Consider the following 72,089-nt stretch of genomic DNA (forward strand, 5'->3'; position numbering starts at 1 on the left):
GCCTTTACTTTTCCCCAACTAATGTCAGGTACCCATTAGAGCTGAGTGGACTCAGAGGCGCCCAAGGATTCCAAAGTTGAAAATCCCAGTCTTCACCAGGATTCGAACCCGGGACCCCCGCGCCTCCCCTGGCCTAACTGATGTCTTATAATTGATCTAGCTGTTTTGAAAAGGCTCGATCAATCTCTTAATCGAATCCTCAAAAAAAAAATTTCCACAATAAAAAAAAAAATGTTCTGGAAAATAAAGTTTACAAGATTAGGCTACTATTCGTTTTAAATTAGGTCTAACTTATAATGCATACTAATTAGCATTTTCTCTTTAAAAACTGCTTGCATAACTGATTTTAAAAAATATATTTTTCGCTTTCAGAAAAAAAAAAAAGTAGCAGTTGCATCAGAACTTTGAATGGTCTAAAATATTGTGATGTCGGATTTTCAATATCTTTTCTAGTTTACGAGATCTAAACGGGACAGACGGACAGACATTTCGCACAAAACTAATAGCGTCTTTTCCCCTTTCGGGGGCCGCTAAAAAGAGCGACTTATAGCTTATCCTAAATGCGTTGTTAGTTAAAAAGATTATTGTTTAATGTGTTGTCATCAACAATGAATAATCGTGCAAAGTTTCAACTTGATCTGAGAATGGGAAGTGGGAGAAATAAGGTGTAAAAGATTCCACCCAGACAAAGTGAGTTGATATCAGCATATATCCCTGACTTTCGCCATAGGGTGATGTGACAGTTCGCGTAACTAATCCTCCACTGTTTCAAGTCGGCCGTGTTAATATAAGTTCTGTTAAAAAACATTTTAAAATACGCACAAAAGGACACATTGATAATGATACTTTTAATAACATGATCTAGATCTAATGCATTTAGATTTGTAGGCCTATACAATTTGTGTACAGTAGGTAAATATTAATTTTATTCAATAAGGTCTCTCATTAAAAATATTTTAATTTCATTATCAGATAATTAAATAGTACCAGCCAGAGACTTTTTACAAATTTGTTTGATAGACAGGAATTATGTTCCCACAGCGCGGTAGACTCATAACAAAAAGTCATGTCCCCTTTATGTTACATGGCCAAGGCCCTTAACTGTGTCGTAGTAAACACTTACCTGAGAGGCTTTTGTAGTTTGAAAACACAACCAGGTCGATTTTTTTTCTCAACTCAGCGCTGGGACGCAGACGTAGGGTACACGCATGCGCCACAAGTTAGTGTCAAAGAAAAAATATGCGTCCCAAATTGCCTGCTTCGCACAGGTACACAGTTGACACTCGTTTTAGCCTTACCTTAGGTCCTATAGAAAAACTAGGGCCTTAGAGAGACAGAGAATGTTAGGTGTGTCACATGACCTTTATTGGCGACAAAATGGAATGAAACAGGAAACGTTTTCCTTCATCTATGTTATCAAGTGACGTTTTATTTGTGCTTTTGGCTATTTCTTTGCCATTAAGTTTTAGAAGTGAATGGCTATAGAGTATAGACTAGTATAAACACTATAGTAGTATAGTCTAAGTCTATTAGATTAGTCATCATTAGTAGCCTATGCTATAGACTAGAGTCTAGTAGTAGTTTACTAGATCTAGTAGACTAAGTAGTATAGATTATAGATATACATAGACCTAGAATTAGAACCTATGATTTATTATATTTATAAATTTCTAGACCTAATCAGTAATCTACAGCCATAGTTACTAGATCTAGATCTAAAATCTAATCAGACTAGATATATTATATATACTTAATATTATAATACTATAGATAATCATAAAGGACTCTAGTATAAGTATACAGAATACGTAGAGATCTATTTGAGTCCAATGATCTAGATCCTTATAATACTATATATTCTACATGTGTCATAAGAAAATCTAAATCTACTAACTAAAATATAAATATAGATCTTTTCTAGATGTACTATCAAAAGTATCATATATTATAGTAAATAGAGACCTAGAGGTAAAGAGTAGTAGTCTACTAGTAACTAGAAATTTTACTATTACTAGACTCTCATTAAGAATCTTAACTAGATGTTAACTATAATCATAACTCAAAACAACAGTGTTTTAATTTTCAAGATGTAGAGATCTATATCTGAATGTTGAAATTCTACAAAACATTGAAGTTCTAGATAAGAACAGAACCTGGGCCATAACAAAAAATATATTTGTAAGTTTGAATCAAGACCTAGACACTAAACCCATGCTTAATATTAATTTTAAACCTTAAGAGATGGTCTAATCAGTCTTCAATTAGGAGTATTTTCATAAATATTCTACATTCTGGATTAAGTCTGTACTGAACTTGAATCCTGAAAATGTTACCACTACTACTGGCTGTTTTTCATAAAAAAAAAGTTCTTTTAATTCAGTGACCCAATTCATTTCATAAATCTGACATGAATTGGACTAATGAGCTAAGTGGATATATCAGTTGGAAAATGTAATCGTTTTACATCAAATAATAATATGTGAAAGAATCATGACAGGTATGTAAAATGTTCTGGACTTTTATTGTAAATAAAATATATTTGTATTTAATCAATTTAATAGATGATTTTAGTCATGCTTTATGTTATGTTAAACTAACAGAATTTTAAGTTGTATGTTGTTATTAAAACTCAACATCAATTAAAATCTAAACTTTGCATGAATATAATAATAAATCTATATTAGATCATTAGAGATGCCAAGTTTTAAAAATGTCTTTACTTCAGTTGTATTTACTTTGTTTTATGTTTTACCTTTGAAAATACATTGAGCAGCACTGTTCATTTCTGCTAGTTTAATATACATATTAGAGACTGGTATAATGTAACAATAAATCAACTTTTTCATTAAATCTTGATAAATAATATATATACAACCATATAACCTATTTGATGAAACTTGGTGTGAATGTTACTTACCTAAATAAAAAGAAATACATATATATTTCTATGGAAAAATGAAATTCTATGACAAACTGTGTAAATCCATTTTCACATTATTTTAGATTAAACATAAATATGTTCTGTCAATGGATAAACCTATTTTCACAGCTCACTTTCCTTTTCATGAGTAAATTAAAAAAATGGTCAAACCATTGCTTTCTGACATAATCTTCCCTTGTATGACAAATCGAAATGCACTATATCAGTATAATGCCCACATTAAGACCAGAAGGTCCTATCAGGGTTTGAATAAATATAATTATATCTATATTTCCAGAGAAAGTTTGTCAATCACTAAATGTACTTTAACTTGAATTTTAAGGCTAGCCTATATACAACCAATAAGATCTAATTGTTTGGGGTTTTAAATGACATATATATCTATATATCAGTGCGAATCTTAGGCTTCCTTGTTGTATAAATAAAGTCTGTAGATCTATATGATTTGATGAAATTAATTTAAAAAAAAAAAGAAAACGTTTGCGAAACATCTCAAAAATAGCAAAACTCTATAGCTCTATGACTACTAACCTAGCTATAATTCAAAGTTTATTTACTAATGTTTAGATCTACTTGTTAGACTACATATGTTTGAAGACCATTGTTGTTGTTTTTTTTTTGTGAAATGTCGAAACATTAAATTGTTTGTCTGGTGATCGCAAATCGTCCTTGAAGCACAAATGTGCTTTTGGTGCTATATGAATTTAACTTGGGTCATATTTGTTGATTTAGATATAGATACAGGAAGGTTTTCAATTCATTGTTTATTTTTCGGTCTTAATTTTTTGTTTTTCTGTTCATTTGGGACCACACTATTCACTAAGGCCTCCAATTACCTAAGGCCGGCCCTAGGTCAACCAGTAAGAATTCAGAAGCGCACGCCGAGCTATGTACAGAAAAAGACCATGCCAAATTGAACAATATTAATTTTCTCCCCGCAAAGAGCAAATCTTTCAATCAGACCAGGACACAAACATAGATGGTATAGGCCTACAATAAAATTATATCTTCTAAATATAATAAATAAATCTCACACACCTATCCCAATGCCGTCAGTGCTCCCACTCTTTTGTAGAATGTCCACCACACACCCACCATATTACTTTAACAACTCATCAAACCCAGAGCAGAGCATATCAGTCCTTACTAGAGCCTCCAGCCCAGCTGTAGCACGCTCGCTAAAAGTAGAATAGTCCAAAATGATGAAATACGTTTGCTTTATACAAAAGTGCATCAACACACACTGACATTGCTTTGGTTCGTAATTTCTAGATCTAGACGTTTAGTAGTTGGAGAGAAACATCTCCTTACGCTCCCACACAAAGACTGACATAGCTTTGGTTCATATTTTACTTTGAAACCTAAGTCTTAAAAAGTTGAGCGACTCCCACTTTCGAAATTGCTTTGGTTCATATTTTACTTTGAAACCTAAGTCTTAAAAAGTTGAGCGACTCCCACTTTCGAAACTATTAAATAATTCGCATGTCACATTTTATTTACAATGGCATGGCTTCTATAGTTTTGTTTTATCTTATGCCCCAACATTTGTATTACCAGCGCCCACTTACTAGACAAAACAGTTTGTCACTATTGTCCATTAGACAGGTTGCATAGAGTTCACACATAGCTGTGGCAATTGGTTTTTAAAGTGACTCACTGTCAGTAGGCCTACTCTATTTAACTTGTGTGCAATTCACAGACACATGCAGTAGTGCTAGATGCTCTCGTAAACGACCTCAAATACAGAACAAATATTTATGTTGCAAAGTGCTCTTCTGACATCTAGAAGACTATTGCAAGTGCCATTCGACCATGGGTTGCCTGAATCAGTCTTGAAAACCAATGACTAGGTTGAGTTTACATTTTCAATAAACACTAGTGACTAAACACTTTCTTGGAACTTAATAATTGTCCAAGTTTTTAAAGGCATGTATTTTATAAAATATTCCATAGATTTGCAATGTCTTAATGCAGGCAGGCCCTATCATTGTAATATTATTTACTATTGTTTTACCTTCTCAGGAAAGTAATCCAAGATGAGGGATTACTTTTGTGTAAAATTTATGAGTGAATAATTGAATAATTTATTCTCTTTGCGCAAATTATTATAACTTTAGAGGTTAGAGGGCTGTATGCAATATACTTGTCACTGGTTTTCCTGTCTGGCTCAGGCAACCCAATCCATGCTCTAATAACACTAGGGAAGAAGGAGCATTTGTACAAATTTGTCCTAGCATATAGAACGAGGAATGTCGAGTTATTCTGCTTTATTAAAATTAACATCTCAAGTTGCAATAATTAAATCAAGCACATTTTTTGTCCTCACATAAACTCAAAACTTCGTAATAAATAAAGAACAGAAACGTCATCCACAAATTAAAATTTAAACGTAAAGGCAATCAATTCAACAAGGATAATTATAGATTTGGATCACAAATTCACATGAAATAGATTTATTAAATGAAGCTAAATTAGTAATATGAATTGAACGACTTTTTCAAGTTTCTTTAAATACCGGTATTTCTGGACCCGCGTTGTGACTTCACAAAATAAAAGTCCCTGGGAGAGAAAAGCCGCTATAGCAGGGGTGGGCAACCTTTTTGTATCGAGGGCCGCATTAAAAAAAAAGTTTTATATATCTATATAAAAAGATATATATATCTTAGAAATATACGCTAGCTAAGTGTGTAGAATATTTTTTAATTCATATTTACACTGTATTATAGTCACGTTTCTTTCTTTCTTTTTTTTTACACTCCGCGTTGAAAAATTACAACAAGGGTTTGCAATTTTTTAAACCAATTTTACGATTTTTTTTTTAATTGCTGTTGACTTTTTATATCACAATATCCCCACAAATATACAGTTGTACTTAATGTGCAGTATTTTACTTTTTACACTCGTGCATAATGTTCCGGATCTGTGAAACTAGCTTACTAGTTGATACCCCTGTGATAGCTGTCTAATTACAGTCAGTTAACATTGTCTAGTAATTATAATTGTTTGGTTTCCACAAATAAATGTTTGCTCACTGAAAGAGACAATAATATATGTTCCGGAAGTTGAATGTCGGGACGAGCGAAGCCTGCCATTGTGGAGCATCACCAGAGAATGCTGACCATGCCCTTCAAGGTTGCATACTAAATCAAGACACCCGAAAGAGACTCTCCAAAGACTATTCGGAGAACTGCCTGATCCGGAAATCACTGCGAGGTTCATCTCAGATATAGGATTACTGATCTGAACCCTTTTAACATGTAAAATGAGAACGAAGAAGAAGAAGAACAGATGTATGTGTACCCAAATAGTGTGAACAGCAGCAAAGTTTTTTTAAGTGTGGAAATACAGCTTCTGGCATCCATAAGACTCCCGTGGTAGTACTGACTGGAGCTTCTCTTTGCTTGGAGTTATGTCCTCTGGGGCGAATCTGCTTCTGCGATAAATGTTGAGCTGATGGTATTGAAAACTGGTTCTTGACGTCTAAAATTTGCTTTTATAAATTGCACAATAAAGGAATCTTAATAAGTGTTGTACTTTTATTTATTTCACTAAAAATTGTTTCACCTTTCAGCAAAGGAAAATGACAGAAACTATTTTCTTTTGCTTGCCTGTAGAAATGGGAAAGCCTTGTTTGAAAAGATTTAACATGCATTTATATTTCATATGTAAACAACCAATCGCAACAGCAATAATTAAAAACATGAAATCTGTCTTCCACTCTTCATTAGAAATATTGGTAACAAAGTCACAGTCAATGTCCTTAAGTAACATAACAATTTTATCCTTGAGATTTTATATCTCCTTTGCCTTCCCCTTGCTACGCTAGCGGATACATTGGAATATTTTGTTTATAAATCGGAACTCCCTGTCGTTAACACCCCCCCCCCTAGCTCTAATAAGTTTAATTAATGTGAAATTGTGGCCAAGATTATATCGAAATTTTATTGCAGCTTTGTGCATACTTTCCTGTTTAGAGTTTATGTTTGGGATATTCTTTATTTAAAAATATTTTTTTACTCAGTCAAAGATTGAGCTCCATCAGTCGTTACACTTTCCATCTTGTTCCAAGCCTACCCAACACTCAGACATTGTGTCTTGAATCGAGGGTATTGATGTATAGCCATAGCCAATAAGCATAATCTTCGTTTACTTAAAACTTTCATAATGAGACAGTTTCAATAATTTATATAGATAATATATTTAATATTTGCATTTTTATATGTATATACTGTGGGCACACCTGGTTTCTATAGGTGTCGGCGGGCCGCATAAAACACTTAAGCGGGCCGCATGTGGCCCACGGGCCGTAATTTGCCCACCCCTGCGCTATAGGATTTGTCTGTGCTTGATTGTCAAGGTGAGATTTCAGACAGCACAAACATAAAAGCGTTTTTTTTTTTTTCTACGGAGACCCAAAAAGAAAAACAACAGTATTTAGACCTACAGTGTACTTTCTTGATAATACACTTTCTGTGTCTAGGTGACACTATATGACCTAGATATTGATAATACACTTTCAGTGTCTAAGTGACAGTTATGACCTATATCTAAATGGTAGTATATGACCTATATCTTGATAATACACTTTCAGTGTCTAAGTGACAGTATATGACCTATATCTAAATGGTAGTATATGACCTATATCTTGATAAGACACTTTCAGTATCTAATTGACAGTATATGACCTATATATAAGTGACAGTATATGACCTATATTTAAGTGAAAATATATGACATATATCTAAGTGACAGTATATGACCTATATCAGTAGCTGTAAATATTCACATAAAATGTGCCCCCCCCTTTTTTTTTCCACCCACGGTTGACCGAAGTGTAGAGTCCAGAATCGAGTGAATCATGGTCCATGAACCAAGTGTTGAATCAGTGTGTGTTAACCTATTGTTGTGGCATCCTTTCGGCGGTTCGAATATGGACAGGGAATGACTGGATGTCAAAATCGGCCCGGGCAATCCGGGCAATGCAATCCGGCCCCCAAATAACACGAAGGGCATCGAATTATACATATCCCAAAATCATTATGTTAAGTTTCTAATGTGACGACAACTGGGTTTACTAACATAATGCATTTCTACTGGTAGGTAGCCTGCATGGTTAGCTATATGGACAGTTTACTTCATGATTTTTAAAACTATTTGGTATTAGTCTACTAAATGACACTTGAAATTGGATTTTTTTATAACGCGAAATAAAATCATGCTACCATATAAGCCTATATAAACATAACACTTTACTTGTTATTCACAGACAAGGCTCGTTAAGATCCCCCATAAACGAACTCTTCGATTGTATCCAAATGGATTACTCGTAGAACTTTTTTATCAACAATCATCTTGAAAGTTTCTGCCTTTTGTTAGGATGCTTCTTAGCCTATTCTTTACACATCTTTAATATGCAGTGACTTCGTTCACAAGCTCCTTGCGTAAAAGACAGCATAATTCAATACATTTGACATCTATTTAAAATTGTGTATCTATAACAGCAACTATCGTATCATCTGTACGTTCTCCTCGGACACATTTGTACAAATGCTCCTTATTCTTCCCTAGCGCTATTAGAGCATGGAATGGGATGCCTAAGCTAGCCAGGAAAACCAGTGACTTGGCAGAATTTAGGTCATTGGTTAATATGCATGACTAAATGCATAACGTGTAGGACGTAATCATCTTCTTTTTTTGAAGTAACGTCTGTTTAAATAAGAGACGGGTTCACTCCTAGCCACGTTCTCGTACTCCATCTCTTCATTCTCAATTCTTTTGTCCGGCCACCTCACAAGCTCATCTGTAGCTTTCTTAATAACTTGTAGATCTAGATTATTCTAGATCCTACATCTTGGAGTTGGCAACATACATACACAATGTTATATGCTCTTAGACTATCGTGTTCATTTGTGTAAAGGTAATTGAAAATCCTTGTGGAAAACAATAGGCCTACGGTCAATATTGTTTCATATTGTAGCTAAGTCTCTTTGTATTCGGTTTAAGTCTACATCTTCGTTGTCTTGGCATTAGTGTTTCTTCGTTGGATAACGTAGCTTGATCTCCAGGAATATATATGACTGTGTTTTGTTCATTCACAGACGATGTCAGCATGAGATTTAACAACGATTTTTGAATATCTTGGGCTTGCGGGGACACAGATTTATAATTTCACTGCATTTCTTTGGCAAAGGATTCCAGCAATATTTGTTTTCTTAACTTTTTTTGTTTCTGCTCCTCCTTTGTTCTTCTTTTTCTATTCACTTTTTTTTTATCACTGCTCAAGATAGTAATTGTGAAGGTTACAAGAATAAAAAATGAAGATGCAAAAACTCATCCATACCAATAACTATTTGAATGTGACTGGATGTTCCATCTATAAGACTGGGAGCGTTGTGATTGGCCCCTTTATAGATTCATCCGAATATATTCACACCAATGTGAACTTTATTGTATTATAAGAAATATAGGCCTTATGTTGCTTGTTAATCGCTTAGTGAGTATTCCCCATAAGGGATGAAGCCTATAAAAAGCAATGTCTGCAAATGTAGGCTATATATAGCTATTACATTATTTCTGAAAATGCGTTAGATTAGTAGCCCTGTAGAGTAGTCTGTAAATCAAGACGCTACGAGTGCTCCTATTATAAAAGAATATTATTAAATCTTTTTACAATTTAATGCGAGACTTAGTGGCATCCACGCGACCATTTCACTCGCGCTACAGGGCATTTGCCCGAATGCCCATATAGACAGTCCACCCCTGAATATGGATTTATAAATCCTTTAAATCAGTGATTCCCAAAGTGGTCTATATAGATCCCCAGGGTTCTACGAAGACTTCCAAGGGGTCTACGAAAGTGAAAAAATAAATTGGGCGTCTATGAGATGTCCACAGGGGTCTACGATAATGAATTTTATTTAAGCAGTTCGTGACTTTAATTTTCACATCCCATTATTGTAATTATTTCATACACTAATTTCACTAATATATGATTTGTACCTTAGTTAATCCTTCAAATACATATCTTGTTAATCAAACGAAAAATTGTTGTTTTTAATTTTAAAAATTATTTCAATAGCTTAATTTTGTCTACATGTAACTAATGTTTCACAAAAAGAAATATAGATTGTACAGCGTGGAGTATTTAAAATTGGGATTCATTCCTTTCTTGTCAAACAAGCAGTTGCCTAAGTGCCTTTTTATGACGATATGAAACTAGTTTTGCTGGAGGATCATTTGAAACAATGCCACCCTGATATAACTGCAAGGCAGTAGAGGTTTGAATTCTATTTTCCTTCTGCTAGGTGGGTTGCAAGTCAAGGTCAATGAGTCCTTTCTGCTCAAAGCTTAGGTTTAGGGAAAGCCTTCTCCTATTAGTGAAAACAGTTCCGCGATCGAATATTTGAGCCAGACACCAAAGATCAAGAAATACAGATAATTAATTAATTAATTAATCACTATTTAATGTTTGAAGGACTACTTCATAGAACAACAAATTCCTACATGAAACATAATATCGGTAGTAACGGATGATGAACCGGCAAGAAAAATATTTCCAGTGTGTTTGGTGATTCCAGTAATTCATATTGTTTTTATTTTTTTTTTATAGGTTTCAATTGGAATTTGAATATCAAGTACAGAACTAGATCTCTTTTACTTACCATTCAGCTTTCAATTACTTTTTCACTCTTCCATTCACTACATTTGCTTTAAAAATGGAGTTGATGAATTTGCAAAAATGCAATATAAGTTAAGCAGGGGGGTCAACGGAAAACCAGAAAACATGGCAAGGGGTCTACGAGACAAAAAAAGTTTGGGAACCACTGGTCTAAATCTAGGTCATAATTCTTCCAAACCCAATTCAGTGCTTAAATCGATAGTAAAATAGGAAGGAGTTTGTTGTTTATTGAAAGCATTGTGTTGGTCTTTGTGTTTGCTTGTATGTAAACATCATGTCTTTCTTTATGCACGTTTTGTGTGTGTAGTCGTGTAGGCCTACATGATAAACGTCAGCGCCTGTTTTCTGTTGCAGGCGGGAACCAATTTATATGGGAACTAAAGCTTTGGCTATTTACCTACAAAACAAGTTTGGTTGAAATAGTGCAGACTGAGAGACATCTACATTTCCGTGTCACGGGCCATGTTAACACAAACATGTCATGAAGTGGAATGGAATCATGTCCCTGCGGCATTATTATGCTATTAAGACACGCGTGGCCGGAGAGTAACTGATCATGATTCGGACGGAACTCGAGTCGTAGCTCTAATACGCATGTCATTATTTTACGTAACGTGCTGACGTGATATAATTTGAGAACGTGTGTGTGTGTGGGGGGGGGGGGGGCGGGGTCAGTCCACGCGCGTTTGAAGTCGAAAGATTTTTTTTTGGGGGGGGGGGGGTGTAGGCCTACATGTCACAAATGATGATTTCCTAGTTCCAGCATTCTCTTTTCGCGGTTGCTCTGTTGGGTTATTCTGTGTTTAATCTTACTGGTCCACGCTAAATGAGTAACTCTCGTCAGCTCTTAATTCAGGGCTAAAAGATTTATGACGCTGACAATTTAGGCCTACATTACACATGTACTCTACACTTGTAATATACAGCTCAGACATAGATCGAAATAATTAAGAGAAATAAAGTAGGCCTACATCGAAAAATACTACAATGACAATTTTTAAATATTGAATGTCATCACCCTCTCTCCCCTCTCCCCCCCACACACACATTTGAGTCCCTTGTATCACCAAAAATAAAAAAAATAAAGGACAATCAAGATTAAGGCTAATAAAAAAAAAACGCCCTCAATAAGCTGGTGGATAATGCTAGTGGAAATGTACTAGAAATCACGGGCTAAGAGGGGGGTTGTTGAAATGTTGGCTGGTTTATTGAACGTGAACAATAAAAAAAAAAAAAACAGGAGGACGGTTGCGGCCAAAATATTATGTGAAAATTAGCCTGCGATTTGCTGGGCCCTGGCCAAACAAAATATCGAGCCTATCCAATAGTTCGAATAAGAACTGAAAAAAACAAAACAGAAGACTAGTCAGAGAGTGCAAATAACACGTCAATAGGGCGGAGAATTGGGTTGGGAAGAGAAATGTTACTCGAATGGACGGGCCGATCCTATCCAACATAATAGATACTAGAATTCACTGCCCAAAAGAATATAGATGGGAGCGTTTACTTTTGGACCTTTCTATTAGACCTATCACTAATGTAAGAAAAAAGGTCCGTGTCAAAATAAACAATATATAGCCTGGAAACACATCAACGGATGTAGCCGGCAGATAATAGGTATGTCTACTAGACATGAAATAAAATATAACTTTCTGATGTAATTTTCACATGTAATGTTTACGAGAAACTGTGAAGGTAGCCTATATTTTGTGAGCTATCGTATTATTCGCTTACTCTTGAAATGTATTTTTAAGTGTAATGCACAATGATAAGACAAAGTTCCTCACAGCTAATAAAGATTACTATTATTATTGTTACTATTATTAATATTATGTTAGAAATGAACGAGTATTCATTCTCTGGCGCTGCCAGGGTCGAGTTTCGTTAAAGGGAAACAAAATTCATCGTAGTCCCTTTATTCGTTTCCACTGAGGAATTTTCTGTTGATTATTATTATAGGCCTAATCTTTATTATTATTGTTATTATTATTATTATTTATTATTATTGTTATCAGGGCTGGCCTTAGGCATAGGCAAACTAGGCAGCCCAGGGCCTGCGATTGGTGGGGGCCTCGCATAGGACTAAAAAAAAAAAATTTGGAGCAAGTCTCAAACATAACAAAGCTCTATTCCTCTATGTCTGCTAGACTAGCTCTAGTTTTTACCATGACTCAAGGTTTGTAAATGAATGGTTAGATTGACTTGTTAGAAAACCTTTTGGTGAACATGTCGAGACGTTATTTCGATTGTAGAGCATCAAAAGGCTAGCGACAAGAGGTTGGCTTTAGAAAGAGTGGTCAAGGAATCGGCTTATTTGCAGAAAAGGTTATGAACACGGTCACAGAAGATGAAGGTTCAAGCGATGTAGAGGCAAGTCACCACATCTGCTTCGACTGGAAAGATCTAGGCTTATTGTCTTCAATTAGCTATTCAAAAAATGTGTCGAAAATACATTGATTGATTTCGATACAGATAGGCCTATGTGTTTGATAAATAACTTGATTTTATCTTGTCGTCATTTAGTTTTAATTCTCATTTGGGGCCACCACTTCGCCTAAGGCCTTCAATTACTTAAGGCCGGCCCTGTTATTATTATGTACTATACACTGATAAAATACGTGTACATTTTCAAACGTGTACATGTGTACTATGAGCAGACACTATGTTTTTGATATATTGCCATTATTACTACACATTGGGTCTCTAAAATTCTAGATACTTCTGTCGATTATCTAGAGTAGTCTAGACTTTACTATGGTGTCAATACTGTGAACTGTGTGAAGTAAGACTAAGTTGGATACTCGCCCCCTAGAAAGTATTTTCCCTCTTCCAGGCCTCAGTTTACTTTCTTACTGCGACAGAGTGTTATCAATTAACGTAGCGGGTCTGAAAAAAAAAGGTGTACAGTCTCTAAGGTCAAATGTGACATTGTAAGACGCCATCTAGGCCACTCAGTACAGTGCTCTGAATGCTCTTGAACTTAAAAGAGACTATATACTAAACATTCCAAATAAGTGTCAAAAAGGGAATTCAAAGGTACATTCTTGTATTTTATGAAGTAAGACATTTATATAACTGTACATTGTGGCAAACATGAGTCAGATATTTGACTTATAAATACTGCATTTTAAAAAATTCTCGCTTCATTTATTTCAACAAAAGTTATGGTAAAATTAATGCTAGATCTATCGGTAGTACTTCAGTTGATCAATTCTATTCATTTTCCGTAAACAATTCTATGCGATTTGTGTATTAAAATAGGCGTAACAATAAAAAATATATTGTGGTCAAAATCAATGCCCATATTTTTGGTATATTCTTTAAAGAAGCCGTCAAGGGTCACCGAATCAACCAGAGCTACAATTAACTAAATTGTGAATTGCTACAAAGCGTGGTTTTATATATACTTACTTTTGTGATTTCATAGAAATGTTAGCATTCATTAACATTCATAGACACATCATACCACTCCTCCACACATCCCATCATACCACTCCTCCGCACGTCCCATCATACCACTCCTCCGCACGTCCCATCATACCACTCCTCCACATACCCCATCATACCACTCCTCCGCACGTCCCATCATACCACTCCTCCACACGTCCCATCATACCACTCCTCCACATACCCCATCATACCACTCCTCCACATACCCCATCATACCACTCCTCCACATACCCCATCATACCACTCCTCCACATACCCCATCATACCACTCCTCCACATACCCCATCATACCACTCCTCCACATACCCCATCATACCACTCCTCCACACATCCCATCATACCACTCCTCCACACATCCCATCATACCACTCCTCCACATACCCCATCGTACCACTCCTCCGCACGTCCCATCATACCACTCCTCCACATACCCCATCATACCACTCCTCCACATACCCCATCATACAACTCCTCCACACATCCCATCATACCACTCCTCCACACATCCCATCATACCACTCCTCCACACATCCCATCATACCACTCCTCCACACATCCCATCATACCACTCCTCCACATACCCCATCATACCACTCCTCCACATACCCCATCATACCACTCCTCCACATACCCCATCATACCACTCCTCCACATACCCCATCATACCACTCCTCCACATACCCCATCATACAACTCCTCCACATACCCCATCATACCACTAGTCCACACATCCCATCATACAACTCCTCCACATACCCCATCATACCACTCCTCCACACGTCCCATCATACCACTCCTCCGCACGTCCCATCATACCACTCCTCCACACGTCCCATCATACCACTCCTCCACACGTCCCATCATACCACTCCTCCACACGTCCCATCATACCACTCCTCCACATACCCCATCATACCACTCCTCCACATACCCCATCATACCACTCCTCCACATACCCCATCATACCACTCCTCCACACATCCCATCATACCACTCCTCCACACATCCCATCATACCACTCCTCCACATACCCCATCGTACCACTCCTCCGCACGTCCCATCATACCACTCCTCCACATACCCCATCATACCACTCCTCCACATACCCCATCATACAACTCCTCCACACATCCCATCATACCACTCCTCCACACATCCCATCATACCACTCCTCCACACATCCCATCATACCACTCCTCCACACATCCCATCATACCACTCCTCCACATACCCCATCATACCACTCCTCCACATACCCCATCATACCACTCCTCCACATACCCCATCATACCACTCCTCCACATACCCCATCATACAACTCCTCCACATACCCCATCATACCACTAGTCCACACATCCCATCATACAACTCCTCCACATACCCCATCATACCACTCCTCCACACGTCCCATCATACCACTCCTCCGCACGTCCCATCATACCACTCCTCCACACGTCCCATCATACCACTCCTCCACACGTCCCATCATACCACTCCTCCACACGTCCCATCATACCACTCCTCCACATACCCCATCATACCACTCCTCCACATACCCCATCATACCACTCCTCCACATACCCCATCATACCACTCCTCCACATACCCCATCATACCACTCCTCCACACATCCCATCATACCACTCCTCCACACATCCCATCATACCACTCCTCCACATACCCCATCGTACCACTCCTCCGCACGTCCCATCATACCACTCCTCCACATACCCCATCATACCACTCCTCCACATACCCCATCATACAACTCCTCCACACATCCCATCATACCACTCCTCCACACATCCCATCATACCACTCCTCCACACATCCCATCATACCACTCCTCCACACATCCCATCATACCACTCCTCCACATACCCCATCATACCACTCCTCCACATACCCCATCATACCACTCCTCCACATACCCCATCATACCACTCCTCCACATACCCCATCATACCACTCCTCCACATACCCCATCATACAACTCCTCCACATACCCCATCATACCACTAGTCCACACATCCCATCATACAACTCCTCCACACATCCCATCATACCACTCCTCCACATACCCCATCATACCACTCCTCCACATACCCCATCATACCACTAGTCCACACATCCCATCATACAACTCCTCCACACATCCCATCATACCACTCCTCCACACGTCCCATTATACCACTCCTCCACACATCCCATCATTCCACTCCTCCACATACCCCATCATACCACTCCTCCACACGTCCCATCATACCACTTCTCCACATACCCCATCATACCACTCCTCCGCACGTCCCATCATACCACTCCTCCACACGTCCCATCATACCACTCCTCCGCACGTCCCATCATACCACTCCTCCGCACGTCCCATCATACCACTCCTCCACACATCCCATCGTACCACTCCTCCACACATCCCATCGTACCACTCCTCCACACGTCCCATCATACCACTCCTCCGCACGTTCCATCATACCACTCCTCCACACGTCCCATCATACCACTCCTCCACACGTCCCATCATACCACTCCTCCGCACGTCCCATCATACCACTCCTCCGCACGTTCCATCATACCACTCCTCCACATACCCCATCATACCACTAGTCCACACATCCATACCCCATCATACCACTAGTCCACACATCCCATCATACAACTCCTCCACACATCCCATCATACCACTCCTCCACACGTCCCATTATACCACTCCTCCACACATCCCATCATACCACTCCTCCACACGTCCCATCATACCACTAGTCCACACATCCCATCATACCACTCCTCCACATACCCCATCATACCACTTCTCCTCATACCCCATCATACCACTAGTCCACACATCCCATCATACCACTCCTCCACACATCCCATCATACAACTCCTCCACATACCCCATCATACCACTCCTCCACATACCCCATCATACCACTAGTCCACACATCCCATCATACAACTCCTCCACACATCCCATCATACCACTCCTCCACACGTCCCATTATACCACTCCTCCACACATCCCATCATACCACTCCTCCACACGTCCCATCATACCACTAGTCCACACATCCCATCATACCACTCCTCCACATACCCCATCATACCACTTCTCCTCATACCCCATCATACCACTCCTCCGCACGTCCCATCATACCACTCCTCCACACATCCCATCATACCACTCCTCCACACGTCCCATCGTACCACTCCTCCGCACGTTCCATCATACCACTTCTCCACATACCCCATTATACCACTCCTCCACACGTCCCATCATACCACTCCTCCGCACGTCCCATCATACCACTCCTCCACACATCCCATCATACCACTCCTCCACATACCCCATCATACCACTAGTCCACACATCCCATCATACCACTCCTCCACATACCCCATCATACCACTTCTCCACATACCCCATCATACCACTCCTCCACACGTCCCATCATACCACTCCTCCACACATCCCATCATACCACTAGTCCACACATCCCATCATACCACTCCTCCACATATCCCATCATACCACTCCTCCGTACATCTCATCGTACCACTCCTCCACACATCCCATCATACAACTCCTCCACATATCCCACCATACCACTCCTTCACACATCCCATCATACCACTCCTCCACACATTCCATCACACCACTCCTCCACACGTCCCATCATACCACTCGTCCACACATCCCATCATACCACTCCTCCACACATCCCATCATACCACTCCTCCACACATCCCATCATACCACTCCTCCACACGTCCCATTATACCACTCCTCCACACATCCCATCATACTACTCCTCCACACGTCCCATCATACCACTAGTCCACACATTCCATCACACCACTCCTCCACACGTCCCATCATACCACTCGTCCACACATCCCATCATACCACTCCTCCACACATCCCATCATACCACTCCTCCACACATCCCATCATACCACTCCTCCACACGTCCCATTATACCACTCCTCCACACATCCCATCATACTACTCCTCCACACGTCCCATCATACCACTAGTCCACACATCCCATCATACCACTCCTCCACACGTCCCATCGTACCTCTTCTCCACACGTCCCATCGTACCACCCCTCCACACGTCCCATCGTACCACTCCTCCACACATCCCATCATACAACTCCTCCACATATCCCACCATACCACTCCTTCACACATCCCATCATACCACTCCTCCACACATCCCATCATACCACTCGTCCACACATCCCATCATACCAGTCGTCCACACATCCCATCATACACATCCCATCATACCACTCGTCCACACATCCCATCATACCACTCGTCCACACATCCCATCATACCACTCGTCCACATATCCCATCATACCACTCGTCCACACATCCCACCATACCACTCGTCCACACATCCCATCATACAGCTCGTCCACACATCCCACCATACCACTCGTCCACATGTACCATCATACCACTCGTCCACATATACCATCATACCACTCGTCCACACATCCCATCATACCACTCGTACACAGATACCATCATACCACTCGTCCACATATACCAACATACCACTCGTCCACACATCCCATCATACCACTCGTCCACACATCCCATCATACCACTCGTCCACATATACCATCATACCACTCGTCCACATATACCATCATACCACTTGTCCACATATTCCATCATACCACTCGTCCACATATAGCATCATACCACTCGTCCACACATCCCATCATACCACTCGTCCACACATACCATCATACCACTCGTCCACACATACCATCATACCACTCGTCCATATATACCATCATACCACTCGTCCACACATACCATCATACCACTCGTTCACACATACCACCATACCACTAGTCCACACATCCCACCACACCACTCGTCCACACATCCCATCATACCACTCGTCCGTACATCCCATCATACCACTCGTCCGTACATCCCATCATACCACTCGTCCGTACATTCCATCATACCACTCGTCCGTACGTCTCATCATACCACTCGTCCGTACATCCCATCATACCACTCGTCCACACATCCCACCACACCACTAGTCCACACATCCCATCATACCACTCGTCCGTACATCCCTTCATACCACTCGTCCACACATCCCACCACACCACTAGTCCAAACATCCCATTATACCACTCCTCCACACATCCCATCATACCACTCGTCCACACATCCCATCGTACCACTCCTCCACACGTCCCATCGTACCACTCCTCCACACGTCACATCGTACCACCCCTCCACACGTCCCATCGTACCACTCCTCCACACATCCCATCATACAACTCCTCCACATATCCCACCATACCACTCCTTCACACATCCCATCATACCACTCCTCCACACATCCCATCATACCACTCGTCCACACATCCCATCATACCACTCGTCCGTACATCCCTTCATACCACTCGTCCACACATCCCACCACACCACTAGTCCAAACATCCCATTATACCACTCCTCCACACATCCCATCATACCACTCGTCCACACATCCCATCGTACCACTCCTCCACACGTCCCATCGTACCACTCCTCCACACGTCACATCGTACCACCCCTCCACACGTCCCATCGTACCACTCCTCCACACATCCCATCATACAACTCCTCCACATATCCCACCATACCACTCCTTCACACATCCCATCATACCACTCCTCCACACATCCCATCATACCACTCGTCCACACATCCCATCATACCACTCGTCCACACATCCCATCATACCACTCGTCCACACATCCCATCATACCACTCGTCCACACATCCCATCATACACATCCCATCATACCACTCGTCCACACATCCCATCATACCACTCGTCCAAACATCCCACCATACCACTCGTCCACATGTACCATCATACCACTCGTCCACATACACCATCATACCACTCGTCCACACATCCCATCATACCACTCGTACACACATACCATCATACCACTCGTCCACCTATACCATCATACCACTCGTCCACATATACCATCATACCACTCGTCCACACATCCCATCATACCACTCGTACACACATCCCATCATACCACTCGTCCACATATACCATCATACCACTCGTCCACATATACCATCATACCACTCGTCCACATATTCCATCATACCACTCGTCCACATATAGCATCATACCACTCGTCCACACATCCCATCATACCACTGTCCACACATACCATCATACCACTCGTCCACACATACCATCATACCACTCGTCCACACATACCATCATACCACTCGTTCACACATACCACCATACCACTAGTCCACGCATCCCACCATACCACTCGTCCACACATACCACCATACCACTCGTCCACACATCCCACCACACCACTCCTCCACATATCCCATCATACCACTCGTCCACATATCCCATCATACCACTCGTCCACATATACCATCATACCACTCGTCCACATATACCATCATACCACTCGTCCACACATACCACTAGTCCACATATCCCACCATACCACTCGTCCACACATACCACCATACCACTCGTCCACACATCCCACCACACCACTCGTCCACACATCCCATCATACCACTCGTCCGTACATCCCATCATACCACTCGTCCGTACATCCCATCATACCACTCGTCCGTACATCCCATCATACCACTCGTCCGTACGTCCCATCATACCACTCGTCCGTACATCCCATCATACCACTCGTCCACACATCCCACCACACCACTAGTCCACACATCCCATCATACCACTCGTCCGTACATCCCATCATACCACTCGTCCACACATCCCACCACACCACTAGTCCACACATCCCATCATACCACTCGTCCGTACATCCCATCATACCACTAGTCCACACATCCCATCATACCACTCGTCCACACATTCCACCACACCACACCACTCGTCCACACATCCCATCATACCACTAGTCCACACATCCCACCACACCACTCGTCCGTACATCCCATCATACCTCTCGTCCACACATCCCATCATACCACTCGTCCACACATCCCACCACACCACTCGTCCACACATCCCATCATACCACTCCCCCATAGTCCCATTTCAATAAAAGTTTTTAAGTTGCATGTAAAAATAACGCGTTGCTAAAAATTCTAAGTTGAACTCTTTCTTTCACTTATTGGGGAAAGCAGTAGATAGTCCTGGTTATATTTAACATAATGGTGGAAAGTAACCGAATCATTGAGTAGCAGCCGAATCATTGAGTAGCAGTTGACACTACATTTTTAAAATGATATTGTATACAATGTCCCCAGAAATCTCGAGGCTTGTAAGGTCCATAAGTCCAGGTCGTGTTGTAGATCCGAAACTTTCTGAAAGTTTGCGTCTTGCAGCCAGCACTGGCCAATTGGATTTGGTTCGAGACTTACTAACACGGGGAGCGGGATTGGAACATGACAAGGTAAGTTCTTTTGTTTTAATCACCATTTTTGTGTGACAAGACGATTGTGTAGTTCTCTACTAACATTCAGGTAGATTGTATGCAAGCTAGAAAGTGTCTACGGAATCCTGCTTGACTGCAGGTAGCCAAGAAACTACGTCACAATGGACATTATATACAGTTAGGTGTACCAAGACAGACGTTCGTTTTAGAGCACAGTAAGCATACACATTGTTGGTAGATGTTTGGTAGGTAGGTCCAAAGATAGATTGGAGAGAGAAAAAGAGATATAGGCCTATAGATAGTGGTAGAGGCTAATAAAGGTACAGATAGAAACGCGTAAAATCTACGTTTTTCTCAAAAAATTAGTGTATCAACTGGTTGAAAGACTTGTGTTGTTGTCCTAGACCGCGGGCAGATGTAATCCACTTGTTTGGGCTGCACAGGATCAAAAATGAAGAAACGACTAGAAACGACTGGTCTGCCTTTATCCAGTGGACTTGGGGCTAATAGTTTCAACTAGACTTGCTTCCCTTTAAGGAAAAGATTGTACAATTTAATGTTCATTCTGGTTTACAAATCGTTATAGACATGTTTCCTTCGTGAACGACTATGAACAAAATCCCAGTTTCTAGTGTTTAAGAAGATGGCCGTTCTTAAAAACTGATAGCAATGGGAGCATGGATAGAACAGGACCTTAATTGTCTTTAGTACCCTACACTTTTTTGACAGCGTTTGTTACCGAGAGAACTTCGTACTATGAATAGAAAATGTATGTTTCATTATCTCTGTGCAGCCCAATGAATAAGTAGATAATAAGAATCTTTCGACTACAGGAAGAGGGCCTAAGGCTAACATTTCAAGTGTTTTTGTCCGAGTTCGCCCCTCCTAAAATAATTCCATTTACAACTAAACCTACATGACGCCATGCCACTGTAATCTATTTGAATGCTACACGAATAAACCGTGCTGTTTCCATGAATAGAACTTATCTCGTTGGAATTACACTTTGATCGTTGACGTATACATTGTAGTAGCGTAGATCTGCTAGTGTTGGGCCTAGATCTCGATCTAAGTGTGTTGGTCTATTGTCCATACACATGTTCCGTCACCAACCCACGTTCTTTCCTTGTTTTCCTTACCAATACAATCAGACTAGTGCCAACTCCTAATATAGCAAGTCACTATTGACTGTGGTTTGGCAATATGCCGGTTAAAGTGAAGAGATTAGTTGAAGTGCTGAGCTCACAAGGGCCAGTCCTTTAATGCCTTGACTTACAACTATATAGACTGCTGCCATAGAATGAGGCAGACCTAAATTGCACGTACATATAGGCCTACCACATGGCAAACACGCTTGTGAAGCAAATCTTTCAAAAAAAAAAAAAATAAATAAATCAATAAAATCGGCTGGTATCAATCAACTGACCTGCCGTTAAAAAAAATAAATTCATGTCCCTTCATACATTTAGCCTGTTACAATTTATTGACTTGTTGGTTTATTGCATGTTTTTTTTTTTTCAATTAAGTATGCTTATAATAGTTTATGCGCACACACACCTACATCTCTCTCTCTCTCTCTCTCTCTCTCTCTCTCTCTCTCTATATATATATATATATATATATATATATATATATATATATATATATATATATAGGCTATATATATATATAAACTGTTCACATTTTTAACTCTTTATCTCCTAATTAACGATAACATCGTTAATTTAACCCCATTAAATTGAATTAATTTTTTGTTTTATAAACTATTATTTGTGTTGTATAAAAAGAGCATCATTCTCCTATAATTTTATATTCTATACTCAAAATAACATTTTGTGATTACAAACAAACATTTTATTTATTTTATTTTATTGAAGTTTGATCATAACAGGGTAGAATGCAGAAATGTTAAAATTTAAACAATTCTGTCAGAATGTGGGAAATTAATTGCGGAGATTAAGAGTTAAACGAGAGACTAATTTGGAAAGTCACTACACGAGGTTGTGAATCACGCTGTTTCAATGAAGGTTTCGTCTTGCTCCAACCCCACCAAATACACGAGGTTGTGAATCACGCTGTTTCAATGAAGGTTTCGTCTTGCTCCAACCCCACCAAATACACGAGGTTGTGAATCACGCTGTTTCAATGAAGGTTTCGTCTTGCTCCAACCCCACCAAATACACGAGGTTGTGAATCACGCTGTTTCAACGAAGGTTTCGTCTTGCTCCAACCCCACCAAATACACGAGGTTGTGAATCACGCTGTTTCAATGAAGGTTTCGTCTTGCTCCAACCCCACCAAATACACGAGGTTGTGAATCACGCTGTTTCAATGAAGGTTTCGTCTTGCTCCAACCCCACCAAATACACGAGGTTGTGAATCACGCTGTTTCAATGAAGGTTTCGTCTTGCTCCAACCCCACCAAATACACGAGGTTGTGAACCACGCTGTTTCAATGAAGGTTTCGTCTTGCTCCAACCCCACCAAATACACGAGGTTGTGAATCACGCTGTTTCAATGAAGGTTTCGTCTTGCTCCCCACCAAAAGTCGAAAACCAAATGAACTAATGCACAGTCCAACGTCTCCACCACTACTTGTAAAGCTCTATCTACTCATGGTCTACTACTGTATTGGGCTTTGTTGTCTACTAGTATAACATAACTATGCACAGTACAACGTCTCCACCACTACTTGTAAAGCTCTATCTACTCATGGTCTACTACTGTATTGGGCTTTGTTGTCTACTAGTATAACATAACTATGCACAGTCCAACGTCTCCACACTACTTGTAAAGCTCTATCTACTCATGGTCTACTACTGTATTGGGCTTTGTTGTCTACTAGTATAACATAACTATGCACAGTCCAACGTCTCCACCACTACTTGTAAAGCTCTATCTACTCATGGTCTACTACTGTATTGGGCTTTGTTGTCTACTAGTATAACATAACTATGCACAGTCCAACGTCTCCACCACTACTTGTAAAGCTCTATCTACTCATGGTCTACTACTGTATTGGGCTTTGTTGTCTACTAGTATAACATAACTATGCACAGTCCAAGGTCTCCACCACTACTTGTAAAGCTCTATCTACTCATGGTCTACTACTGTATTGGGCTTTGTTGTCTACTAGTATAACATAACTATACACAGTCCAACGTCTCCACCACTACTTGTAAAGCTCTATCTACTCATGGTCTACTACTGTATTGGGCTTTGTTGTCTACTAGTATAACATAACTATGCACAGTCCAACGTCTCCACCACTACTTGTAAAGCTCTATCTACTCATGGTCTACTACTGTATTGGATTTGTTGTCTACTAGTATAACATAACTATGCACAGTCCAACGTCTCCACCACTACTTGTAAAGCTCTATCTACTCATGGTCTACTACTGTATTGGGCTTTGTTGTCTACTAGTATAACATAACTATACACAGTCCAACGTCTCCACTACTACTTGTAAAGCTCTATCTACTCATGGTCTACTACTGTATTGGGCTTTGTTGTCTACTAGTATAACATAACTATGCACAGTCCAACGTCTCCACACTACTTGTAAAGCTCTATCTACTCATGGTCTACTACTGTATTGGGCTTTGTTGTCTACTAGTATAACATAGTCTCGTAGAGTGACTCTATTAGGTAGTCAGAAAGCGTGCGTTTTGTATGTATGTGATTTAGTTCGGACGTAGTGTTTGCGAGTGACCAGTCCAGCAGCGTCCGCCGACGAGTTTGTGTGTATAACTCCCTTTTAGATATTTTGTCTTTGATCGTTTGAGTCTGATATATTTATTTTACCAACACCGTAGCTGTTCACTTGTTCACTTTCTTGGTGTCTTGAATTTGTACACAACATCCCCTCAGCTTAGTTCGTAACTTTCTAAATACATACCATTGTGACGTACTGGCCAGTTTTCTTTGCTGCTTTCAAAGTGAATTTTGGCAAAGTCGATCAACGCTCCAAAAAGACACATTTTGTTTTCTATGTGAATGGGAAAAGTTAACTAGTTGGGAGGGAGGTACTTGAGAAATGAAATGTTTGCTCTATCGGAAACTACTACCTACGAATGAAACTAGAAATCGCTTTGCACACCGGCTACGCCCGTTGATTTGTTCCCAGGCTTTATAGGCTGTTGTTGTTGTTGTTTTTTCGTGTTTTTTTTTTTTCGTCTTTTTTAAAATGTCAATAAATGGCCGCCACATTTTAGTGCTCTCACCCCCCCCCCAAACATACTTTTTAGCCCGTGAATTATTGTATGTTACAATGAAATTTAACGGCCCACTTTCTTTCTCTTCCCCTCTGTCATATCGATATCTCTCTCTACTTTCTTTCTCTATCTCTTATCTCTCTCTCTCTAATCTCTTTCTCTCTCCAATCTTTATCTATCTATCTATCTATCTATCTATCTATCTATCTATCTATCTATCTGTCTGTCTGCCTATCTATCTATCTATCTATCTATCTATCTATCTATCTATCTAATTTAGCGGTGTCCCATCATGCAAGAATTACATTTTGCTGCTTTTTATGATATTTACACTAAATGCAACGTTACGTCAAGTGTATAGCTCATTGACCAATAGCAAATTAGATTAGCCAACAGAAAGTTTTAGTTAAGACTTAATTGAACTACACTTTCTTTTGAACTTTTACCTTTGTCCTTGCCATGGTCTATCGATCTAAACACTTTCCTTATACGGTTATCTTTAAATTTAAAAAGTTAAACTAAAACTAAGTTTGAACTAAATAAAGTAGTTAAAACTAAAAATGTAGTTCAACTAAACTAATGAAGATTAACTAAACTTGTTTACAAACTTTTTCATTACTTCTTTTTTTTTGGGGTGGGGGTTGATCTAGACCTAGCTATCTACAGCTCGAACTAATTTTAACATTGTAGAACATAATAAAATCAGTAATAATTAAGGAAGATGTTTCTTACATAAAGATTAATGCACAATAAAGTTTGAAAAAAAAATGTCTAAATATATAGATCTATGTGTGCTTGTACTTTTGCCTTCAATTAAAACCTTTACCTGGTACTTTAAAAAAAATTATATTAACTTATTATATAACAGAAAATCTTACTTATAGGCCTACTGGGAAAGTTTAAAATCTCATTAAATAACAGATTTTCACATTCAGATATAGTAACCAAAGTCCAAAGAAATAGAAATGAAATTGTTGGAGTTTTATGAAACATTTAACCTGTGCAACTATTTTAGTGTAAACTACATGCTTGACTAACCATGCCAATGTGTTATTTTCTTGTTTTGACCACTCCACATTAAGCAAACACTATTGCATAACGCACAATGAAAAAAACTTAGGGTAGCGTTGTAGTATACACACACAGTACACTAGGCCTACAGGTTGTTAAAATCAGTCCGACACAGTCTATTTACTTTTTGGTCAGGGAGGGTGTGAATTAGGATGTTTTTTTTCTAGAGTTGGTTATCCTAATGCTTTTAGATCTATAGGCTTAACTGTCAATTTAGACCTAGATCTCAATAATAAGATTAATACTAGAATGATGTAGAATCTATTGCACGTTTTAGCTTCATCTAAGGTTTAAGCTATACAAAAGGCTGTACTTGATGTTCATGCAGTTAATGAATTATTGTTTGCAAAAAATGAATTGATTAAAACAACTAAATATTGACCTATCTCGCTAATCAGATTCCCAGTATAAACAGGAAAAAAAACACCACAGAAAAAACATCAGAAAAAAATTTGGAACAACTCTGTTCATAATATTGCATAGAAGCTTTGGCAAAAAATATTAGGCAACATTTTTATAATATTGCTACTTTCAAGTGCAGATATTGACTTCCATAGCTTCTACCAGCATCTTACTTTACCCTCTTCAAATGTAGACTGACAAAATAGTTGTTAACTGCATCATTTTGTGATAATCAAAGTTGTTGATATCACATGACCAGAAAACAAGGATGTGCGTTTCAACCACTACCACATGTTGAAAAGTTTTACAAATTTTAATTAAACTTTTTAGTTTGTAACAAAAAAAAAATTAATTAAATTAAGATTTTAAACTAAACTATTTTTTTGTAGTTAAACTTTGGCCTTAATTAATTTTTTTTAGTTTTAATAAAAGTTTCTAACTTTTTATTTTTAGTTAACTTTTGCTCATCACTACACAATAATAGCTATTAGAAATTATGTACATTTTTTTAGTTGGCTGAAAAAATTGTGTTGATTTTTTTTTATCCCTGAATTGCCCCTTCCCCATCCTTAGCCGTGTTTTTTTTGTTACCTTTTAAAGATCTACTAGATATTTATAAAGATCCAATGAGTGCATAGACAAAGTATGTCCATGTGTTTGTCCTCAGGATGGATGTACTGCTTTACATGCTGCAGCTCTGGGAGGATACACAGACTGCTGCAAGATGTTGGTGTCTGCTGGATGGGATATCAACCAACAAGACAAGGTAATACATTATCTTCTAAGCACCCTTTTTTTAATGACAAAAAGAAGTTATAAGTCTAGAGATCAAAGTATTGTTTAGATGTTACAAGGGGAAAATGCTGTTTCATTTCTAATTGACTTGGACATAAAGTTTTTATTACAAGCTATAGTTAAAATCTGCTCTCTGATGTTTATATTGCTTCTTATAATAATATCAGTTTCTTTATTTTCTATGTCCTAGAGGACTAAACTGCTAAATGATAAAATCTTTATTCTAGTGTTCAGTGATCTATAATTATTTACTCTTTTAACAGATTGGATTTACTCCTCTGATGAAAGCAGCATCTCACGGGTACTGTGACACAGTATTGTTTTTGCTGGAGGCTGGCTGTCTTGTAGATATTCAAGATGAGGTTTGTCTAACTACAGATCATTGTATTCAATAGAAGGTCTTGATTAGTTAGAGCGTGAATAAGATTTGTTTCACTTATCTATATTTTTTTGTGTTTGATGTTTTGCTTTTGTGGCACGGCACTCCATTCAGAAAAAGGATTCAACATTTTCTGTACAGAACACAAACTTTATTCTTTCATGGTTTTGAACTTGTGCATTTTTTTAGTTACCTAAGCAATATTTGCTTATTATTGTTTCTGTCCAAAATGTCCAACTTTTTTCTCAATAACATACATTTGCTTGAATTGTTTTGAAGATTTTTTTGTCAGGTTAAAGGTTTTGTTGATATTTTAACTACGCTTTGTTTCAGCATGGCAACACAGCTCTGCATGAAGCATGTTGGAATGGATTTAGTAAAACTGCTGAACTGTTAGTTCAATACAACTGTGATGTGTGTGTCACAAATAAGGTTTGTTGGATGATATCAAATACATTTTTTGTTCGATGATGTGAGATACATTGTTTGTTCAATGTTAAAACGTATATGATTTGTTAAATGATGTAAGGAACATTGTTTACTGATGTAAGATACATTGTTTGATTAATGATGTTAGGTACATTCACATTGTTTGTTAAATAATTTGAGGTACATTGTTTTTTAAATGATGTGAGGTACATTGTTTGTTAAATGATGTAAGATACATTGTTTGTTACATGATGTTAGGTACAATGTTTGTTCGATGTTGTGAGGTACATTGTTTGATTAATTATGTATGGTACATTGTTTGTTAAAAGTTAAAAGTACATTATTTGTTAAATGGTGTAAAGAACATTGTTTGTTAAAAGATGTAAAGAACATTGTTTGTTAAATGATTAAATAATGTGAGATAAATTGTTTGTTGAATGATGCTTCTATGTATCAACTTATATATATTTATAAGTTAACCAAAACAAAGCAAGTGAACTAATGTTTCTATTTTAAAAACAACAACTGACTTTAGGCTGGTTTCACTGCCCTCCACCTGGCATCTCAGAATGGTCACAATGAAAGCTCCAGAGTCTTGCTCTATGCTGGTTGTAATTCAGACTTGAAAAATAATGCAAGTATTTTTTTTCTTTCTATATTACATAGCTCCAGACATTATTAAACTAAGCTTGAAGGATCTTTGTGTTATCTATCAACTAATGTATTTCTGTCCTGCTCTGATATCATGCAACAGTATGGCGACACTGCTTTACACACTGCCTCTAGATATGGTCATGCTGGAGTGGCCAGGATACTCATTAGTGCCAGGTGCAAACTGAGTGAGCAGAACAAGGTAATTTTATGTTTGATTTGTATTTTTTACTTTTTTTCTTCTCTTTTTTCTTATTAAGATGGGATTTAGAATATACATTTCTATGCTTATTGTCCTAATTGTAATTCTGGTAGATATTTGGATTTCACTTCTTGAGAACATTCATTAAAGAACCTAATATTACATTTGGTCAGTAGAGCCCTGGGTACGCTATTCTGCCTCAACATGGCACTCGGGTGGAAACGATCATTTGAGGAAGTGATTATATATTTATAGCTTTTATATAGCGCTACTTTCATGCTTATAGCATGCTCAGAGTGCTTTGGTCCAATCTCATTTGTGGACCAGTGGGGGAAGGGGGGGTATCTAGGAGTTGGTTTTCCGTGCTGCCTTTAGGCGCTCAGTAAACACAACTCTGCCCGAGTCGGGTGTCGAACCTCGAGCTCCCTTCTAGGTAGCCAAACCAAGCTAAGTTCAAGCGCACTTAGCCTCTCGACCACGCTTAGGCTAATGAAAAGCAAAACAAAACTTCTGTGGAAGTGTCCATGGGAATGTGAGAGCTTTCCCATTGCACGGTGCGGAGTTGAAAGAGAGCTTCCACATCGCTGTCGATAATTTATGCGCCGTTCTTCAAGGGACCGTTACACTAATGGTGAGTCCTGCACGGTTAGCTTGGTACAACATAGGAAAATGGCAGAGGTTCCCGGTGTACTCTGCCTTCGGCCATGCATTCTAGTGCATGCGCCCGGAGTACTTGATATATCGGAAATATCAATGCTTTAAATAGGCATTGAATTGGATCTCTTCCAGACAGAACGGTTGTTCAAGAAGGCTTACATGCCTAGAGCTCGAAGAGCCTTCAGCTCAGCTCTTTTGACAATCAAACGGTCAGAAGAGCAGAGGCTGTACTGCTTGGCAAATAGCCTCTAATCTGTCATTTATAAAGTGAAGACTGCAGTGCTTGGCATGCACTCTCATCATTTGACATTTTGCACCAAATGATCCTTCGATCTTAAATTTTATTTTAAAGAAACACATTCTACATCTTAGCACACAATCACCTCACATCCTCAGCTCTGAAATATTTCATTTTTCCAATAAACTCATATGTCTTTCTTTTCACTTATGACATTTCTAAATTTCCATTTAGTTAACTCAATAAAAAATTTGTTTTTTTTTTAGAATGGGGATACATCCTTACACATAGCTGCTGCATTGAAAAGAAGAAAAATTGCAAAAATTTTGGTTGAATCTGGTATTGATGTCACTATAGTCAACAAGGTAACATCTATTAGCAAAAAAATATGAATCTAAACAATTTTATTTTCTAAATATTTACTTCCTCTGTTTCAAGTAAAAAAAAGGTTAAAATATTTCAGAATAATATTAATACATTAATTGCAATTCAGAGGAGTTTCTTAAGTACTACAATGCTAATCTAGAATTCATTGACATTGATATCCATTGCTTATCAACTATTTACAGCAAAATGAAACAGCTATTGATGTGGCCATGCGCAAAGAACATCCAGATATTGTTCAACTCATTTCTTCTCATGCTCCGGTAATAATAATTGTCATATATAAGATGCATTTAGTGTGTGATTGTATTATTACACACATTTTTGGTTGTTGTTGTTTTTTTACATGGTATTTTATGAATCAAAATCCTTACATTTTAAAAAATCTTTATCTCAATAAATAGCCTCAATCTTCCAGTGTTATGAAACGTGGAGATCTAACAGGAGCCGCCAATAAAACTCATTTTGTTAGCAGTCATGCTTTAGAAATTGATGTGGAGCCACAGCCATTAAAACCTGAACCAAAACAAGAGAAGGAAAGCAAAAGATTTTTTCTTTTTAGGAAAAAGAAAAAGGTTTTTAAAGCTTACAGTATATTTTTTAAACAGATTTAAAATCTTACCAGTATTTTATGCTTATTGGCTTAATTTAGAAAAATGAGTATTTTTACTAATTTGAAGCCACTGCATTTTGGTTACAAATCTAATGAATTGATTTAATTGCCCCAGGACAAAGACAAATCTGTAGCTTCACCTGCTGTCCAGAGAAAACCTGGCCCTGACATAATGAGCTTGAAACAAAGTAAACCACCAGTTCATGGGTTCTTCTCTCAGTATGTGCCTAGAGAAGGTCAACAGTTGTATAGAGATCTGGCTGGGAATATTAAACAGGTTTGTTATTTACATGAAACAGGTTTGTTATTTACATGAAATAGATACTTTCAAAAGTTTATGGGAGAATTGGTGATGTTCACATCACCTGCTTTAACTCTTCAAGACTGTAATGACGCTGACAGCGACCAGTCTCCCGGCCGTGCTAATGTAATGACGCTTCCAGCGTCCGATCACTATTTCCCTATTTACTTCTTTTTCTTTTCTAATCCACGTTTTTAATCCCTTAAATGGTTTAAGGAAACACTAGAGCTGCCATTTTGAAAGTTTTTTCCTTCTGATACTTTGTTGATCTAAGCTGTTTTTATTGTTCTAAATATTTTTTTTTTGTAAGTGACTAGTGAATTTTTCGTTTTTTTGCATCAGACATCATGGCTGACAGGCCTTCTTGCGTTTTACTGCTGATCAGGCTCTAAATATCTTTTTAGATATGAATGATAGTGACATGAATGACTTAGACTTAGAGTTAGATAGAGATTCTAGAGCTAGAAAGTTATCATGAAAGCGAATTATTCATCCCTAGATCTAGTAAAAGTAGTAAGCGAAAGGGGGCGTTGCCCCAGCCAGGCCCTAGTAGATCTAGAAAGAAACCTCACTAAAAGTGTAAATATTGATCAAGTTTGACAGAGTTATGTTTTTTAAATAGATAATTGGATAGAGTTTAATATTTCATACAATAATAATGATTGAGGACTGTTGGAATATTCTTTTTTTTACTTGGGAAAGTCAGTTTTTAAAGATCAAATTTAAAAAAAAAATAATTTTTCATCTCTGAAATTACCTAATTTTTTTTTCCAGTGACTATCTATAACATTGAAAGATAAATTATCTTGTAATAATAATAATAATAATAATCTTTATTATCCGTATGGAAATTTGTCTTACAATTTGTGCATTACACCAAACAAAAAACATTATAACTTTAAGAAACCAAAGTGTACATTCACACCAGACTCACTCATAATTTACATGTGACAAAGTTTGTACCAGATTGTTCTTATTTAATGATTTGATTGCCAGGGGAACAAAAGAGTGTTTGTGTCTGTTTGTCTTTGCTATCGGTGTCTTGTATCTCTTTTGTGATTGTAAAATCACAAAATCCTGACACAAAGGGTGATTCTTTATTTCGAGGATCTTGTTAGCTTTTTTATAGTACTTTCAATTTCCAACAAAATTTTATATAACATGTCTATGTTTTAACAAACAGAAAAAACAGTATGACGTTTATAAAAAGGCTTATGTGATAAAAATTGTGGGGAAAAAAATAATTCCGGTAGAATGAGAAAAAAAATTACGGTATTTAAGAGTTAAATACATTTTTGCTATGAAAGAAAAGTACATTGAACTGTTTTGTTTGAAACATGTGAGTCTGTGATAGTCCAATTAGTAATCTGTATTTTAATATTCACAGGGTCCCATAGGATATGCTCCTGTTTGCCAGTGTGGCCCATCTCTTAAAAGACTTGAACATAGTATAACTGACACTAAAGATTCACTTTACAATTATGTTGATGCCTCTCATCAAACTTTATCTCATCGTATTGAGAACCTTGACCTGCAAACAGAGCGCCAGGCTCGTGCAACAGAGGCCATGGTGAACAATCGCTTCCTGAATGAAGAATATGCTTGTCAAAATCGAATAGCATCACGTTTGGTGGAAGAAAGACAAGAGACCCAAGCTTTTTTAAACCAGGCCAGTGATAAAATGAGAGATCAACTAGAATACTGGCTTAATGACAAACTGGCAAGCTATGGCCACTGCCTTGATCATCATCATGATGACACAGCTCTTCCACCTAGAAATTTATTTACAGACTTTGTGGCCAGGAGTAATTTAATTCGTTCCAGATCAGATGAAACTCTATCAGCCTCTGATTACAGTGGTAAATTTAGGAAAAAAGATTTCTATACATCTAGGCAAGCAGCTATGCAACAGATACGTGGCTGGGACGTGCCCAACCTGGATGGTAAGGAAAAGCCTAGAAGACGAGAAAAGAACAACAACAGTGTAATGGCTGCTAACAAAATGACCATTCAAGCACAGGTTCATCATGCTAGAGATTCAGATAGAAGTGTAAGAACTATGAGTAACCATGACATAAGTCCTAGGATGAACTCAGTCATTCCTTCTCAGAATTTACCACAGGAATCTAATGCTCCATTACAACCACATCCTCTGCCACGACATCCATACAACCAATCACTTCACAGAGACAGAAGTAAGAGCATGGAAAGAACAGGCTCACAACATCGAGTCACCTTTGTTAATGAACCCCAAGTGCAGCATGTCTCCAGGGCTGAACACAGAGCTTACCATCCCACTCATACATTTACTGGTTCTCCACCTGCTCTTTATAGTCGTATGGATTCATCCCAAAGGCAGCAATTCTTATCTCAATCACCCAGCAAAAGCCACTCAAATTTCCTAGAAGGGTGTCCTCCAAACACCGTCGTAAAGTCTAGTGGGCAAGGGGGCACCCAGAGTTCACAGCTCACTGGACAGAGAAACTGGAATGTGTCCACTAAAAGTAACACAGAGAGCAGTGACAGCTCAGTTCATAATTCCAATAAAAGTCATAGTTCCCACTCAAGAGATAAACAGTATCAAGATGGCTACTTAAGCCACAGACGAACCTCTTCTGTAGACAGTAAACTAAATAGCACCAATGTATCTGCTTACATTAATGCCCAGCCATACAACAGTGCACCACCATACACAAGGCAAAACATTGCCAGAAGTCATAGTGCAGAGAATTCATTAGAGGTCATTAAACCCAAAGACTTTCACTCCTCTGGCTACATGACAGATTCTGGCATTAGAACATCTTACAACCTCAGATACAGTCAGATAAACAATGGGCACTTGCATTCCCCTAGTCCAGCTTCTGTAAGGTATCAAGGTCCTGAACCATCCATTCAGCCTTCTCAAAGAGCACCTAGTTCATCAACCTCCACAAAACATTTCTCTACTGAACATAACTATGGTTCAAGTGCCCAGGACTCATCAGCAGTCAGAAAGCCAAATCTGGTCAACTCACCTGATCAGGGCGATGTGAACAGGTCAAATACATTCAGACATTTCATTGCTCCTATGAAAGAATGTTTGCAGCATGATATTCTGTTAAAATCCAGCATGTCTTCCACTCCTGTCTCACCAGCTGCTAATAAAGAAGACAGTACATGCAGCAGCAATCAGGATTCAGGCTATGGCAGCCGCAATCCTTATGGGATTAAGAGTGTGGAAACAAGTGGAGGCACACCAAGTTCTTCTTTCTGTCTTGAAAGAAGTTCTTCTGACATTCCTAGCAACACAGGCTCTCCTGTTACTTTCTGTGATGTGGCTAATCATTCTTTCAAGGGAGACTTTCAAACAAAATCTCCTTGCTTCAGCAACAAACCATACTCTGCAACTCCTCCTCATAACAGACCTTGGACAGAGCAGTGGAAAAATAATGACTCTCTGCAACAGTCTAGAAGTAGTGATTCTATGAATCAGTGGAAAAATTTTGATTCAACCCAGCAGTGGCGAAATACTGATTCTACCCAACAGTGGCGAAATACTGAATCAGCCCAGCAATGGGGAAATAAAGACTTTAACAGCAGAGTTTATAATTCAGATCAGGAGAAACAACCAACCAAACCTTTAGTACCACTGAGAGCCAATAATTCAACATATTCCAGGCCACCACAGCACGTTGGTTCTTCTAATAACATTTCATTACAGGCATTTGAAGGACAAAAACACACCCGTGAGTCATCATGCGCTGACAGTGGTATTCAACTGACTTATCCTTACCAAAATAACACACACCAGAAAATGGCTTTGAGTGATTCTAAATTTAGACCCACAAGTAACAACATTTCGCCAAACACACCAACAGTCACAAAATCTTTTCAAACCTCTGAACCACAAAAAGAATTTAGCCAAAGTGTTAAAGACTTTAATAATTCAGTAAGGTCCTCATCAAATATGCAGCAATCTAACATGCAGACCCATGTTCAAGACTGGTATCAGCAAAAGTTAAAAGAAGCAGCTCAACGGCTAAGGCAGAGTGACAGTTATAATGTTAATGAGAACAGTCCTGATTCTGTCAGCCAAACACAATATTACCAACCAGAGCACCCCAATCTTGTCTTTAGAACCTTGCCTCAAACAGACAGTAATAATGTCTCTGAATCAAGAAATACTTATTCATTGAAGTCTAGTCAGCCAGGCCCAGCTGCAAGTCCCAGGCCCAGCTTAGGGGCTTCATTTTATAGACAGAATGAGAGAGCTGTAAAACCTTTGAATTCTGAATTAAATAGATCTAGCAGGGGCATGGGGGATTATCATTCTCAGGGTAATGTCTCATCCCAGTTGTCACAGAATCTTGGTCAGAAAACTGTACCAGTTCATTATGATCCATTACATGGTATTGATGTTTAATAAGATGATCAGTAGTTGTTGAATAGACATACACTGAATTATTATAAGGTTAACATTTATAAATGTTGAAAATTATTGTGATGATAGCACAAGATAGGGTGGATAAGATGTTAAAAAAAATTTCCTAAATGAAACTATTTTTGTGTGTGTGATAACAAATGTAAAATCCATCCAATAGGTCAGCATCTTAGTAACAAACCTTAAAGCCAACCTCTTGGTTGTCTATATAATCTCCACTTTTTGAACTTTCTCTTCAGCCCACACAAAACAAGAATTAAAAACTCTCATTTTTATCTGAACTGTATGATAGTAATTATTCCTTTGACTCATTAAATTGTTGTATTTACTCGTATAAAATTCAGTTGTTTGATATTACAATGCTAAACTGCTGTTTAAGAAAGCCTTTGTATACACTTTGTTCCAGCCATTGTTAATCCAATTAATGTTTTTAACTTTTCCTGCTGCCACAAATGTTGATCTGATTGTGAAATATATTTTCTAGCTGTCTCTGTTGGTATTGAATTATACTTTGTACTCACATTTTACTGTTAACAACTTGAAAACTAGAAATTGTGATTGAATGAAAATATTTTATCTTATGGTTGAATGCTACTTTAAAAATTGTTTTTTACAGTGTGTTATTTATGACAAAATTGCCATTATGTTTATTACATCCATGGTCTTCATTTTTTTTTTTATATTTAAAGTTTGAACGAATTCAACAGGAAATTGTCCATCTTATTTTCTTCTATCCAATGATTTCTTGTAACCAAAAGTCTCTGTTCAGTACATGATTTGATGCAATTGTTATTGTCAGTCTAACAATCTCTAGAATTTCTTTTTGTAATAATCATTTTTATAATCACATTACATGATTATGATGAGTTTGTTACTCTAGCCAATATTTGTGTATATATACATACTTTAATGATATAACAAAAAATCTTTCATTAATTTTCATTTGACATTTGATATATATCATTAAATAAAAAATACCTTTTTACCAATCCTAGAAAAATCAAATTTGATAAATTTCAGATAAATCTATCAATGTTTTAGTAGCTTAAAAATGAATTTGCTCTCTGATCTAAGCAGAAGTTTCTTTTTCAAATAAATAACTTAGGTCTCATTCTTTCTTTCTTTGTACCCTTCCTGTTATTTCTACTATTTGATTAAAGTGTCAATAGCTTTGTAGCATTTGTATGTTTACCATCTGACAGTGAAAACTAAATTGTTTCTAATGGTTAGCTCATGAATGACCCCAATATCTTGAATTGGTAGATGAAGGAAAATGCCTAATAAAGAACTTCATAAACTTATTGCTATTACTAGTGAATCTAAAGTCAAGAGTGTAGTATCACACTGTGTGTTGAGTCTGAAGAGCACTAAAGATGAGGCATAGAGAACAAGCACACACAAAAATGTATTTTACCTCCACCTCCTTATTTCTGTGAAACATCTACACTGTAGGGTGCCTGCATCAGCCCAGATGCGTATCAATATATCTTCCTGTCCTCTCTTCTCTATCTAAATAAAACAATGCATTCAATCTTGCCATACATTCTTTTGACACCCACCAAAACACAAAGAAGTCTCATGACTTGTATCTGACACCCACCAAAACACAAAGAAGTCTCATGACTTGTATCTGACACCCTCCATAACACAGAGAAGTAGTCTCATGACTTATATCTGACATCACAGCTCAGGTATGATACTATCCACTGAAAGTTTGACATTCATGTAGAGAAACTGATTCAAGGTGCACTGCTTCTATACACTAAGTACACATCAAATCTACAGTTGTTTTACTTTTGAAACTTTTTTTTGTTGTATTTTGATTTTTCTTTTGTGTTTATTTTATGAAAAGAAGTAAGAGTTCAATTTGAAAATTATACTTGGAAATACATTTCATTTGAAGTGAAAGTAGCCCTTAACTCTTCATATCCTGACAGAAGCATGGGCCTCACTTGTGGAGCCATAGTGATGTTAACTTCATAAGCATTGACTTCTAATTATGTCACTATGTCACCCAATTTATTCTTAGAGGTATCAGGTGCAATTATATTCATCCATATACCAATAACAGACAGTTTATTTCAATTTATATTTATTTTGTATGAGTTAAAAAAAAAATTAACTGCCAAATTCATTTTCATTTTGATAAAAGCATTTACTAATGTTGTTTTTTTTTTAAGTCTATCTATCAATTGATTTCATTACAATAGGCCTTAATTATTATTTTTTTGTTAAGTAGGGCTTATAGTATTTAATGTAAGTATAACATTTGTTATTGTCAAACTCAATTTATTCCGTTTGTCATAACAATTTATATTTTGAACCAATGTAAACTTAATTTGTGATTTAGTGCTCTAAGAGTGTTGTAGAAAGTGTATCAACAATCTTACCTTTGAACTGATAGTTGAATAATGTTACTATTTATAAATGAATGAAATAACTTGTTAACACTGTCATTTGTCTACACTTGTTTACATTTCATTTCCATGAATTAATTTATCATACATTATATTCTATGTATATAGTGTATAATTGTACATAATATATTGCATATGTATAGACATAAAGAACTAAATCCTTCCAATGATCCATTGAGCCACAAAATCAACACCATCACTCTAATCTGCATCATTGATATGTTTGGATTAAAACTTTTCTACTCTTCTGTGTGGAGTCTTATTTTAAGGTGTTGATAATCCTGAACAAATCCCTTAGTTACATTTGAGTAAATTGTGGTTTCTTAAAAATGTATTTTTTAAAACCATCATACAAATGAAATATGCTTTAATAATTTGACCTAATTCTGTCCAATAAAAGTTGACCAGTATATCAAAATTAGAATGTTTCAGTAAGTTGTACTATGACTACATAGGCCTATTCAACGTTTTTAGTTGTATTAGCATTCCTATGACAAAACCAAAGCATTCTGATGATATTAAAGAACCACTTTATAGTAGTATCTGTAGGATATACCAACAAGACTTTGAAATCTTCTTTGAAAATTGTTTGTATGTCAATGCGCTTCACTTTCATAAAACTAAAGGGAGTTGTTTTAGCACCTTACAGGTGATGCGAACTACAAGTTTAAATAGCCCTTTTAGTTGTTGATATCTAAACTTTAAACAAAAAACAAGAGGGACTTTTCCTTATAGGAATAGAGACAGGAAGATATGGAGTCAATTAAAAAAAAAAGTAAATCAAATCTTCTTCATGACATTGAAATCTGAAAGCAGGTTTCTGTAACGAAGTATTTAGGTTTGATTCCCTTTTTTTTTTTTAATGTGAAGATTTATATACATGTATTCTAAATTATTTTTTGTAGGTGTTGAGGAGGGGGGGGGGGGCATCTTTACTCTATATACTAGATTTACTTATGCCAACTACAAAATACAAAATGCCTCCTTTATTAAAAAAAAAAGCATAAGACAAACATCACACACACATACATGCAGCTGAATTTTTATCTTTAGAAGAAGCTTATATATATATATATATTTATTTATTTATAGGCCTATATTGGGGGGGGGGGGGGTCGTCAATGAAATTCAAAGTCATTTATTATACACGCTCTATTTATTAAATAACAAATCTAGACTATAGTCTTAGCATACATATTATATATGGCTCCTTCTGTCTCGGAAGAATGGATGCTCCCAGACGAGTCACTGGTTTTGGTTTCGTCTTGAGACGGGGCACTATCTGGTTTGACTAATCAAGTCAATTCTGGAGCGGCAGAGTTTGCCACAGTTCGTGCATGTGTATGCCTCTGTTTTAGGGCTAGCTGAGTGGGCAGCTTTCTTTTGACTAAGGCCGCTTCATCTCTTTTCTCGGAGAGGTTCGTACCAGCACGCACAGTCTGTCTCCATGCTGGGCTATCTTCTCCCACATACTTTCGATGATGCCGCTGGTCCTCTTGTCTCGCTTGCAGACATCTTTGTAGGTTAGTCTCGTGCGGCCTTGGGTCTGACTCCATTCCGCAAGCTCATCAAATAGGATGTCGTTAGGGATTCTGCCATCTGGCATGCTGGTGACATGTCCGAGGGTATAGTCTTCTCTGTGTCAGAAGAGCATAGCTGTTGTGCATATTGGTCTTTTTCATGATCCCTCCAGGAGATGCACAGGCAGCGTAAGTGAAAGCTATTTAATCTATGCTCTTGACAAATGTCGACAAGCTCTCACTGCCATAAAGAAGTGTGCTCAGAACGCAGGTATTGTAGACTAGGATTTTGGTTGCCGTATTCAATTTAGCATTTTCCCAGACGCGCTTGGAGAGTTTTGCCATTGCTGCAGGAGCCTTTCCTATTCTTGTTGTCAGCTCAGTGTCTAAATCTAGGCTGCTGGCGATTGTTGATACCAAGTATATATGTGAATCCCTGCCCCACATTAAGGGTGCGATTTCCAATATGTATCGCAGGTATTTCTGCGATGTCTTGTGCCAGGATTTCGGTTTTGGAGAGGCTTATCATCATCAAACTCCATTTGAGTTAGGGCTGGAGAGGCTCAAATCCTCTCTTGCAAAAGCCCTGGACAGAAACCCTGCTGTCTTGCGTAGTGCATAAATGTCGCCATACAGGTCGAGAATTTTTGGTTTCCCAGACCTGTCGAGACGGAGATCAGCAAGTCTGGGGAAGTCAAACAGAATATGAGGCACGGTTTCCTCTTCTTCCCCGCAGCGGGGGCAGCGTGAATCGAAATTTGGCCATAGCCGTGAGAAATATGAGCCAACAGACAGTGGCCTGTCCTGCACTGTGCTATAATAGCTTGATCAGGCCTGGACAGCCTCCACCACGGGGAAGTGCGGTCAGGGCGCCTCATGCGCTCCCAGACTCCACGGGCTTTTTGGGACTTGTCCCAGTACTCAAACCACTTTTCCATTTCTGTTTTTTTAATTATAGCCAGGGCTTGATGAAAGCTTACAGCCTGTTCAGTGGGTGGAATTTGCCCTCCCTGGTGGGCTAAGGAGTCTGCAATAGTGTTGCCAGTCACACCTACGTGACTCGGTACCCACTTCATTATTACAGGGGTACCATAGCGTTGTTTGATGTTGTGCGAAGTCATGATGACAGTGTCGATATTGGGGGGCCATGGTCCGGGGCTTTGCAAAGCCTGTAGTACAGATTTTGAGTCAGTGACCACAACAATCTGTGTTGCCCTCAAAAGTCCCTCGCCGAGTTGAGAGTCAATGACTTTTAAGGCTTCACAGACTGCCATGGTCTCCGCATCGAAACTGCAAACACTACCACCAGGGGCGTAACTAGGGATTTCGGGGCCCGGGTGGATTGACCTCTTTGGGGTCCCCTCGCATTTTGACATTCGACATATGACATGAGATAATGTATGCAAAAATATATAAGCCCAAAATCAAATTGGTTCAGTATATCAGTAAACGTAACAAAAAATAATCATTAAGACTCTTTTAATGAATAATACCGTTGTTTATTAGTTATATATATATATATATATATATATATATATATATATATATATATATATATATATATATATATATATATATATATAGTTCGTCCATCGTGGTTCGATGATGACCACTTTGTCATCCAGGGGGCTGAGGGCTTTGCACTGGGGTTTTATGCCTCCTCATGTGGCTGGTGAGACCTATGTGAGCCCGGAATGTTCGGCCGCACACTGGGCAGGTTATTCCAGCTGGAGCTAGTGTCATTGGCCTTGCTTTTCTTCTCTGGCGTTTTTCTTCTGCCAGCGTTGTTCTCTTTTCTTCAGCAACCTGTGCGCCAGTTTTCACAGCGCGATGCCATGATGCTCTGTCATGTGCCTCTGTCTCCCAGGTGCCTTGGTCTATGCTGAACGCCTTCAGAGAAGCTTTGAGGGTGTCCCTGAAGCGCTTTCTTTGACCACCTTGCGAGCGCTTTCCTTCGTTTAGTTGACCATACAAGAGTCGTTTAGGGATGCGGTGGTCTTCCAATCTGCAGACGTGTCCTGCCCATCGCAGCTGGGACTGCATCAGGATTACGTGGATGCTTTGCAGACACGCTCTTCGAAGGACTTCAGTATCTGGTATTTTGTCTTGCCATTTGACATTCAGTATTTTTCTCAGACATGTCATTAGTTAAATAATGCACAAGTGACAAATCTCGATATCGCTTCACGACGTGCAATCTGTGCAGCAAAGAAATCTATAACATCATCTTCATCGATACTTTCTAGTATTTGTGACTTCACTGACATTAAAGCCATGATAAACCTTTCTTGCGTCATTGTGCTCCTGAGATAGTTTTTGATGAACTTGAGCTTTGAGAATGATCTCTCACATGACGTAATGGAAGTGGCCTGAGTTAGCGGTATTCGGAGGAGTTTGCAAGGTTTGAGCACACGTAATTACCATATGAAGCCTGTTTCCTTAATATGTCTATTGGTGATTGTATTACTGGTTTGTTGATGAAAAGTGCTCGTGCATCAATGACAACATTGAAAAAGCGATTTGCGATTTATTTCATCATACAAACAGGAAAAGTAGCACAGTTTGTCATATCTTATCTTATCTTATATAATACAGACGTTACTTCAAAAAGAAGATGATTACGTCCTACGCGTCATGCATTCAGTCATGCATATTAACCAATGACTTAAATTCTGCCAAGTTACTGGTTTTCCTGGCTAGCTAAGGCAACCTATTCCATGCTCTAATAGCACTAGGGAAGAAGGAGTATTTGTACAAATTTGTCCTAGCATATGGGACGAGGAATGTGCCTTTATCTTCGTGTCTTTCAGAGTATTTTATTAAATTTTGTTTTTGTATTTGAAGATTATGGTTCAGTGTTTTATGTATGATTGCTACTTTACTTTTGAGCCTTCTGTCCTGAAGGCTTTCTAAATTTAGTGATTTTACTAAAGGTGTTACTCTAGTCAAATGTGAATATTCTTTTGTTATGAATCTCACTGCTCTATTTTGTGTCTGTTCCAGTTTCTTAATGTTTTCTTGAGTTGAGGGGTCCCAAACAGAGGATGCATTGGCCTAACCAAGGTTAAATAACATTTTAGTTTTATGTTTGTCATAAGCGTGTCTTCATCTAACAGATGTCTTGGTTCAAGAAGAAACCCAAAGGTATCCATTTTCTTTCCAGCCTTTGGAATCTGCCCTTCATCTCCATATGAAATCTGTCCAGCACTTCTGTCGCAACACGTTTGAATTGCAGTTCTATTGACAGTCCTACATTAGAACTCAACTTCCCATCAAGTGTTTTCTTTCTTCTGGTTGTTTTGATTACAGGGAATCCATAGTATTCACTACCTTCTTTTGCTTTTTCGATGGATTGGGTTTTTGTCAGTTTCTCGTCATTTTGCAGAAAGCATGAAAGGGTAGGCCTACTAATTTCTTTAGTAGCTTCCCGTATGTGCAGTCCAGACTTTTGTAGTTTCTTCTGAACTATATTAATTGGGCGCAGGAGCTTTGACCAGAATTCCTGATAGGCAAAAAATATTCTTAATTTTCCACTGCATGAAGAAGATTCTGTGCTAATATTATATGATATTAGGTCATTGTTGGTTGTTTATATTTTGCGCGAAAGCAAAAGTATTCAAAGCATACAAAAGTCTGAAAGATCAATATCTCGTTATGCTCGAGTATAGAAATACTCCGATAAGCGGACTGCCGTATTCACCATCACAACTGCTGACGAGTAGAAGACCCAGGGAATCATTCCAACTGATCCCAAGCTATTGAAACCATCGGTAGCTGAAAATGCAGAGACATTACTCAACGAACGACAGATGAAAAGCAAAGTGAAATACAATGCAAAAGCAAGACTACCTAAAGATTATTCTGTCGGAGAGTTCGTCTAAGACAAACATGGCTGAAAGCAGTTGTCATAAAAAAACATTCATCACCCAGATCTTAAATCATAAAGACAAACGATGGAAAAACATACAGAAGAAATCAACGCTTTTTGAATAAGAGTTTCGATGAAGACATCTCTGGGTACCGATGGAGACAATGAACTGCGAACTGTTGGAACAAACGAAACAGGCAGTTATAGACCAACGTCTAGAGAACTTGTTGTGCCAGTCAAGACAACAAGAAGTGGACGAATTGTTAAAGTTCCTAGTAGATATCAGTCTTAAGAACTTTAAAAGGAAGGATGTGATAATAACTTCAAAAGAAAGGATGTGCTAATATTATATGATATTACGTCATTGTTTATATTTTGTGCGAAAGAGAGTTTCCATTGGATTGAGGAAAGATGTTTTGTTTTGTTTTACATAATTCGGATGTTCCTTCAGAGTTGAAGATAGTTTACTTCCTAGTCCAAACCTCCCGCAGGACGACGGGGGATGGGAGCGGGCAGGGTTTGAACCCTCGACCGTCGATAAATCCGAACGACAGTCCAGCGAGCAAACCGCACGACCAGGCAGCCACCCTGAATAGAGGGGTAATAACTCGAGTGTGAAGTTTAATTCTGAAATTATAGAAATTATAGACGCCAAACCCGAATAATGGACTATTCCAGCATTATTAAGAATAACTTTTGGATCTGTTATACTCGATTCTGTCAATTTTGCTTCAAGGTTAATTAGTGTAGCCATAAAATACTCGCCATTTAGATCTATTATTAGTAAAGGTAACAAGATACCTGGAATTCGCTGTATATCATGCAGTTTTATTCGTGGCAACAAAGTTTAAAATCTAAAACTAACTTTAAAAAAAACATTGATCTCTGTGGGAAAAAATATTTTTAAAATGTCAACGTACTGATAGACCTAGATCTAGGTTTAGTCTTTGTGATAAATTTAATCCATAAATGTTAAAAAAAAAAAAAAAAAAAAAAAGACACCCGTTGACACTATTTGTCAATCAAATATATTAATTTATGTATTTACAAATAAATTTCGGACACCCATTTGGGGGCCCGGGGGGATTTTAAAATTCTCCCCCTTTCCCTTAGTTACGCCACTGACTATCACATGTTCCAAAGATTTTGACTGAGTGAGAGCCAAGAAAGTCGATGTAAGCTCCATAGCCTGCTCTTTCAGAACGTATCGATGCCGACTTAGAGAGGCCTAGCCTATAGTAGTCCTAAGTTTAAACTCTTGACAGGTAGCTGACAAAGCACACATATTAGGCATAGTATAATCATTGTAATATTCACACACACACACACATAATATATATGTATATATATTTGTTTGAGTTTTTGGCACATCGGCACACTTTAGGCCCTAAATGGTTACTTTTCCTTCATACCACAAGGGCTAAGTTTTATTTAGTCATTAAAAACAAGTTCTATTCAAAGTTAAAATAGTAAAGGTAGTAAAAATTTAATAATTAAAAAAAATCTTTTGTAAATATTATAGGCCTATGTTCACAATTTCACAAATCAAATCTTCATAGACAAAGCCCAGTACCTTCCTAGGTCGACATTATCGAACAGTGTTTTTAAGTTGTGCGCTCTAAAAAATTTCCCCCTAATATCCTGGTATCTGGGGCACTCAATGAGGATATGTTCCACGGTGAGACGAGAGTCACAGTACTCACAAAGTGGGGGCTCCTCTCTCTTCAGCACAAAGGAGTGTGATGTAGGTGTGGCCATAGTCTGGACATAGTCGTGCTTCCATGCCATGTCAGACCCTTAGATGAGGGCCGCCACCTGACATCCGCCACAATCTGTCTGAGTTTGTTGTGGGTCTCAGCCTCCCACCGATCCTGCCACTCTTGATAGGTGGCAGAGGCAAATACTCTGTCTCAGGTCCGAGCAGGGAATTTGGGTTCTTGACATCGCTTTATATTTATTTATTTATAGGATGATTGAATGCTACTAGGGATGAAAAAAAAGTGCATTAAACTTGTCTCTTATCATCTTCACTTACCTACATTGTGTCACAAATAGCAACAGATTGTCTGGGAGGTTTTTTCACATCCTCCATAGAACAAAATAGAAAGTAAACTACAATGTTGGTACAGCTGGAAAATAATTATTAGTTACTTCTTTATTTAGTTGAAGCATAGGCCTTAATGTTTCCTTAAAGCACAGGCCAATGTATTGATGAATGAATCAGTTTAAAACAAATGCATCACAGAGATTATACAAATCATTTGCATTGTCTACTACTATCAAGTAGACTTCATTTTTATTTTTAAATTTACACTTAAGGCCTACTTAACTTGTTTATGTAACTTTTGGGAGTATACTTTATAAAAGGACACTATCAACTAAATAGTTTTTCTTAAAAAATATTTTTCATTCCCTAAATTGAGTCACTACAGGCTACCAATGAAGTTGAAAGATAAAATTAGAAACTATTATAAGGTAGGTTTATAAGAAATATTTTTAATCAAGTATCTTTTGGATGTTGTACTATTAGACAAGTACTTATTTCAAAGGTGTATTTCTATATTTACTAGGCTGAAGAGTTCCAGGGAAAGAGAATAGTGTTACAAATTTTTGACTTACTGAGCCTTCTAATAAAATCAATGTATGTATTTGTAGCCTAGTATATTATGCTTTAATTGATTGACTGTCACCAAAGACAATTCTACTTAATAATTGTCTTAACTGCTACTAAGTAGGCACAAAGTTTCTTACAAAATTTTGAATATTCGTATGTGAATAAATAGGCCATGGGATCCCAGAAATAGCATATTGTCCATACGGACAATAAAGATTATTATTATTATATATTAAACAGTATTTAAATTGTAGGCCTATGTTTTTTTAAAGATATTTTTTTTTAAAAAGCCAAACAAAGTTAGTTTTTTTTTAAATTTTATCCATGATTTCATTGGCATTTTATATGATATTTTAGTACCAGTCTCATATATATATATATATATATATATATATATATATGAGAGAGAGATAAATAGATATCCAGCTAAAGTAATTAGATGAAAACTGTAATGATTCACAAAAATAAATATTTTAATTCCAATAACATCATAGTATTGAAAAAGTATGTCATTCAAAAAGTAAATGGTCAAAAATACTCCTAGATATATAGTAATCACTCAGTATGGCAAAATAACAATCAACCAAATTTTAAAAAACATTTATATATAAGAATAATTGCTACAAGCATTTCATAAAATTGACTATGTACACAAAATGACAAAAAAGATTTGTTTTTCCTTTTTAATTATTATCTTAAACTTCAGATATTCTTATAAGACTCATCTATTCTCAATTTCACACTGTCATAGATTCATAGCAACATATCATTTTTTGGTTTGTTTTTAATTAATCAATGTTTGTTTCGCACAACAGATGTTACAATTTTTGAATCAAAATGGCTGATGCCCCTCCTCCACCATTGCAAATACTAGCACAACCAAACTGTCCTTGCTTTAAAGTGTGAACTAAGTGACCAGTGATACGTGCACCAGACATACTGAAAAACAAAATTAGATGAAGTCAGTTTCATTCAATACTAGAATATCTCCAAACCCACCCTACAGTTACAACTTTGGTTTTCAGTCAGCTTAAACAAATTATAATATTCAATAGAAATTCATACACATTAATAAAAACTAGGATTTAAAACAAAAATCAATGTTAATAGTGCAGATTGGACATAAGATATCATCCTGCTAAGAATCAATTTAAGTAGTGCAGATTGGATTGTTTACACATTAGGTAAACTATATTGAAAATGTGACAAAACATAATTAGCATGGTACTGTAATGGCCTAAACCAGTTCCATTTAATTATGACCAAATCCAAGACAAGAGGTATAGGGTTTTGATACAGATAATAACTGAAGTTAATTATCATATAGGCACCTAAAGCTACTTTTACTTTTTGTTTCTTTTTTGTTCTTCAGTGTCACCAGCTGGACCAATAACTTTTCATGATTATTTAACCAAATCATTTTTTTTTTGTTGACCAAAACAGTTTGGAAATATGGCTTGTTAATAAATGACCAAAAAATAAATTGCAGCTAGAATGACATTGTCATTCTCCACTACTTTCTGGAAACAAAAAAAAAGCTTGTTTTGGGTCACATTCCATATTTAGAAATACACCAGCATTGTGTAATAGTATTCAAGGGGTTGCGAGCATACTGTTGAGGTTCATTTGATATTTATTTCATTGCTATTACTATTTTGGCTAAAGAAATCTATTTAATATGAGTTCAATATTGAAATTCAAACAGATTTTATTTTTTGGAATTGGTGATTTAAGTGTTTAGAATGTATATCATGACTGAGCTTTATTTATTTTAAAATTGTGTTCATGTAAGGACAAAGAGCTTGCTAAATCTATCATCTCAACTGGAAATGTACACAATCAAGCAAAATGCCATGCAAGAGATCTCAAACTTCTCAAATTAGACCTACCCAATAGGATGCCCAATGCTGACAGCTCCTCCATGGACATTGACTTTATTAATATCTAGTTTCAGAATGTCAACATTGGCCAGCACTACAACACTAAAAGCTTCATTGATTTCCCACAGTGCAACATCTTCTACTTTAAGACCTGCTTGTTGAAGTACCTAGAAGACAGAAGACACATATTGTAGAAAAGAAACAAAAATGAAATAGTTAATGTATTTGTCAGCTATTATTTTACCTTAGGAACTGCAAAGGCTGGCGCAGTGGGGAAATCAATAGGGTCTATTGCAGCATCAGCAAAAGCTGAAATAACATTTTGTTTTAGAAAAGTCACAGTTAAAACAACATCAGACATAAACAAAAAAAATAAAATAATAAATTCAAAATGAAAAACACATTGCTGATAATTCAGATACATTTTCTTTGGACAAAAAAATTGAAAGAAAAAAAAAAGATAATATGAGCCAGCAATTATTAAATTTATAACGAATAAGCCTATTAAAAAAAAAAAAAACCCAATTAAATTATTTACAATCTCTAAGATTTTGTTATTGAACAATGTCTTTAAACAGTATGAGGGGCAGCAACCTAAGTAGGTAAATAATAGAAATGTTATCATTTACAGAAAGCAAATATATATGTACATAAATGAATCAATAAAGTAAAGTAAACGTAAATATATATATCTATATATATCTATATCTATCTATCTATCTATCTATCTATCTATATCTATATATATATATATATATATATATATATATATATCTGTGTCAAAATTGGCCATGGCATCATCATTTGATCCATACCACAATTTGATTACCATATGATGGGCATCTATTGTCATCTGAACTCAGAATAATTTAAATTTAATATTGCAATGAAAACTGAAAACCTATGCAAACATGGGATGGTTTATATAAAATATTGTATTTCTAAATGTAAATATACTTAACGACTAAAGAAACTTAAAATTTGTAAAAAAAAAAAATATACAGAAAAATCGCAATCTTAATTAGTTTATTATATTATTTTGCTAAAACTAAAAGAGTATAATACTTGATGGCTGTCTATTTTTTTAGTATGTGGTCTAAAGTGTTGTCTCGATGGTCCCAGGATCAACTTCTGCCCACCCTCCCACTCCCCATACCCTGCTGTCCAATGGGAGGTTTTAGATATTTTGAAGGAGCAACCAAAACATGTAAAACAAAACAAACATGAAAAGTTCTTGCAACAGAGAAACATTTCCACATTCAAGGGATAACAAGGTCTCTCATCAACAAACTACTCCCTTACAGACATTGTTTAAGCTTGTGTTCATAACAATCTCCTGTGAATATCTTTATCACCAGCCTATAGCAGGGCCAGTCTTAGGCCACTGCAACCTATGCGGTCGCAGTGGGCCCCGCGCTAATTGTAAGTGTAATTATTAAATTGCAAAATATATAAGGAAAAGTCCTGGAAATCTGAATTTATTATATTAAAATCTCCTGAAAAATAGACAAAATTGTCATTTGTGGGTGGCACTCATTGCAGAAAAAGCCAACCCTACGTGCGATAAAAGAAAAAAGGCATTGTCAGCTTTCATGTAATAAAATGTAATAATCGGGCGAATTTTCACCTTAATTGGAAGTTCCAATACTTTATTTACTTTTATAGTCACTAGCATATAAATATGCCATAGGTTGCAAGGTTCGTAAAGTTAAGTAAATTTGATCACAATTTTCTACTTAGTAAAGAATGAATAAAATTCAAAGTCAAAATTTTTTCTAATACAAAATCTTAATTTTCACTTATCCTTATACCCACCCAGACTAGGCACCACACAATTAGTTTTGCATAGGGCCCCGCAATTGTTAGGACCGGCCCTGGCCTATAGCATGAAACCCTACAAGTGTTCTTGTGTCATGATGCTTTTCAGCCTATTCTTAATATGCAGAAACCCTATTTCACAAGTTACAGGGTATATATATATGTGGTGGGTTGGACAGAGTTGAATAAATGACCAAGACAAGGGGTAAGCTAATTTCAAACTTTTATTACAGACCAAAAAACCTGCAGCCATAAACGAACACAATGAAACTTGTCTAAAAGGAGTACACAATGTGGCATCAAGGAGTAGATGCGGAACCAAACTTTAACGAAAGGTGCCAGTAGAATGGGACAGTGGTCTTCCTTTTAAATCAGTTGATATGGCGGCCTTTTTGGGGCAGAGGTCAACTTATTCTTTGTGTACTGGTGTTTGGTCAAGTTTGGCCTCCCAGTAAATATTATCCTCCCAACTACATATATACATACATATATCAGTGACAAAGGGGAGGCGATAACTACTAGAAAGTGAAAAGTTTAGTCTGTTCAAAAGATAGGCTTATGAGAAAAAAATTAAACATATATATTTGATTCAATAGTCAAGATGTACTACAGTTAAGTGTTTTAATGGTTACATTGAATTGAATATTCTAGTAAAGGTACTTCAATAACAACTTACACACTATTTTTGCCAAAGGCTTCACACCATATTTACTGGCAGCTTCTGAAGTCATGAGAACTAAGGCAGCTGCTCCATCGTTTAGTGTACTGGCATTGGCAGCTGTGACAGTACCTGTAAAATAAACATGATCTCAAACTAATGAACCTGTGACACATATCCTTTAAGAAGCAGTATTACCTAACAATATTCTCATGCTACAAGTTTGCATGGAGGTCAAGAGATAAGACATTTGAATGAGAGACTAGTGCTTTGAAAACCATTAATAAGATACATCATTCAATAACATCAGTGATTGTAATTTATATCAGTTGGCCTAACACTACAATAATATTGGCAACACTTTCAAACACATAGGTCTCTTCTTTTTGTATTAGCAAAGAGTTGTGCTTGTTGATAGTTTCAAGTTTTAAGCTTCTGATAGTCATGCTGAAAATATTGAAACCTGCCTTTTTATCTTCCTGAGTGGACCACTTCAGGAGACAATTTTGAGTTGTGTTTCCACAAAAAATATCTATGTAACCTTGTGTTTTGTATCATTTACTAATCTTATTTTGATTTTAATTTGAAAAAAATATATCAATATAGAAATAAACTTGGTTTACTTAGTAGCTAATCATGATTTATAGTATATCACTGAGAAATAAATATTTTTACATTATGATTAAATGACCAAACAATTTAAAAAACAAACAAACAACATTTGAATGAATAGATTATTCTAAATAAAAAGGTCACCAAAAACAACAACAAAATGGTTCGGTCAATTAGTTCAAAATCCAATCAATCAGTTTTGGCCTACCAATGAGAAAATTCAATATTGGAATTAGATAACCAAGTCACTAGGTCAAAAAAAACAACAACAACAAGATTACAAGATCTGCCTATTCGCAAGGAATATTCAAGTCGTGATATATATATATATATATATAGTGAGAGAAAATAAGAATTCCAGATAATTCAAATATCGTTAATTAAATTTTTGGGATGGTCTCGTATGAAAATTAGATGTACCATAGCCTTGTGGAGAGATTTTCAAACCATACTTTGGCGTTAGGAAATTGTTTTCTTTAAAAATCAGAACATATTATAAAAGATAATTAGATTTTCTAACGTTTTAGCTAGAAAATTAAATGTAGTGTAAGAGGAAGTGCAATTTTACATAAATAAAGTTAAAAAAATTTTCATAAAAAAATCTGAAACAACCAATTTTCATAAATGAGAAGAAGATTATCTGTTTTATTTATTAGAAGAGGGATTACAAACAGTTATATAGTGTTAGTACATTTTTCATATAAAATTCTGAACATTTTTAGCGATGATTTGTAAGAAAATTAAAGTAATGTAGGTCAATTTCTTTTTCAAAACAAACAATCTTCGCCGATTAAACAACTTTTGTTAGGTTTCGACTAGAAAATTAACCGTAAAATAAGCCTAAAAATTGATTTTCAATAATCGTTTCTAGTAAATTACTTTCTTATTTTAAAATCCTGAACAACCTATTGTCTATATTTTTGAAAAAATAAAGTCATTTGACATAAACTTGTTTTAAGTTGAAAATACTGAATAATTTGATATCAATAAATAAACTATAGTGAAGTATTGTCAAAGAATATAAGTGTACTATTAGTCAATTATGCGATTTCAAACAATCATTTGACATAATTTATTTTTTATAAAACAATATACAGAACAACTTAATAGTTAATGAAATATAAGTCAGTATAGAGATTTTTATTCAGCATTTATGTGTTATTTACATTAAAATTTCAATGTTAATAGATTAATCACTCTAATAGGTAATGATTCCCTGTCCCTTAAGTACTTCCAGTGTTGCCATTGTGTCTAGCAATCAACTAGATGTTAACTTGACTATCTAGCTGAAAGACTGACCACAACGACATGATGGACTACTGGTATGACATCTGGACTAGTAGAAAGAACACTAAGCACATAAGGGTTCAGCAAACAAGACTGCATGATTGGACAAGTACATGGTAAAAGAAAAAAGGTTGCCAATAATTAAGTGAGGGTCCATTTAAATTGTTCAGCTACCTTGTTGAAAGATCCTAAGGTTTTTTCTTTCATTTTTTAAAGTTTTATTTTTATCCCATACTGCCCTCATGCTTAACAAAGACTAACAAAGAAACTTGGATATCATTTTGGAAATAATAGAAACAAAAGTTATAATGTATCCATTCCAGGATTGTACTTTTAATGTAAACCAATTAAACATGTGACAAGAATATTAACAATATGTTAGTATCCAATGTACGATTTGTCAGTGAACCAATTGTCAATAAACCAATTGTCTGTAGATGATTTGTCAGTGAACCAATTGTCAATAAACCAGTTGTCTGTAGATGATTTGTCAGTGAACCAATTGTCAATAAACCAGTTGTCTGTAGATGATTTGTCAGTGAACCAATTGTCAATAAACCAGTTGTCTGTAGATGATTTGTCAGTGAACCAATTGTCAATAAACCAGTTGTCTGTAGATGATTTGTCAGTGAACCAATTGTCAATAAACCAGTTGTCTGTAGATGATTTGTCAGTGAACCAATTGTCAATAAACCAGTTGTCTGTAGATGATTTGTCAGTGAACCAATTGTCAATAAACCAGTTGTCTGTATATGATTTGTCAGTGAACCAATTGTCAATAAACCAGTTGTCTGTAGATGATTTGTCAGTGAACCAATTGTCAATAAACCAGTTGTCTGTAGATGATTTGTCAGTGAACCAATTGTCAATAAACCAGTTGTCTGTAGATGATTTGTCAGTGAACCAATTGTCAATAAACCAGTTGTCTGTAGATGATTTGTCAGTGAACCAATTGTCAATAAACCAGTTGTCTGTAGATGATTTGTCAGTGAACCAATTGTCAATAAACCAGTTGTCTGTAGATGATTTGTCAGTGAACCAATTGTCAATAAACCAGTTGTCTGTAGATGATTTGTCAGTGAACCAATTGTCAATAAACCAGTTGTCTGTAGATGATTTGTCAGTGAACCAATTGTCAATAAACCAGTTGTCTGTAGATGATTTGTCAGTGAACCAATTGTCAATAAACCAGTTGTCTATAGATGTTTTGTCGGGTGAACTATCATGTGAACGAATTTTCAGGTGAAAAAGTGTCATGAACTATTTGTGGGTGAACAATTCATAATGGGACCATTTGTGCCTTCTGTATATTTGTTAACATCTGGTAGATCAACAATGTGAGTGAATTATGGTAATAATGCTAATACTGACCAAAATATCTGAAAAAGATGCTATTTCAGACATGTAGGATTATTATGTTTACAATGGAGGGCAACACATCCTTTACTAATAAGCAATAAAAAAAGAACAACCTATTTTCAATTGAACTTTAAACTATTACAATTACAATAGGTTCTTGTGTGCTAATAACCCCCTAACAGGAAAGCTAAAAGAAAAGCTAATATATGAAAGTGACAGTGGAATTTAATGAAAATAGGGGACAGAAAAGGCTGTGTCAAAGAATACTAGGACAAGTAAGGAAATGCAAAACTGGAGAAAAAGATGACATCTCTGCAGAGAAGAGAGATGAGTCAAAGCAAGGGGAATAAAATAACACAGAGAAATGGATGATCAACTTGTGATGATGATCAACTAGTGAGATGAACAAGATTTTGAAAAAGAAAAAAAAAAAAGAAAAGAAACAAAGATATTGTATTCTAATTAATCGTTAAGTACTTAATATAACTAAGTATAAGTGTCAGTGGTTTTATTATTGAAAAAAAAAAGATTTGCGTATTTTCATGGTCATTTACTAATAAGTATACAAGTTTCTTACAACAAGGCATCTTTGTTATAGAAAATGAGAATCAGAGTGGAAAAGAGCTTGATATTGACTGCCCTGTCCAAACCTCGCCTAACAGGAATCAACCTACTGATTATACGATGGCTCAAGAAACCACCAGCACCACCGAAGACATAGTCAGACCATCGGAAACTCAAGCAGATGAAACTACACATAGATACAATCTTAGAGTAAGGAAAACTAGTCCCAATTACAAAGAGTAAAAGTTCATCAGCTTACTAAAACTCTTTAAGTTGAGATTCAACTTGTCAATACTAGTCTCCAAAATGACATTTATTTATTTTATTATCTTCATTTAATTTGTAACTTGACTTTAATAAGATTTTTGATATATCATGTTATACATAAATAAGCTATTTGATCTATCATGTTATATCACTATGTTATCACGTCATGCTATTCTACTTTGCTTGTTGACTTGAATCTCTATTATTGTTCTGCGTTTACCTGCTTAATTCTCCCATTGTCAATAATACTAGAAAGAACAAATTGAACTGGGGGTGAAGGTTATGAAAATTATATACTGTATCGGTTGTCATTCTTATGTTTACATGTGCTTGTAACTCGTCCGTAAGAATGTGTTAACAAAATGTTAGAGATGTGTGTTGTGTAGTTATTCAGTGTATTAGAGCCATTCTAAGTGGACATGGTCTTCGACTCTATTATTATGCTCATAACAGAAATACTAATAAATCTTACCATTTTCCTTCTGAAAAACAGGTTTTAAAGTCTGAAATTTGCTGAAATCTGTTTTTTTGTATTCTTCATCATCAAAAACTTTAATGGGATTTCCTGAAAATAATAATAATATTTTCTTTTTTTTTTCATTTCAGGAAAAATAAAGTTTTGCCATTAAAAAAACCCATTAAAATATAACTATTTATGTAGACCTTTCTTTTGTGGCACCTCCACTTCCACTATTTCTGATTTGAAAACTCCATCAGCTGCTGACTTCTGACTTAATGAATAACTTCTGACAGCAAATTCATCTTGAGCTGCTCTGCTAATATTAAATTTTTTGGCTGTATTTTCAGCACAGTTTCCCTGCGAATATACCAACATTGCAAAGAAATGGCACAAAGACTAGTTTTAAGAAATAAAAATTGTACGATATACTTTAAAACAAATTATCTATAAAACATTTTCTGCTGCGTATGATTTTAAATACATTTAAAATAATATGATTAATTTTTGTTTTTACAACCAAATTATGAAGTCCTACCATGTGAAATTGGTTGTAAGCATCTGTCAGACCATCAAACACAATGCCATCCTAAAAAGGAGAAAATATAGTATATAATCTATGAAGTTTGGATAAACAACAACATTAAACGAAAGTGTTAAAACAATTACTACAAAGTTTGTCACTTTTACCAAATGATTTCCAAACACAAAAATCCATTAAATAGTTGAAAGAAAACAATTGAACAGATGCTCTTGGTTACCTCTAGCTTAATGCCTCCATAAGGCAATGTGCCTCTCTTGAGATAAAAAGGTACATTGGACATACTCTCCATTCCTCCTGCAACCATGACTTCCTGTGGAATACAATGCCAAATCAATGTTCTGATTTGAATAACTAAATATCTGCCTAGAAATACTAAGACTTAAAACTCTTTTTTTTTTTGGCACAAAAATTAGATTTTAGCCATTCTAAATAAACTAAATGTAAGCAATGTAGTTTGATTCTCAAAGAACTTGTTGGATTTTTTACCTTGATTGACAATGTTGTGTGAACAAAGATAACAATGACAAAAGAATTGAAACTTTATTTACTCATTATAAGATTATCTGTCTTCAACTAACAGTATAGAAAACAAAATGTATGTCAATACCTGATGCCCACACATCAAACTTTGAGAAGCTAGCATGATGGCTTTCATACCAGAAGCACAAACTTTGTTGATAGTTGTTGTTGGTGTGCTGATTGGAAGACCTAAGCAAACAAAATATACATCAGCTAGAAGTTATGTAAGACATACTACAAATAGACAAATAAACTCAACCTTTTGAAGACCTAATTGTGAAAACTAAAGAAGTACAAATCTAAAGAGAAAAAAAAGGCGCATTATTATCTCTCAATATTGCAAGGTTTATCTCCAATTTTTAAATATAAAACTAAAATTAATTAATTACCACTAAATGATTAACTAATTGGTTATATTTTTTTATTGATTCATCTACTGTCATCCACAATGACTAATTGTGACAAACTTCAGCTTGATCCAAGAATGGGAAGTGGGAGATACAATCTGTCAAAGAATCCACCCAGACAGACAGAGAGAGTTGATATAAGCTTTGTAATGAGAGGCTGAATGAAAGGTTGTCATGGCCATGGGGTGTCAATGGGGATAAGCTCACATTGTCTATAAAATACTCCTAAGTAGTGGCATGCATCTCAAATAGCCTCTGACATCTAAATCCAGCACCTGGCCTGTGCCTGCTTGTGTGGCTTAGATATTGAGCCCAACGAAGCCTGGCTATGCTGTCAAGAACAGTCTACTTCCTGATCTTCCCATTGAATTTACGAATAAATTAGACAAAGTCTTTAAAAACTTCTCGGTGACTGAGGTAGAAAAAGGTTGGACATTTATGCATGATGCAATGAACTAAACTGGTCTTTAGGAACAAAATAAAGAAATGGAAACTGCCAATAGCAACAAGATAGTTGCCATGCTAAACTACAAGAGGGATCCCACCCCAAGCAACTTACAAGCGCTTAGAGCTAAACAGAACAACGCCCAAAGAATAGCAAGACATTGCGCTAAATAATATTTGCAGGACGTATGTGAAAACATCCAATCTTATGCAGTTTGTGGACTATACGAGGACATGAGAAAAGCCTTTGGAATTCACACCAGCAAGTGTGCCCCGCTCAAGTCAAAAGATTATCATCAGTGATCATGCGCTGCTAATGGAATGATGGTTAGAGCACTACACAAAACTCTACCAGATTGAAAAAGCCATCTCATCAAATGCTTTGTCCAACTTTCCATCACTTCCAGTTTTGACACGCCCTCAGTAAAGGAAATGAGCACAGCCATTGATATGCTTGCACATGGGAAAGCAACCGGAAGAGATGGTATTTCTGCAGAAGTCATTCAGGCTGGAAAGCATGCCCTAATCAAGCCATTCCATGAACTGCTAAGCTTGTGCTGGTAACAAGGAATGGTCCCACAGGAATTAAAAGATTTAAATATAGTGACAATTTATAAAAATAACGGTGGCCGCTCTGATTGTAACAATTATAGAGGCATTTTCACTGCTTAGCATAGATGGAAAGGCTTATGCTAGAATAAATTTATCCAGAGTCACTTTAGGGCAGGTAGAAACAGATATGATTTTCTCTTTGCAACAGCTACAGGAGAAAAGCAGAGAACAAAAGCAGCCCCTCTTCATAGCATTTATTGATCTGGCCAAGGCTTTGACCTTGTTAACAGAAGCGGTCAGTTTGCCGTATTAGAGAAAATTGGCTGTCCAACAAGCTCTGGAAACTAGTGTCAGCTTTTCATGAAAATATGCAGAGAACAGTACAATTTCACAGTTCCTCTAGGCCATTCTCCATCAAGAGATAAAACAAGGATGTGTTCTGGCTCCAACACTATTTGGCATCTTCTTTTCAGTTGTACTCACCAGCGCTTTTAAATTCCTGGAAGATGGAGTATATATCTACAGTAGATCCAATGGAAAGCTTTTTAACCTGGCATGCCTTAAAGCCAAAATGAAAAGATGACATAACTTGATAAGGGAACTGTTGTTCATGACAATGCGGCACTCATATGTCATTCACAAGAATGAATTACAAAGGATAGTGGCAGCTGCTTATCAAGAGTTTAGCCTTACAATAAGCCTCTCAAAGACCGAAATCATTGCACAAGACATCGCAAAACTACCAGTGATACATATAGGAAATCACATCCTTACTATGGTGCAGGAATTTACCTACTTGGGATAAACAATCCCCAGCAGCCTAGATTTAGACACTAAGCTGACAACAAGAGTAGGTAAGGCTTCTGCAGCAATGACAAAACTCTCAAAGCATGTCTGAGAAAATGCCAAATTGACCACAGCAACCAAAATCCTAGCGTACAATGCCAGTGTTGTTATCATTCTTCTTTATGGTGGTGAGTGCTGGTCAACATACATGTACCAAGAGCATAGAAGATTAAATAGCTTTCACTTACCATGCCTGTGATGCATAATGTGCATATCCTAGGGGATCATGACACCAATCAAGAAGTTTTTTTAAATAGACCAATATGCACAGCATCAATGCTGCCTGAACACAGAGAGAGAAGACTTTGCTGGCTCGGACATGTCACCCACATGCCAGATGGTAGAATACCCAAAGATATCATATGCTGAGCTTGTGGATGGAGTCAGACCCAAAGACCACCCAAGACTAACCTATAGAGATGTAAGCAAAGCGAGACATGAGAACCACAGACATCAATGAATGTATGTGGGAGGAAATCCAAGACCAGACAGCATGGAGACAGACAGTGTGGGCTGGTATGATCCTCGCAGAGAGCAAAAGAATCAAAGCGGCCTTAGTCACGATAAAGAAAAAGAAAGCTGCCCTATCAGCTAGCCCCAAAACAGATGCATACACATGCACAGACTGTGTCAAACTCTGCCAATCCATAACTAGCTTGATTAGTCACACCAGATTTTGCCCCATCCCAAGACAAAACCAAAACCAGTGACTCAACTGGGCGCATCCATTGTCTTCTGAGACAGAAGGAGCCATATATATATATTAGGGGTGCACCAGATAGTCGCTCTGGCTTCGGACGAATATTCGGCAATTTTTCACTATTTGGCTTCGGCTGAATATCACTTCCGCATAGTTAACAGGATAGTAAAAACTACACATAGTACCTATATTTCTATTAATATTGTTAGACGCCTCCGCTTTTCCAGATAAGTCAAACGGAGGTAAGACTTAAATACCAAAACAACGCAGGAGAAAGGCCAACAATATAAGGGTAGTCGACACTGATGAACAATGTCAAACAAGAAATTTAATACTTTATGAAAGGAACCGTCGAATGTCGTCAAACTAAATCTCAATAAAATCCTGCCAATTTTCATATAGTGGACATGATTCAATAATATCAGCTCTGAAATACATTAACGTTTATGTTTCAAATAAAAAAAAGTGCTTTTAAAACTATGACCTTGCACCAAACATCTTTTAGTACAAAGGCAAGGCGTGTAAATCGAAATAGAAATAATACTTTACATCATAAATTCGCATTACATACAAAGCAGTGATGGCTGACACATTTAAAAATTTTTTCTTAACCTTTGAGTGGGCTATTTAATATGTAATATTCCTTAACTCTGTCACGATGACCAGACGTCTGTCTAGATATGCGGGTATATCTCCAGAGGTAGAGATGTTTACGTGTGAAGAATCTTTATTAGAGGGCTGGACTTCAAGCCACACATCTACACAGGTAACAAGGGTAGAGATGAACAACTTCCACCCCCTTTTTATATGTTTAGTCCATCACATGGAGTTCATTGATAGACAGGTGACCACAAGTCAAATATGATGGATATAGGTACTCTCTAGAGGTCACGCGAGGGAACTGAGTTTGTTTACTTGGTAGCGAATCTTAATTAAGAGCTGGACTTCAAGCCACACCTCTACAGGGGTAACCGGACAATGAATTTGCTTAATCACAATCATGTGGCTGGACTACAGGCCACACCTCTACAAATGCCTAGTTTGCTTACTTGAATATAAATCTCAATTAGTAAGCTGGACTAAAGATCACACACCTAAATGAGTGACCTTTTGCTACAAAGAACACAAACCGATTAAATAGTCAGGTAAGCCAATAACTAATTATTTTGTGGAAAAAACTACAAGTCTCAGATTTGTGTATATTTGCATAAAAGACATGACCAAGCCTATCTTTAAAGGGAGAGCTAAACACCCCTTACTCCTTATTTTATTTATTTATTCCTTGACACTCAATTTATTGAGACATTGACCATATATAAGCCAGAATGGAAAAACATATGCTAAGAAATCATACTACACTGAAAATAAATATTACAGTTGATTTACTTTTCTTAACATGTTAACTTGAATATTACTCCTGCGTTAAGTGTCTTGATTTGATAACGATATTCTTAAAAAAATTGAGAGTGTCAAGAAACTCCTCGTTATTATTGTTGGTTTTTTTTACTTACGATGCGTAGCCTACTTAGCCACTGTGTATCAGGCCAGGTCGACTTTTTACACACTTGACACCCATTGGCTTACTATCGTGCTCTTTTGTAACAGTTACAGAAACCACGATAAAATCAGTGACAATTAACATACGTTCTTTGCATTTAATTTTTCTTACATAAAACAAAGATGTGAGTGTGTGTATTTTTTTTTCCTTGTATTTAGAAAGAAAGCTAAAAGCTAATTTCATTGTTTAATTCTATTGACTTAATATATAAAGGAAAACCTTACAGTAAAGTTTAAATCGCAGAAAATAAATTGATCTAAAGCACCACAATTAGATCTAGCAAAAAAAGAAAAAATATGCTGGAATGTTGAGAAACACTTGACCTCTGTAACTAGTGTACAGATATAATTTATCTACATGCTTGACTGACCATGCCAATGTGTTATCTTTTTTGCCTGACCACTCAACACTATTGCATATGCCCAAGGAAAAAAAAAGGGTGATGGTCAACTTCATCAACAATACACACTACACTAGGACTACATGTGTAGGCCCACTACGTCTATCTGACCAGGTTGTTAAAATCAGTCGAACACACAGTTTATTTATGTTTTTTTGGTAGGGAGGGTGTGGATGAGTTTTTTTCTTCTATTGTTGGTTTTCCTAATGCTCTTAGTTCCATACAACTGTAGATCTAAACAGATATCAATAATAGGCCTACAGACTACAATTAAATCTATGCTTCGGCACCATCTAAGGTTCAAACTATAAATAGGTATAATTGATGTTCCCGCTGTTAATAAAATATCATTTACCGCAAATGAATTAATCTAAAACAATAAATATTGACCTACAACGCTTCAGATTCCAACTATTAACAAACAGCTACTATCAGTATTAAGCCCTTGAAGCCAGGACCAGAACTGGTCCTTGGACTTTAAATTACAAGCCTGATGATCAGTTGTTGGTCTGAAATTTATGAATATATATACATCCACCCACTATACAAGCCAGATTGCATTTTACTTTACAGAGAGATTTACATTAGTAACTAGTAAAATATATACTTGCATATTTTACATTGACCCTTCCCACACACCCTTTACAGTTGGTGGCCTCATACACAAACACACAATCATGCTACACAGATTAGTTAATTAGGCCTATCTGTTTATAAATACTGTTAAGCTTTAATTCATCAATCAGTAACAGAGTTAAAAGCAATAAGGTATATAAAAGGGAAAAAAAAATTAACATGAATATAGGTATGTTATTTAACAGTTTTGCAAAATGTTCAACAACACAAGCTATTTTCAAGACATGTAAGTATTGGGCTCCGGCTGAATATCATATTTTACAATACTCAGCTCCGGCTAAATATCAAAAAGTACTATCCGGTGCACCCCTAATATATATATATATATATATATATATATATATATATATATATATATATATTATATTATATATATATATATAATTAGAAAAGTTTGAGTATCATTTACTTGAATTTTTGTATTCAAGACTGTTAATTTAATTTGTAGTAAACAATTCATACAATAACAATTATAGATTTAAGTCTAATTTAAACATAATATATTAATTACCTGCACCAAGTGTGGCTTGGCGACTTGGGGCCTGACCTTGCCTGCCCTGAAGAACATTTCCCATATATACCTCATTGACAGCATCAGGAGCAATACCTATAGGTCAATATATATATATATAACAATAAATAAGGTTGTAATTTTTAATAACTTAAATACTATCATGGGATACAAAAGGATTGCTAGAAGTTTTTTTACAGCTTACATGAAAAGACCATGCAGAAAGTGACAAATTATTTCTAAAAAGAAAAATATTTTCAAAACAAACTCCATATATTCATCCATCCCAGTGGCAATACAGCCCATGGAGGGCACTGGCACATCTTTCCATTCTGATATATTACATGCTTTACGTCTCCATGCTTGGATTCTTAGCTGTTGTAGATCTGCCTCTACATCATCAAGTCAAGTTACCATACTTGTGGTCAGCATTTGGGGCACCTGCCTTTTGGTTTTTGCCAGTGAACAATCTATGCTCCTCTGTTCTCTTACATTCTTTCGAGGTGACCTGCCCAACGTAATCTGTTCTTTTTTATTTCCATCACTATGGAGTGGTCTTCATATAGCTGGTATATTTCTTGGCTGATGCGAGTCCTCCATCTGGTTTCCTCATATATGGCACCATAAAAAAATTGGCTGATCTTTAAGCTATTAATAAACATAACAATATTAATCTATTCACCTGCTTTCTTTACTGCTGCACTGATAGCTACTGATCCCAATTTTGTAGCAGGAACTGCTGAGAGAGAGCCTAAAAATGAGCCAATAGGCGTACGAACTGCACTGACAATAACGACTTCCTAAAAATGTTAAAAGATATATACCAATACACTTATTGTATGCTAATTTATGTTACCAAAATGTCTCTTATGCATTCAACAAATAAATCCCCACTTAAAAAACTACATACTTCAGAACCAGAGAATCACATACCTCATTACATTAATTAATCAATTACTTTTAGTCTTAAAATATTGATTGTGTTGTTTTATTTTACAAAATGTGCTAGTTGGATGAGTAGGACAGTGCTTGGTTGCCAAATTATAAAATATGTTGTCCTTAATATTAATTTACAGATTTTTTGTTAAAAACATTATTAAGAATAATAATGTATTTATTATCCTTCAGGAAATTTACCTCACAAGTGCGATTTAAAAAAAACTTTACAAAGATAGCAAAAGAAATCTACATTGTCATACCAGAGTTTCAGTTAAACATTAAATGTGAAGTTTCACAAAGTTGTCTTTTCAATTCTATAATTTAATTACCAAGGGAACAAAAGAGTGATTGTGCTCATTAAATATGGATTTATCTAATTATTTTACCTTACTAACCAGATTTAATAATTCAAATTGATTAATATAAAAAAAAACAACTATTGAGTCTGTAGCTCAAGTAAAATAAAAAAAAAAAATAGTTGCAATCACATAGAGAAAAGACTAAAAAAAAACAAGAACTATTTCAGTGTGTCTTTACAAAATAAACCTGTATACAAAAATACAATATCTCTACAACAACAAATGGCAATTACAAATGATCTCTCTTTAAGAAATATTTTTAACTTCATTATACCTAACAAATTCAATAAAAAGATGTTTAAAGTATGGTTCCTATGTGTTGACTCACTTTTAAACCTGACTTAGATGCATATGATCTTGTAGTGATCAAAACATTCAAAATCTGAAAGCAAGAAAGCAACTTTGTATCTTAAGGTGAAAGATATTGATCTGAATACATCATTAATCAAAATATAGTATTATGGCCTACTTAAAAGAGAGTAAACATAGAGAGCATATATCACAACTCTCATAAGTGGACTTTGAACAATATTTTAACACAAACCAAAGGTCAAAGTTTTCACTTCTTTTTTTTTGAAGGCCTACAGTCTATTGCAAGATGAAAGTAGACTTATCTAAATTTTATTACAAGAATGATTATTACATTCACCAAGATCTAAATCTAAAAATTCACATTTTTAAAATAAAAACAGATAAAACACTAAAAAAAAAAAAGAATTTGCATTCTGTCCCCTGTTTTCCTTAGCCTTGCCTTAGCTTTACTATAATAGATCTATAAATCTATATTATTAGTAGGCCCTATTCTAGAAATAGATCTAGACTTTATATCAGTATATAGTTTTATAGAATAATAGATCTATGACTATATTATTTATATATTACAAGTCAATAGGCTTAACTTTACATTAATTACATTTAGATATATTACTCTAGTTGACTCTAGAAGTCTAGAATCGTCTATTTTTAAATTATAAACCTGTTTCCATGAGTGACAACGAATACTTTGCATTGTGATATGATTTTTTTTTTACAAAATCAGTAGATCTGAGTCTTTTCAAGAAGCCTGATGGGAAAAAAACATTATATGTCAAGTTTAAGTTAAATTAGTTATGATGATTGCTATCAATGATCATGATGTCACTAAATCTAATCATTCTATATCTAGATCTAATAAACTAATCATGAGTAACTAACCGACTAAACTAAGAGTACTAAGACTACTCTAGTTCTAGTCACTAATGAATGTCTATGAACTAATAATAATTAATAACTAATCATATATGATATTGATAATGGAAATGACTCTAATGTCTAATTACTAATCTAACTCTAAGTAATAGTTTACTCAGAATAGTCTAATGTTACTGTAGGTCTATCATAGTCTACTCAGTGACTCACTATGTGAGTATGTCACTATGACGACTACTATCATTTAAATCATTATCATTTACTATGACACCCCTGGGCCCTAGTATGTAGATCTATGTGATAATAGTGATATTGGCACTGATATCTATACACTATTATTCACTATAGTGTGACTATAGTAATATTATTAAATATAGATCTAGATCTAATCTAGTATAGATTATACTAAAAAGTAACTAATAACTAAAACTATCTAGATCTAGATCTATTCTATAGTATTAAAGTATTATAACTATTATAAGTAAGTATATTAATATTATATTTATATAGATCTACTTAGACTTAGTACTAGAGTCTATATCTTAAATCAGACTGTCACTGTATACAAACTTGAACATTCGATAAATAATATAGATCTAGATACAGCAATGTAGACTCTAGTCTAGATATCTAGAAAGAGAGATCTAAAGAACAAATCTATCTAATTCTAATAAAACTTCTTGAGGTCAAGAACGAAGTGACACACCTCTAGCAGTAAACTACAATGTACAGTATTGGTGAGGTTTGGGTTGCCAACTTATCAAATTTGTATTTGACAAACTAAGGTGTGTAATACAGATTCGAAAAAAACTAAAGTACGTCTAGATTACTCTATAACTCTAGATCTATAGGCCTATAGGTGATAATATGTAGAGATCTAAATAGATCTATATCTTATCTTACCTTATATAATAATAGTGTATAGATCTAGATCATGTAAAATATTTTTTTAAATACTTTTTGTTTTCAAACAATTATTTAGTAGATCCAGATTCAAGGTGCTAGACTGCTAGACTAACATAATAAATTTGAGCGATTGGAAATATTTTTATTAATTGTTTTTGTTTAATGCTTATGTCGTGAGTCGTGCTTAGTGCGCTACGGCGATGGTCTAATCACTTTTGTGGACCAGTGGCCGTTTGTGTGTGTCAGGGGAGGGTTATCTTGGAGAAGTTTTTCCGTGCTGCCTTTATAAATTTAAGTTGCTTAGGCTATTGAGTCTAAATTCGAACTCGAGACTCCACAATGGAAGACCACCTTATAAAAGTAGCAAGTTTTTATAGCCTATTGTTAGTTTAAAAAGAAACAAAAACAAAAAAAAAACAGCAACACCTGGATTTAGATTTTAAAAATATATTTTAAAAATCTTCGCACTATTAGGCCTAATAAATACCATAAACATGCATATAGGTAACCCTGCCGCCAGTGGCGTCGTAGCTATGGCTGGGGTAGGGGGAAGAATGAACCCTCCCGGCCCCCACTTGAGGGAGCCCCCCATTTTTTTTTTACATTAAATAATATATTATATATTACTCCATTCTCTCATATGTCATGATGTCGAATGTCAAATGCAGGGGCACCTAAAGAGGTTAAACCTCCCCCCCCCCATGAGCACGGTACCCAAATGATGGCAAATCCCCAACTACGCCACTGCCTAACGCAGCAAGTAAAAATGATATGTTGTTCACAGCCTTCTCTGCCACAGTGAATGACATTTAGAGTAAAGAGTGGTGCTGGCCTGGCATCGGATCACTTTAAAAATATTGAATGCAGGCTGGAGGAAATGCTGTTTTACAACGTGAAATACTGCACTCCTTAATCTTCGGACTCGAAGTAAAGTTTTATATTATATTTAACAATTTTTTAGAAAGCAAACTTATTCTCTACACTGGGCTTATCTTCCTTTAGCTCGGTAGGCCCTACAATTATTATTTTTTTGTCTTGTAGACCCCTAGCAATGTTTACCAGTTTTTGGTAGAAACCGGCTTAAATAATATTGCATTTTGCAAATTCATTAAATTTATCATGGGCGTAGCCATAATTTTTTTCGGAGGGGGGTGGGGTGGGAGGATTTTTCTCTTCCCCCCGCTATATATATATAGGCCTATATATATATATATATATATATATATATATATATATATATATATATATATATATATATATATATATATATATATATAGGCCTATATATATATATATATATGTGTGTGTGTGTGTATATAATTATTCTTTATTACATTTCGGAAGACGTTTATTTTACCCTAGAATAGGTTCTTCCTGGAGTTAGTGGAAAATTTGTTAACTCCCCACCCTTGACAGCAATGGGGTCTGGGGGAGCGCTGCGAGCTCCCCCAGCGCGGGGCGAAGCCCCGCCGCCAAGCACTATTTCCGGTATTGAAAGCCTAAAAAATGCATATTCTGATGTATCTATAGTGCATTATTCTGCTACTAAAAAGTTTTATTTCAAAACCTGTGCTATACATTCTTACTGACTTAGACCCTCCGCGTCGTTCGGTTCATTGGGCGGCAAGCTGTTTCCACAAAAATCTGTCACTGGCAATGTCTGAAGCCTCTTCCCACCCTCTCTGAGGATCTCTATGAAAGTGTGGCGTGAAGTTGTACTAGGATGTTCCTGTTTGCGATTTCCTCGTAATGGCCTCCATGTCATTGCAACTCTTATTATGTGTAATTCATTTTGTCGGAATACATGTCCCGCAAACCTCATGCGACGTTCTGTCACAACCTTACCAAGGGGTCGACTCCCAGTTCGGCATAGCATTCCCTTGATTGAGACCCCGATCTCTATAACTGACTCCTAAAATCCGTCTTAGCCATCTTTGTTGAGCCACATTTAGTCTTTTTCAATTTCGGCACTGCACTTTATTAGTGGAGCCCAGCCACTGGTAGAAATTTGTAACCTCTCTTGGCTACGTTCTTGGAATTAAGTGACTGTAGTTTGCTTTAGATTTTATATCGAAAAGGGAAGTTTAATTGTCAAAATCAACTGTTGTGGGTTTTAATCTGGAGTTTTTTTTTAACAAATTCAAAACCCCATTTAGCTACGCTTATAGAATTTGGTGAATGTAGTTTGCTTTAGAATAATATAGAAGAGGGGGTTTTCAACCTCAAAACTCTCTGTAGGGGAAAACTCAAAAACATCTGGAGTAGTTTTAAAGTAAGAAAAAGCCATCTGGAGGAGAGGGTTTAAACTCAAAACTCCCCTTTGGCTTGGCTATAAGCTCAAAGAATTTTAGTGTCTAATTTACATTTTTTTATATTGAAGAGGTATTTTTTTAGCATCAACCCCGATGAAAGGGGGTTTAAATTTAAAATCCCTTTGGTTACGCTCGAAGATTTTTGAGTGTGTAATTGGCTTTTTTTTTATATTGAAGAGGTATTTTTTTAGCTTCAATGAAAAAAAGGGGGGGGGGGTAAACTCAAAACCCCCTTTGGCTACACTCATAGAATTAGGAGTGTGTAATTTGCTTTTTTTTTATATTGAAGAGGTTTTTTCCAGCTTTAAACCCCGCTGAAGGGGGTTTTAAACTCAAAACCCCTTTGGCTACGCTCATATCATTTTCAGTGTGTAATTTGCTTTTTTACATTGAAGAGGGGGTTTTATAGTAAATTTCGAAGGGTGTTTTAAAATCAAAATCTTCCTTAGCTATGCTCTTGGAATTTGGGGATTGTCGTTTGCATTATTTTTGTTTGTTTTGTAGAAGAGGGGAATTTAACTGCGAAACCCCCTGGTAGGGGTTTTAAACTCAAAACCCATTAGCTGTGCTGGGGCAAGTGATAGTTTAGTATTAAAATCTCACCTAAAATAAAGAAAATCAAATCAAAAAATCAGTTAAGTCCTTCTCCCTTGGGAGGGGGGGGAATTTCATTTCGTGTGGGGGGGGGTGAACCTCAACCTCACTTTTTTAAAACCGAGTTCTAACTGTAGTGCTGAAGAGTGAAAAATAAAGTAACTTATAAGCAACATATTAAGTTGTAGACGAGTTGATATCTAGATCTAATATCTTGTATTAAAATTGTAGGCCTACTTTAAGCTGTTATCATTATACTTATTCCAAAAATCCTTCTCTTCTATAGGCCTATCATTAACATTCGATTTATTATCCATTGAGATATTACCTTATTCAGAATATCCTCAAACCTCATTTGAAAATCAGAATAGAGGACCATTTAAATGCTCAACATAAGTCAGGGGCGGACTGGCTATATAGGCAAACGGGCAAATGCCCGGTGGGCCGGCACCAAAGGGGCCGGTCTGGTCGCGATCAAAGACATTTTTTTTAATGCAGACAACGTTTTAAAAAAGTGACAGCAGCGAGACACAGATGCCCGAACATGTTTTCTTTTTTATATTATTCCACCTTTTTTTGTTTGAAATTCAACAAGAATATCAAAAAATGTACACTATACACTGTACGTATATCATTTGCAAAACGTTAGACGTACTTTTTGCTATGCTCGAGCGGCATGGACTTCAACACTACTTTGATGTCTTCGAGGCTGTGTTTGGCCTAATCATTTTGCTGGTCGGCATGGACGTTTGATGGCACTCCCATTTGTTTTTGCTCTTTCCCTCCTCCATCTTTTGATGGTTTCATTGTCAGTAAACGAAAAAGAGGGATGAGAGAAGTTAATTTAGAAAACTTTGATATAACGCAGAAAAAAAAGGGGCTACAAATAGCTCTTTAACGGATACAATGGATACCATCACATATATAACTAGAAGGAAATGAGAAGGCTAACACACTCACCAAGAGTGGGAGAACAAACTCACAATTATACATTGTACTCTATCCAGAAGAAATGAAAAAACTAATAATAAATAAAATAAATGAGAAATTGACAAGCTCTAATTCGAATCACAAGAAAGGTGATGCCTATTTTAAGCTATCCCGACAAGATCAACGTCTAATCTTTCGACTCAGGACCGGACACCACAGAATGAAATTGGAACCAGTGAAATCTGCCAATGTGGAGTGTCACCAGAGAATGCTGACCATATCCTTCAAAACTGTTCTCTTTACCATGAGGCCCGTACAAGACACTGATCCCAAAACACCGCAATAGAAAGAAAACTATGTGGAGAGCTCCCTGATTTATCTCATATATTGGTCTAGTAATCTGAACACTCCAACTTACAAATGAGAACGAGGAAAAAGAAGCTCTTTAACAATACTTAATAGAAATTAACTTTAACACACACACAGCCGCGAAATCGCAAACCACCCAACTTATTCACAGCTCAATATAGGTATAAAGTTCTACTCTCTGCGATTTGTACAGAAAAAATATGTTTTCTTCTTGTTTATTTTTAATAATATAGATCTAAAAATACTACACTTAAGGCTTACACAAAAAAAAATTAAGTATTTATTTTAAAAAATCTAAATCTAATCTTTTTTAATATTATAACTAATGACAATTTTATGCTTATAGTATGAAGTCATTAATGATGGAAATTCTTATAATAATTATAAAAATTTAAATAGGGCTGTCAATCCGATATTCAGTTAAAGGAGATTTATATTTATATTTAAATAATGGGTCATGATATATTCATATACAATTCGCGTTTTTGAGAATGTACTAGTAAGTGCCTCTCTAACCGTTGTGTATTCTCTTATCTTTTAATGGAATGGGTTGCCTGAGTCAGCCAGGAAAACCAATTACTTAGCATATTTTAAGTCACAGATCAACATACGTGACTAGATTGACACATGAAATGCGTAAGACGTAACAATCTTATTTTTTTAAGAAACGTCTGTAATCTATATGTAATACCAAAAAGCTTCAAACTCTTTCAGACTGCTATTATATTGTTTATAGTTTTCAGACTACATACACGTATAAAAAAATACAATATGTAATCCTACGCAAGCATACATCCAGTTTTTCGATCCGTTAACAAACTGTATATATTTGGACGAGAATTAGGCTTACACCCAATGGCGTAGCTAGGGTGGGGGGAGAATTTGAAGATCCCCCCGTGCACCCCACTTGGAGGGGGCCCCCAAATTAGTGTCCGAATTTTTTTTTAATAAATGAAATAAATGAAATATTACGTCACTGTCATATAATCTTGCTTTTCACGTTGTTATATAAGTTAATGACCCTATTGCATGTATTCCACACATAGTAGTAACTCTTTCTGTTCGGGGTTACTTTCAATTTCAAGGAGTAACTTCCATAGCGCTGACTAGTGCCGTGTTACTCTTACTTGGTAACTTGGTATATAGGGTAGTTTATTTCATCATCCTTATCATTTAAGAAGAAACCTGATACGCACTGAAAATAAAGGAGACCATGAACGTGTTGAAGAAAAGTAACACTATTTAGATGATTTAAACAAAGATACAGCAGTCGAAGAAATGAAAATGAGATGAGAGAAGTAGTGCTGAAGAGACTTCTGGGGAATACCTTTTACCACAGTCAGAGAAAACATCTGAAGTGATGATGAGTCAAGTGATGGTCGTCTTTTAAAATCATTTTCTCCAGAAGTGGAAGAAGTTGTAATTAAGTACAAAGAATTCGGATATATTTAGCTTAGAATTTTATCTTAGGAACTGCGAGCAAGAATTGTGTTAAAGAGAAGCTTATTTTTCCAAAACAAAAAGATGTACGGTATTTGTTTACCTAAAATAAATCACGAAGTTTGACATCATGGTTCTTTAGATATTTCCAACAGGAGAAAATAACAATCAATCTTGGCTCCTCGTTTCTCCACACTTTTTTTCTGAGGCATCGGAAAAGACATCTAGTGCATCGAGAAAAACTGGATTTGGTTTCAACAAAATGAAGAAGGAGTCCACCACAGACAAGCTCTTTTGAAGTGGAAGTTAGAAAAAGAAACGCTTAAGGCA

The 72,089-nt window shown here is 36.5% G+C and overlaps 2 protein-coding genes across 15 annotated transcripts; one reads left to right on the forward strand and one right to left on the reverse strand.

Annotated features, from left to right (window-relative positions):
* Positions 1-1,279: 1,279 nt before the first annotated feature.
* Positions 1,280-38,949, forward strand: LOC106066321 (uncharacterized). 9 transcript variants are annotated; one of them, XM_056032798.1, is made up of 13 exons: positions 1,280-1,420; positions 2,088-2,497; positions 21,398-21,543; positions 27,883-27,981; positions 28,274-28,372; positions 28,723-28,821; positions 29,354-29,452; positions 29,573-29,671; positions 30,833-30,931; positions 31,136-31,213; positions 31,355-31,525; positions 31,679-31,840; positions 33,252-38,949. In XM_056032798.1, exons 2-13 carry the CDS (start codon positions 2,491-2,493, stop codon positions 36,264-36,266), a joined length of 4,173 nt encoding a protein of 1,390 aa, XP_055888773.1. In that variant the 5' UTR covers positions 1,280-1,420; positions 2,088-2,490; the 3' UTR covers positions 36,267-38,949. The 9 variants fall into 9 exon arrangements, with proteins under 9 accessions (XP_055888773.1, XP_055888778.1, XP_055888777.1 ...); XM_056032803.1 differs by having other exon boundaries at positions 1,294-1,420; positions 2,040-2,497; XM_056032802.1 differs by having other exon boundaries at positions 1,302-1,420; positions 2,072-2,497.
* An 8,206-nt stretch (positions 38,950-47,155) lies between these two features.
* LOC106065149 (acetyl-CoA acetyltransferase, mitochondrial-like) lies at positions 47,156-66,254 on the reverse strand. 6 transcript variants are annotated; one of them, XM_056032947.1, is made up of 14 exons: positions 66,112-66,254; positions 64,997-65,083; positions 64,349-64,402; positions 63,405-63,522; positions 62,723-62,818; positions 56,757-56,857; positions 56,367-56,459; positions 56,144-56,194; positions 55,812-55,965; positions 55,621-55,713; positions 51,078-51,191; positions 48,828-48,892; positions 48,593-48,750; positions 47,156-47,642 (listed from the first exon to the last, which is right to left on the reverse strand). In XM_056032947.1, exons 2-14 carry the CDS (start codon positions 65,027-65,029, stop codon positions 47,522-47,524), a joined length of 1,251 nt encoding a protein of 416 aa, XP_055888922.1. In that variant the 5' UTR covers positions 65,030-65,083; positions 66,112-66,254; the 3' UTR covers positions 47,156-47,521. The 6 variants fall into 6 exon arrangements, with proteins under 6 accessions (XP_055888922.1, XP_013079358.1, XP_013079360.1 ...); XM_013223904.2 differs by lacking the exon at positions 66,112-66,254 and adding an exon at positions 65,915-66,064; XM_013223906.2 differs by lacking the exon at positions 66,112-66,254 and adding an exon at positions 65,779-65,914.
* Positions 66,255-72,089: the final 5,835 nt, after the last annotated feature.

The sequence above is a fragment of the Biomphalaria glabrata genome, chromosome 6, assembly GCF_947242115.1.
Source record: "Biomphalaria glabrata chromosome 6, xgBioGlab47.1, whole genome shotgun sequence".
NCBI lineage: Eukaryota > Metazoa > Mollusca > Gastropoda > Planorbidae > Biomphalaria > Biomphalaria glabrata.

Coding starts and splice junctions, on each gene's coding strand:
- LOC106066321 (XM_056032798.1), top strand. Junction 29,672..30,832: donor AACTGAGTGAGCAGAACAAG/GTAATTTTATGT, acceptor TTTTTTTTTTAG/AATGGGGATACATCCTTACA. Junction 31,526..31,678: donor TTTTTAGGAAAAAGAAAAAG/GTTTTTAAAGCT, acceptor TAATTGCCCCAG/GACAAAGACAAATCTGTAGC.
- LOC106065149 (XM_056032947.1), bottom strand. CDS start 65,029: ATGCAAAGTATTCGTTGTCACTCATGGAAACAG. Junction 56,460..56,756: donor GTTTGATGTGTGGGCATCAG/GTATTGACATAC, acceptor TGTATTCCACAG/GAAGTCATGGTTGCAGGAGG. Junction 51,192..55,620: donor TGTTTTTCAGAAGGAAAATG/GTAAGATTTATT, acceptor TTTATTTTACAG/GTACTGTCACAGCTGCCAAT.